General features: G+C 40.1%; 2 protein-coding genes and 1 pseudogene across 6 annotated transcripts in view; 1 reads left to right on the top strand and 2 right to left on the bottom strand.

Moving 5' to 3' along the window:
• Nucleotides 1-2,618: 2,618 nt before the first annotated feature.
• Nucleotides 2,619-3,377, bottom strand: LOC119263247 (annotated as a pseudogene).
• A 9,572-nt stretch (nucleotides 3,378-12,949) lies between these two features.
• On the bottom strand, nucleotides 12,950-48,268 carry sdha (succinate dehydrogenase complex, subunit A, flavoprotein (Fp)). The gene is made up of 15 exons (XM_017708461.2): nucleotides 48,130-48,268; nucleotides 41,071-41,154; nucleotides 39,376-39,537; nucleotides 37,216-37,359; nucleotides 32,695-32,859; nucleotides 28,776-28,924; nucleotides 27,047-27,171; nucleotides 25,208-25,376; nucleotides 24,614-24,809; nucleotides 22,844-23,015; nucleotides 22,603-22,721; nucleotides 16,166-16,277; nucleotides 13,597-13,727; nucleotides 13,293-13,406; nucleotides 12,950-13,159 (listed from the first exon to the last, which is right to left on the bottom strand). The coding sequence occupies exons 1-15, from the start codon at nucleotides 48,196-48,198 to the stop codon at nucleotides 13,073-13,075; spliced, it is 1,998 nt and encodes a 665-aa protein (XP_017563950.1). The 5' UTR covers nucleotides 48,199-48,268; the 3' UTR covers nucleotides 12,950-13,072.
• An 8,442-nt stretch (nucleotides 48,269-56,710) lies between these two features.
• Nucleotides 56,711-61,945, top strand: part of rxrba (retinoid x receptor, beta a) — a 39,957-nt gene continuing 34,722 nt past the window's right edge. The window contains exons 1-3 of one of the 5 annotated variants that reach the window (XM_037545347.1): nucleotides 56,711-56,900; nucleotides 57,497-57,636; nucleotides 58,126-58,355. In XM_037545347.1, coding sequence (XP_037401244.1) covers nucleotides 57,621-57,636; nucleotides 58,126-58,355 — 246 coding nt within the window. In that variant the 5' untranslated portion in view covers nucleotides 56,711-56,900; nucleotides 57,497-57,620. The other 4 variants (XM_037545382.1, XM_037545410.1, XM_017708462.2 and 1 more) reach the window with 4 other exon arrangements.

Here is a 61,945-nt window from a genome sequence, read left to right as displayed (position 1 = left end):
AGACTAAGAAATAGTGGAAAATAGTAATGCATTTCCTGATCGTCTGAAGGATGGTGCTTGTTTTTAATCTAAGATACTTTAATCATTTGGGTGCCTGTTAGCTCTGGTAACTCAAACTGTTTTGCATAATTTTTCAAGATTAATAAGAAGAAAGCATGCATTTAACCTTTCAAAAATGAGTAACAGAGTTCAAAGTTTTGATTAGGACTGTTATCTCTTAATTTTCACTTGAACACTTCATGTTGTGCTCATGCTATGATTTAAATTTAACTACATGGTTTTGTCAGTTTAACCAGAAGTGGTATTTTACCAGTTCAGCCTGTATTGCTGTGACAATATAAAGGGGTGTGCTTTTTTGCATTATCAGTGAAATTTCTGTCAATACCAATACATTCTGGCTTGTACATATCAACAGATATTACTGGCCAACCAATATATTTAGCAGGTTCTACCATGCTTTCAGACGTGAGACATTTCAGATATTCTTTTGGTAGGTTCAGTAATTGCACACGTTTCCTAAGCCACATATCCTCCTGAGTCATGCAGGGGCAGGAAGCACCCTAGATAGGTTGCCAGTCCATCACGGGGATCAATAAACTCAGGAGTTCTTGAAATGGCAGCAATAACTAAACTTTATTTTACATTATTGACGACTTCTAAATGTAAACCAATATTGAGGCATTCTTCTAATTTCAAATTCAGTATTTTGGTTTTATTTTTGGATAAATCCATACTGTCTTGGTTATAGATAGATACATAGATGTGACAGTTAAACTCATAGCTGCCTAGTTTAAGTGGATGTTTCAAAAATCTTTTTTGCATCACAGCACAACAGAATTGATTGTGGTGCTGACTTATTGACTGCTTGCTTCTCAGAAAATTAAACTTTGAGTTATTTATATAGCACTCAAACCAAAAATTAACATATTGGAAAATTGCAAAAACAGCAAGATAAAAGTACAAAAGCAAACAGAAGGTGATCTTAATGATACACTATCAAGAAGTACACAAGTCCATGGATGGGTTATGAGAATTAGCCTGTATTGAAACCGCTTGGGCATGGGTACCCAGAGCAGTGTGTAGAGAATGGCTGCTTGGTGGGCACTGTTTAGTGTGTGTGATTACTCAAGCATCTGAGTTTTAAATATGTTACAGTGTGGATGCGCTGTGGAAAGGACTGCCCACTGCTCCGAGCAAGTGTGCTCACTGCCCACTAGTGTGTATGTGGTTTTTCACTGCATGGATGGGTTTAATTTCAGAGGTGAGATTTCCCCGTTGTGGGACTAATAAGGGTCTCTTAATCTTAAAAAGCGACAGAATCAGTGGGGGGTTGCCAAGTAGTGTAATGGTACATTCAGAAAGTACTCACACTGCTTGGCTTTTGTGATTCTGTCAAGTTATTGCCTTACTCTAAAATTGATTAATTTTCTTATCAATCTGCAAAAAATGTTGATAAAACAAAAATAGTGGCACAGCAATGCTCCTGACGTTCTGTAAAGAGGAATGGAAGAAGCTTCACAAATCCATAAGTGCCAATCTTGTGGCCTCATACCCAAAAAGATGTAAGGTGTCTTAATCCTCATAAATATAACATTTTAGTTATGTTTATTAAACTTATAAAGCTTTGAATCTTTGTTTATGCTTTTTACTTTGGGGGTTTTTGCTGATGAAAAAATATAATTCATTTTGGAGTATGACATAAATGTGACATAAAATGAAGTAAGAGCAAAGGGGTCTGAATGTTTAATGTTTTGTCTTGTCTGTGAAGTGGTAAGTAAAGCAGGACAGGGCAGTATCAACCATGTCAATAGCAGAGAAGTGGGCGCTGATTTCAATGAAAGCAGAGCTGAGGTCTACTAAGGTACTACTAAGGATACAAAGTCAGGAAAGCAGTCAGAAGAACAGGAGGGAGGTCTCAGTGTCGTGGAGTGAACAGACAATGGATTGGGAGTGTTCAAATGGTCTCTTGACAATCCATGGTCCCATAAGTAGCATATAAAATTAAGGTACAGAACCATACCTTTTCCAGCAGGGTTCTGGAGCTTTAGAGGTGAAACTGTGAACAACAATCATGAACAAACTTCAATAAAACAGCCGCAGCTAACAATATTTTACAGCACCGCAAACAAACTTCAAAATGCCTACTGCAGTTCGTTTTATAACAATGTTTTTAAAAATTTTCTTTTTTTTTTCCTTTTTGTATTTTGGTACAGTTGTTTGCTGATTTCTTTGCTGAATTCTGCTCATCAAGTGGTGTGTTGTGTTTTCATGCGGTATCAAACCTGGAGTGAAAAAGCTCTTCGGTGTCCTCTCTTGATAACTCAGCATGAACAGAGATTATAATTCGGATGCCTAATGTCTTTTGTAGAAACCCTTAAGTAGTTCAACAACGTTGCTTTTTTCCCCTCAAACACAGCTTGAAACTACATAAGTGCATTGCAGATGCTCCACAACCCTGATGGAACGTGCAATATAGGCCTGATACTTTTTTCACATTTTGAGAAACAATGTATTTAAAATCTGTATCTAACTGAGCATATGATTTTTTATGTGACCCTCATACGTCATGAGTTTTCACATCCTTTTTATGCATTTCTCTGACTTTAGATATGAATGCCTTAAGTTCCTGCCACACTCAGTGATACACACACATAGTGATGCAATTTTTCTCCCCTGTGAATGCGCTGGTGAAAACTCTTCCCACATTCTGAGCACTGCTACAGCTTCTCTCCAGTGTGAATGCACTGGTGAGTTCTGAGTGTCCCACTCTCTCTGAAACTTTTCCCACACTCTTAGCAATAATATGGTTTCTCTCTGGTGCGAACGAGCTGGTGTCTTTGGAGGTGACACTGCAGAGTAAAACTCTTTCCACACTGCAAGCAGGAATTCAGCTTCACTCCAGTGTGAATGTGCTGGTGTTTTTTGAGGGAACCGCTCTCTCTAAAACACTTCCCACATTCTGAGCAGTAATACGGTTTCTCTCCTGTGTGTGGCAAGTGTGTTTGGAGATTACTATGTTGTGTAAAACACCTTCCACTCTCTGGGCACTGATATGGCTTCGCTCCTGTGTGAATGCGAAGGTGTAGCTGGAGAATACCCAGTATAGGAAAACACTTCCCACACTCTGGGCACCAGTGGGGTTTTTCATCTCTGTGAATGCGCTGGTGCCTTGATGACTCCTCAGAGTAAAAATCTTTCCACATTCGGAGCAGTGGTATGGATTCTCTGCTGTATGAATAAGCCAGTGTCTTTGCAGACTGCACCTGTCAAAAACAACTCTTTCCACACTCTAAGCAGAGTTTGTGCGATGTATGGAGGGCACCAGCTGATGTTTCCTTGAATATAAGAGCTGCTTCTGGACGCCATATTCCAAACATTCAATTGCTCCTTATTTCAGCAGTGTGACGAATTCTTCTTTTTTTTTTTTTTTTTTTTTTAAACCTGTCATGTCTGGCCATTTTTGCAATCGGAATGGTAATCCGAATGTACTGATGTACCAAACATATTTGTTTTCACAAGAAAAAGCTCTATAGGTTACTAAAGCCTATTCTTGTTAAAGTTTTTATTTTATTTGTTTGGCCAGGCCTGACAGGCAATAAAAAAGAGGACAGGAAAGAAAGAGAAGAAGGGAGGAGAGAGAAAAAAAAAAAAAAAAAAAAAAAAAAAAAAAAAAAAAAATAAATCATAATAATGATAATTAAGTAAGTAAATAAATAAATAGAAAAAAAATAATAATAATAAAAAAAGAGAAAAAACAAATAAAATAAGTAAATAAACAGACAACTAAATAAAAATAAATAGATAAATAAGTAAGTTAAAAATAAATAAATAAATAAATTAAAAAAAAAAAAAAAAAAGGGGAAAAAAACAATTATACAGATATACATACATATACATATTCACATATACATATACATATATACACCCAGACATAATTCTACTATTTGCTGCTACATACATACACATGTTTACATATCTATACATATGCCTCTATACATATACACCCACCCACCACACACAATTCTACTGTTTGCAGCAATGTGTATATGTGTGTATATGCGTTCACGTGTCATGTGTCATGGAATGTGCTCAGCAATGAGGGCAAGAAGCCGCAACCATGCCCCCGTGGTCCAGAGACAGATAGGGAAGGACCCGGGGGACCCGGACCATCCACAGCCCATTAGGAACTCTGGAGACCTGAGGCCACACGCTCCGACGGCCACCGCATGCACGCCCCAGAGGACGAAAAATGGAGGCCCTAGACAGAGCGCCCACAGACAAAGGGCAAGTGACCGGAGAGCCAGAGGCAATGAGCAGCCCACCCCCCCCGGCAGGCCAACATCCCCAGCATGAGCTGAGCATGCGGCCCCCGAGGGCCCAGGCGCCCGAGACCGGCCGACCCCCGGCAGGACCCCCCCCCCCATGCCAGAAAGGCCCAAACCACCCTCAGGACACAACCGCCAAGGGAGCAGGGCAGGGACCACGCCATGATGTCCAGTCATGCACCCAGGGACCCACAGGGCACCCATACCCCGGGGGGGGGGCGGAGTCGGCAAGCAGCGGGGAGCGGTGGGGAGGGGTAACTCCTGCCCACCACCATGTACCACAGATGTCTAGGCTCAGCAAGTCATAGACCCAGGCCCAGCTGTCCACACACACATGTTCACATGCACCCACACACACCCACACCCACACTCGCACACCAGTTACCCACTCATGCATACACACGGAACATACATGGACTCACAGTATCGGCGGGCGGACACCAGCACGGGTCAGCGGTAACCCAGGGAGGCAGCCACCCCGGCCCCGAATGACCGGCCGGTCTCCCCACCAGGCAGGGTGCACCAAACCGGTGTGAGAGGACCTGCCCACCCCCCCCCCCCCCCACACTCAATATGTGTGTGAAATGAAAAGAATGTGTGTGAGCTACAGTGCAATTAAAATTGGAGGGACACAGGCAATGTAGTACTGAATAACAGCACACTGCCACGCTGCCCCCCAAGGCCCTCAATGTCTAATGTGTAAATAAAATTGAGGGGCAGGTAGCAGTGAGCAGATAAGTGAGGTCACATCAGCAGCGCCACCCACCATCCACTGAGTGACACCTGCCCCCCAAAGCCCTGTGTGTACTGTACTGTGTCATGAAATGTGTCATTGTAAGGGGGGAAAAAAGGGGAGGAGTGGGACATCACGCATCACAGCGAGCAGAGCCAGGTAGGTGGCCCTACTCACTGTAGTATGGGCCCCCCTCCCCCAGAACCCCCATGTGTAGTGTGATGTTTGACTGAGTGGGAGGAGGGGAAGGGTCAGGATAAGAAAGACCGAGAGGCAGAGGACTACCCCTCGGAGGAAGAGAGCCAGCTGGCGCTAGCTCACTAGGCACCCCGGTTTCCTACACCCGGCCGCGGCGCAGGGAAGGCCGGCCCAGGGCCCGAAGCGGCCACGCCCCCAGGACACCACCGCGCTCCAGGCCGGCGCCCGCCCACACAGCACAAAACATACACACCCACACGCACACAAGAGACAACAATTATCACACATACACATACTCACGATTACAATACACATACTCACAATTACAATACAAACACACACACATACATACCAACACAAACACACTCACCCGCACAAACTTCACACACACCCATATATACGCAAACACAGTGGTCCTGGGTCCAGAACCAGCCCTATGTGGTTGTCCCCCTACTTGAGTGCCCCACCCCTCCTCCCGGGAGGCATCCAGAATCCTGGAATGCCAGACAGACACCCCGGCGCGCCCCAGACCCCCCACCACCCGGCGGTGCGCCCAGGGGGGCACAGACCCCTCCAGCGCAGGGAGGAGCCCAAACGGGGGACGGGCGACCCCAGGCGCCAAGGCCCCAGATCCCACACCCCGGCCCACACAGAGGAGGCCAGCCTCCCGGACGGGGCCAGCACCCACCCCCACGGGTCCCCAGGTCCCCACCCCAAGACCGTGAGCGCACACATCCAGGCCCCCCACCATCAACAACAGGGCCCGCACACAGAAACCGCAGAGCGTCAGCCCCCATCTCCAGTCCAAGAGCCATCAGACACCCAAATCCCCCAGCCCACCCCCAGCCACCTGCTGGGTACACCACAAGACAAGACTACAGCCGGTTACCCCCATCACGTGATGGAGCTGATCAGTGGGGACCAGAGGGATTCAAATGTAGTCAATTGATTTTTAGTGGTAGCAGACATTCTTTCCAGACTAATGTGGTCTAGAAGTAGGTTTCTGTAGTGAGTTATACATAAATCATTTTTTGATTTCCACTTCATGAGGATAGTTTTCTTGGCGATGCATAAGGCAGTAAGAACTATATGTGATATATTCGTTTCCATGTTTAATTCACTTATATCACCTAAAATGCACAGTTTTGGTGAGGCTTGGATATCACAATGGAACCATGTGGATAAGTCTTCACATATTGTCTGCCAAAATCTCTGAACAGGCATGCAAGACCATATAGCATGCATATAATTTTCAATATAATTACCTGTGCAGTTAGTGCATATATTTGTTTCTCTGAGGCCCATTTGGAACATTCTGTGCTCTGTATAATGTATTCTATGGAGAGTTTTGTATTGTATAAGTTGTAAATTTGGATTTTTAGTCATTTTAAAAGTATTTAGACATATCTGTGTCCAGAAATTTTCATCCGGGATGATGGAAAGATCTCTCTCCCATTTTGTAATTGGAAGGGATATTGAATCATTAATTTTTAATAATAATTTGTATATTTTTGATAACAGTTTAGGGGTATAGAGGTTTAGAAAGTCTGTTATCCACACAGGGATTTCTAAATTTAGATTACTTAGATTAAATCTTGCCTGTATGATGGACCTCAATTGGTGATATTCCAGAAATTTGCTACTGCTAATTTCATATTTTAAAATAAGATCTTCAAATGAAATAAAGGTCCCATCATGAATAACATGTTCTAAATTATTTATTCCTTTTTCTTGCCATTCTGAAAAATTCAGTACTGTCTTTTTCCGACATATATCGGGATTGTTCCAAATGGGTGTTAATTTACAAGGGATTAGTGAAGACTTAGCCATCTTTAAGAATTCCCACCAGGCTATCAGGGTGGTGCTTATTGTAAGGCTTTTAAAGCAATTGTAATGTTTAATGCTGGAGCTAATGAGAGGTAAGTCAGATATTTTCAATTTCCCACAGAGTGTTTGTTCCAGATCCAGCCATGGACTGTCTGAGCGGTTTGATTTCATCCACCTTGAAACATACTGTAGTCTATTGGCTAAAAAATAGTGATAAAAATTTGGTAGTTCTAGACCACCGCTGCATTTTAGCTTTTGTAAAGTCTTCAAGCTTATTCTAGATGTTTTACTTTTCCATAAAAATTTAGAAATATATGAGTCTAGCGACTTAAACCAAGCAATAGAAGGTTTATTAGGGATCATTAAGAACAGATAATTTACTTTAGGCAGAATCATCATTTTTATTGTGGCGACTCTCCCCATGAGAGATATAGGTAGAGAGTTCCAACGTATGAGATCGTCCTCTATTGTTTTTAGTAGAGGAATATGGTTCAGTCGTACCAGATCTAACAGCCTGGGAGAAAAATTTATACCTAGATATCTAATGTTGCCCGACTGTAGTGATGTAGGTATGATGTTCTGAAATTTACAATTCAGAGGCAAAACTGTTGATTTACTCCAATTAATGGAGTAATCTGATACAGATGAGAACTTATCTATAAGTGACGAATTCTTCTTGCTGCTATGTCCTGATCTGTTTGGGGAAGTAAACTGAAGTCACATAGAAAAATGGACTCTAGGAGCAGGAGAACTCTTTCTAACGGAGGTCATTTCTTTCTGAAAACCAAAAACACTGCAAAATTCAATATCAGATGCAACAAAAGTGACAAAAATGGTTTGATTGAATATTGGCTGTGGAGGTTACAAGGCAGTTTTACAGACAAATACGAAGCCTGATTATGGCAAATCAGATCAACCTGCTCATAAACCTTCACACTGCGAAAACGATCTATGACAGTATGCATCGTGGAGTATGGACATTCTATTAATTATGCCGGCTCGTCTGAACACCAAAGACTGCAAACAGTCACCATCAATAGAAGCAACAGAAGCCTTGGTAAGCTCTACGAGTTTGTCTAGTTACAGCTGTCTCTGAATTCTTAAAGACTGCCTTCACACTCCTTCTTCTTCTTCTTTCGGCTGGTCCCTTTAGGGGTCGCCACAGCGGATCATCTGCCTCCATCTTGCCCTATCCACCGCCTCCTCTACTTTCACACCAAAAGACTGCCTTCACACAAAAATGTTTAAATGCTTAGCTCCTCTTAGATGGAGTATTATGATTACATAAACTGATATTTGTACAGAAAGCAATCACAGCTGAGGAGATATTTGGACCATACTCAATAGTTACCTAAAACACATCAATCATGGCGGCATTTAAAACAGGTGCAGGTAGCAGTAGCTTAGTATGCTGGAGCTTCACACACTGTATAGTTAGCATCAAAAGCTAATGCTAACCTAGCAAGCAAGACAAAAAAGTAACACAGGTTCAGTTCCAGCTAACTGAAGCATCAATAATGCAACTTTTGAGGATAAAGTCTCAGATCTGTAGCACTGTTCAAACTTAATTCCATGCTTTCAGTGTTTTATTGCTGGTATGGCTTTACTGCTGTATATACTGTATATAAGGTTCATATATGATGTCTCAGAATATAGACTCCAGAATTGTTTTTAAAGCACTATGAAGCCCCACAAAATTCTCAGAAAATCTTTCTTTCCAGGATCACATTTTTAAGCAAATTTTTCATAGTAGCTTTTCATTGTTAAGGACTTATCTACAGACAGTTCATAGATTCTGTATTATTTGTTAAACTTCTGTACACTTCAAATCTCGCGATTTCAAAAACTGCACTCTTTCAAATTGTGATTTACTGATACTTATTACCAATATCACGTTGGTTTAAATGCTGAATTGTTTAGCGTTATGGAGGAAATGGGGACCTTTGATATTTTTGGTGGGCTGGAAACTAGAGAAGCAATCTGGCCTGAATACATCTGGCAGGAATGTTTTTTTTTGTTTACCTCAAAAAATAGACTTCATGAAGAATTTTATTGCTAAATGATATGAAGTTCTGCACTCTTTGCAGTGCAGGACAAAGTCTGCATGATGCCTCACCTCACCTCATTAAAAATACATTAGCAGGTATATTTTCTAGGTATATTTTATAATTTTCTAAGCCATTAAACATACATTATTATATCAATGAATAGATCCAAATGAAGGCCAACGTATCTTCCACAGTCCTGCCAAATGCAGGTCAATGTTGAGAGATTCACCTTATCCTCTAGATTTGTGCATTGTGCAAATGCTAAAGTTATTGAGTGCTAACATAGACTGCTGGATGTGGGACTACAGGGCTTTAATGCTAAAAGATGAGCGGCCATTGTTATAATTTCATTTAGCAAACTTTATGGTAACCTGCCATACACCATGAGTCGCTTATTTTGAAATAAAGCCTAAGGAATCTGCATTAAGCATGTGACAAAGAAAGAGGTGTGTTATCTTCTACAAATTAGTTTTTGATATCTGAAATTGAATTTATAACTTAGTCAGAAAACCAATTTGACTAGTCATAGTGATCCATCAGTGAGTGACGTTTTCATAATGGAGATCTGTAATGTTTACTGTTACTAGTAAAATGTTGTCTAAAATCTATAATAACGTTAAACAGATCTGTATTTCAATTTTAACAAGTAAATTATCATTTCACTAATTAAAATTAAATAAGACATCTATAATTCTTATTCCTACTAGAAAGGATTATATTTTGACTAGTCAGAATAATGTTTTAGCAGTATGATAGCGCTGTTATGATAGCGCTGTTATGATAGCGCTGGCGCCATTTTAGGTTAAAACGGATTGCCACAATTCCACTAGTTAGAAGCAACAATTATCATAATAAATATGGATACACTGACGTTTTTTTACTATATATCATCGTTAATAATCCACAAATCGCTCAGCGCGAAACCCAACAAGACAAAATATTCTCATCATCCAAAACACCAACGGAAGAGCAAGAGTCAAGTCTGGTCTGTACTCAACTTTTCCACTTTGTATGAGGTGAAAGTCTCTTCAGGCGAGGAAAACACAGTGAGGACAATGTGAATACGTGCTGAACAGCTCTTAACCTTCAACACCGCAACATGCTACTCCCTCTACCACCACAGCGGACTGCTGCAGTGTGAGGTCCGACTCTTCTTCTTTTCTTTTCTTTCTTCTTCTGCTTCAGTTTCTGCTTTTTATTCTACCTCTGCTGCTGCGTAGAGCTTTGTGCTGCATTTCAGTTGGCATGTGGTGCATTCAATCTTAGCTTCATAGATCATTCAAGCCCAAGGGTTCCCAGTCCCATAGAGCCACTAGCTGAGACTGATTTCAAGTTTTGGACACTTAAAGTATCCCACCACTCTTCTTCTTCTTCTTCTTTCGGCTGCTCCCTTTAGGGGTCGCCACAGCGGATCATCTGCCTCCATCTTGCCCTATCCACTGCCTCCTCTACTTTTACACCAACCATCTCCATGTCCACCTTCACTACATCCATAAGCCTTCTCTGAGGTCTACCTCTTCTCCTTCTACCTGCCAGCTCCAGCTCCAACATTCTTTGCCCAATATATCCACTATTCCTCCTCAACACATGTCCAAACCATCTCAACCTGGTCTCTCTGGCTTTATCTCCAAACTTCTCCACCTTCACTGTCCCTCTGATCTGCTCATTTCTAATCTTGTCCATCCTCGTCACTCCCAACGAAAATCTCAGCATCTTCATCTCCGCCACCTCCAGCTCAGCCTCCTGTCTTTTAGACAGAGCCACAGTCTCCAAACCATACATCATAGCAGGACGCACTACTGTCTTGTAAACCTTCCCTTTCACTCTTGCTGCTATCCTTCTGTCACACATCAGCCCTGACACCCGTCTCCACCCACTCCATCCTGCCTGCACCCTCTTCTTCACCGCTTTTCTACACTGTCCATTGCTCTGGATGGTTGACCCAAGATATTTGAAGTCATCCACCTTTACGACCTCTACTCCTTGCATCTTCACCTTTCCACCTGCCTCCCTCTCATTCACACACGTATTCCGTCTTGTGTCTACTGACCTTCATTCCTCTCCTCTCCAATGCAAACCTCCACCTCTCCAGATTCTCTTCCACCTGCTCTCTACTCTCACCACAGAATATGTCATCTGCAAACATCATGGTCCATGGAGCCTCCTGCCTGACCTCATCTGTCAACCATCACCATTGCAAACAAGAAGGGGCTCAAAGCTGATCCCTGATGTAACCCTACCTTCACCTTGAAACCATTTGTCACTCCAACTGCACACCTCACCACTGTCTCACTATCCTCATACATGTCCTGCACCACCCTAACATACTTTTCAGCTACACCTGACTTCCTCATACAGTACCACAGTTCCTCTCTTGGCACCCTATCATATGCCTTCTCTAGATCCACAAAGACACAATGTAGCTCCTTCTGACCTTCTCTGTACGCTTTCGGGAGCAGTCATGGGCTGGAGGTTAGGGAGCCAGCTCTGTGACCGGAAGGTTGCAGGTTCGATCCCCCTGAAGTGCCCTTGAGCAAGACACCTAATCCCCAGTTGCTCCCCGGGTGCCGTGGATAGGGCTGAACACCGCTCTGGTCAAGTGTGATCACTGCCCCCTAGTGTGCATGTCTGTGGGTGTTTCACTGCACAGATGGGTTAAATGCAGAGGTCTAATTTCACAATGTGCAAACACAGTGACAAATGGCTGTTAATTCTATTAAGAGAATTCTTGCATAGTGTTTCTAGCCTTTCTAAAGCCTCTGACTGCTTTTGGATCACTACAAACGATCGTTCGGTGCATTTTATTGTACACGTTCATCACCAACTTAAAACCTTGTGTTAATTCTCATGAGAATGTTATTGTAACACTTGTTACAATGTTTCATAGTTAATAGGTAACTAGTCAGGAACTAAGCAGGAATGAATGAGTAGTGCTAAGTGTTAATGCACACTTTTAATGCACTATTAACTACCAAGGACTACTACTTAACTACTCAGAAGGTAATAGTGAACTAAAGATTAGGGCCGTTCACTATTTACTAAACAATAACAATAATATCATAAATTAATGCTCAATTAAGCATTAACTGCTCAAAAGCTGAGTTACCATACAAGGTTCCTGGTGAATTGCTAACTGAACCAATACTTTCTAAAAGTAGTGAAATACACTGCACAGTGTGCAGTCTCTACAATATGATTTCTATTCACAGAAATGTTTTGATCAGAAATTTTAAGACTAATGCACATCTTCACGTTTGGCAGTGTGAACTAATTTGCATATCAACCTACAAATGGGACAACTGCTAAAATACTGCAGTATTCAGTAGACCAGTCTGCTTACCTCTCATTTTTAGAAAACATCATTCTTTTCAGCAGGAGCACATATACTTGTGTTGGCATATATCTGACTGTGTATGTGTCTTGTCTTCAAATTAATTACATTGTACAAGAAGACCAAACCTACTTAACTCAGATAGTGTATCAGCTAACTGTGTGTCTACATCAGTGCAGAGTCCATTGTGCTCAACAGAAAGGTCAATGCTATCATAATAAAAGTCCAGTGCAATTCTACTGTTAAATGTAAGTTTATTTAATTCAACAGAACACAAATGTTTATTTTAAATTTCGAAACCTGTATGTATTTGTGTAATACACACACACACACACACACACGTCAGCTGACATTAACATCAGTTGACCAGGACACAATCTATTTACATATTCTGCACCATAACTTGAAATTAAATTCTGTCCTTTTAATTTGCCAGAAAAAAAAAAAAAAAAAAATTATGTTCAACAATATACAATAAACCTCACAATTCAATTTCTGAAACCTTCAATTTTATTATCTTAAGAAGTACATTTTGAATCCCATAATGATCTCAAATGCATATTTATTGACAAACAGGTAAGACGCCCGAGATGTTCAGGTACAGAACTGTTTAATAGGAACGGATAGCAGGAGGAATGGCAGCACAGTCTTCAGCATTCAGAGAGTAATCAATCACAGGCCTATAATTCAGAGTGACCTGTAAGAGACAAAACAACTAGTTTACATTTTTTCATTCTTTAGGAAAAAGCAGGGTGTCTTCACATGGTCATATCTTGTTTAAAACATTTCACTGGATATTTAGTGCAAAAAGACAGTAAAACAAATAATACCTTTCCTGTCTTAGGATCTACATGAGAGAGAGTGTGCTTCCTCCAGTGCTGGTCATAAGGCCTTTTCACTTGCCCCTGCAGTGGCTTGGAGTAGTCATATTCATCCACACGCTCCTATATCAGACACAAGGTCATAAAAATTTAGCAATTTGATGAACAAAGTCATATATCACTTGGCTGGATATAAAGTGGTTTAGACTCTTATTTTTATGCTTCTGCATTTTAATCTTACATCACAAAATGTTGCAAGTTAAGAATAGTTACTAAAGAAATTTTTGTTTTAAAACTGTTGAATGAAATTTGCCTTGAAATCCTCACGGGCATGAGCCCCCCTGCTTTCTTTGCGAGCCTCAGCTGCCTGAATGGTCTGCACAGCGTTCAGCATCAGATTTTGTAGCTCTAATGTCTCCACCAGGTCAGTGTTCCAAACAATACCTGTGCAACCACAGCAACACAACTTAAGGTCAGCAATGATATTATTGCAAAGATGGTATAAACCAACATGTGAAGTAAAAGAAACTGTGATACCTTCAGTGTTTTCAAACATGAAAGATCTGAACATCGATATCTCAAACAATGCTTGAAAAAAGATTTTGATGTGTTCGTAATTACAGTGCATCCAGAAAGTATTCACAGCACTTCACTTTTTCCACATTTTATGTTACAGCCTTATTCCAAAATGGATTAATTTAATTTTTTCCCCTCAAAATTCTAAAAACCCATAATGACAAAGTGAAAAAAGGTTGATTGTTTTGCAAATTTATTTAAAAATAGATAAATAAATAAACAAAAATCACATGTACATAAGTATTCACAGCCTTTGCCATGACACTCAAAATTGAGCTCATGCTCATGAGCTCAGGTGCATCCTGTTTCCACTGATCATCCTCCCGTTGTTTTGACAGCTTGACTGGAGTCCACCAATCCAGTTGACTGGGCATGATTTGGAAAGGCACACACCTGTCTTTATATGGTGCCATAGTTGACAGTACATGTCAGAGAACAAACCCAGCCATGAAGTCCAAGGAATTGTCTGTAGACCTCAGAGACAGGACTGTATCGAGGCACAGATCTAGGGAAGGGTACAGAAAAATGGAGGTGGCCTCCGTCATCCATAAATGGAAGAAGTTTGGAACCACTAGGACTCTGCCTAGAGCTGGCAACCCGGCCAATCTGAGTGATCGGGGTAGAAGGGCCTTAGTCAGAGAGATGACTAAGAACCAAAGGGTCTCTCGGACAGAGCTTCAGCACTGCTCTGTGGAGAAAGGAGAACTTTCCAGAAGGACAACCATTACTGCAGCACTCCACCAATCAAGGCCTGTATGCTAGAGTGGCCTGACGGAAGCCACTCCTCAGTAAAAGGCACAAGACACCCCAAGACAGCACAAGACAGTTTGCCAAAAGGGACCTGAAGGACTCTCAGACCACGATAAACAAAATTCTCTGGTCTGATGAAACAAAGACCGAACTCTTTGGCCTGAATGCCAAGTATTATGTCTGGAGTAAACCAGGCACTGCTCATTACCTGGCCAATACTATCTCTACAGTGAAGCATGGTGGTGGCAGCATCATGCTGTGGGGTTGTTTTTCAGCAGCAGGAACTGGGAGACTAGTCAGGGTCGAGGGAAAGATGAATGCAGCAATGTACAGAGACATCCTTGAAGAAAACCTGCTCCAGAATGCTCTGGACCTCAGACTGGGGCAAAGATTCATCTTCCAACAGGACAACGAGCACACAGCCAAGATGACAAAGGAGAGAATGTCCTTGAGTGGCCCAGCCAGAGCCCAGACTTGAACCCGACTGAACATCTCTGGACAGATCTGAAAATGGCTGTGCACCGACGCTCCCCATCCAACCTGATGGAGCTTGAGAGGTTCTGCAAGGAAGAATGGGAGAAACTGCCCAAAAATAGGTGCCAAGTTTGTAGCATCATATTAAAAAAGATTTGAGGCTGTAATTGCTGGCAAAGGTGCTTCAACAAAGTATTGAGCAAAGGTTGTGAATACTTATGTACACGTGATTATTTTTTTTAATTTTTTTATTTTTCAAAACATCCAAACATTTTTTACTTTGTCGTCATGGGGCATTGTGTGTAGAAATTTGAGGAAAAAAAATTATTTAATCCATTTTGGAATAAGGCTGTAACATAAAATGTGGAAAAAGTGAAGTGCTGTGAATACTTTCCAGATGCACTATATTATGAGTAAAATCAGCTAACTCTAAGTGTAAAGTATGCTTTGGTTCATTGTCTTACTGCATGATAAACACCTGCCCAACAGCTGCATTCCAAAAGCTAGGCTACATGTCTAAGTGACCTGCATTTTTAGATCACTACACCACCAGAGTCTGTTTCAATCAGAAGACCCTTCCTGCCAAGAAATGCAGCCTACATTTGAATAAATTTTCCAGAATATGGGTTTCTTTGGGCATGCATCTAACATGAAGAAAGTTCAAGAGCATGCTGGCAAATGCAAACAACTACGACATGTTGTGAAACCAACTACTACACATTGTGTTAAATAGCCAGTAAGGTCTACATTAAAATACGCTGACTACCAACTTCATTAAATACACCTACCTTGTATCTATACTCTTTGTCCATTTTACTGTATAGATGCATTATGTAGTTCTACATTTACAGACTGTAGTCCATTTGTTTCTCTGCACAATTTGTTAACCCCCTTACAATTGTCTGGACCACCAGCGAGTAGGTAATATTTGGGTGGTGGTTCATTTTCATCACTGAAGTGGTGGTGGTGTGAAATTTTAACATGCAGGCCGTAAACACCTGTTGCGCTGTGTCTTTGAAATATTGAGCATAGCAGTGCCATTCTGTATGTTTGTAATTTTGAGCATTAAAATTCAGACAAACCTCTGTCAAATGTCTTGATGTCAGCCAGTGTCTCATAGAGGGCATCCATTTTAACACATCCTTCTTTTAGGACATCTCCAGTACGGAATACAGCTGCATGAGACTGCATAATCTGAGAAGGGGAGAAGAGCGGTTAAGAAGGGGAGGTAAAAATCTGGATTAAACTAGGTGATCTGAATCCTTATGTGCAGTTTCAAAGCACTCTAGTTCAGTAGTTAGGGTACTGCTCAGGAAATGAGCAATTTTCTACAGTGTCTCATTGTAAAACTTGTTTCAGTGCACTGGAACTTTAATTTCCTGAAAGTTTCCACAATGCACCATAAAATTCAGTGAGCACCGACTATTTACTATAACGGACTGGGTGGGGCTGCCACCACATTGCACCGTCAAGATATTTGTTACTCCTCCCCCTCTGGTTAAGCACAGCTGTTTTATTTAGGTAAGAACAGACACTCTTCAAAAGCCGTGCTCTCAAGTCTTTTATGAGAGAAAAATTAGGTTAAGGCCAGAAAGCATATCTGTTTAAGCATTTTGTCTGAGCTGAACCATAAAAAGGCCTTTACGTTTCAGTCCCTGCTTGGCTTTCTGGTTATAGGTTCATATTTAACCAAGATTACACATAGAGTGACTCCACTCTGGTTTTTATTTTTATTTAAAAAGGGCCTCAATAGTCTTGCTTTTATACAACCCCAATTCCAATGAAGTTGGGACATTGTGTAAAACATAAATAAAAACAGAATATGATGATTTGCAAATCGTTTTCAATTTTATTCAATTGAATACACTACAAAGACAAGATATTTAATGTTCAAATGGATAAACTTTGTTGTTTTTTGCAAATATTCACTCATTTTGAATTTGATGCCTGCAACACGTTCCAAAGAAGTTGGGACAGGGGCAGCAAAAGACTGGGAAAGTTGAGGAATGCTCAAAAGACACCTGTTTGGAACATTCCATAGGTGAACAGGTTAATTAGAAACAGGTGAGTGTCATGATTGGGTATAAAGGGAGCATCCCTGTAAGGCTCAGTCGTTCACAAGCAAGGATGGGGTGAGGTTCACTACTTTGTGAACAACTGCGTGAGTAAATAGTCCAACAGTTTAAGAATGTTTCTCAACATGCAATTGCAAGAAATTTAGGGATTTCATCATCTACAGTCCATAATATCAACAAAAGATTCAGAGAATCTGGAAACCAACATTGAATGCCCGTGACCTTCGATCCCTCATTAAAAACCCACATCATTCTGTAATGGATATTACCACATGGGCTCAGGAACACTTCAGAAAAGCATTGTCAGTGAACACAGTTCGTCGCTCCATCTACAAAGCGAAAGCCATATATCAACAACACCCAGAAACGCCGCCGGCTTCTCTGGGCCCGAGCTCATCTGAGATGGACTGACGCAAAGTGGAAAAGTGTCCTGTGGTCTGACGAGTCCACATTTCACACTGTTTTGGGAAATCATGGACGTCGTGTCCTCCGGGCCAAAGAGGAAAAGGACTGTCTGGATTGTTATCAGCGCAAAGTTCAAAAGCCAGCATCTCTGATGGTGTGGGGGTGTGTTAGTGCCCATGGCATGGGTAACTTGCACATCTGTGAAGGCCCCATTAATGCTGAAAGGTACATACAGGTTTTGGAGCAACTTATGCTGCCATCCAAGCGACGTCTTTTTCAGGGACGTCCTGCTTATTTCAGCAAGACAATGCCAAGCCACATTCTGCACGTGTTACAACAGCGTGGCTTTGTAGTAAAAGAGTGCGGGTACTAGACTGGCCTGCCTGCAGTCCAGACCTGTCTCCCATTGAAAATGTGTGGCGAATTATGAAGCACAAAATACGACAACGGAGACCTGAAGTTGTACATCAAGCAGGAATGGGAAAGAATTCCACATACAAAGCTTCAACAATTAGTGTCCTCAGTTCCCAAACGCTTATTGAGGGTTAAAAGGAAAGGTGATGTAACACAGTGGTAAACACGCCCCTGTCCCAACTTCTTTGGAATGTGTTGCAGGCATCAAACTCAAAATGAGAGAATATCTGCAAAAAACAATAAAGTTTATCTGTTTGAACATTAAATATCTTGTCTTTGTAGTGTATTCAATTGAATATAGGTTGAAAAGGATTTGCAAATCATCGTATTCTGTTTTTATTTATGTTTTACACAACGTCCCAACTTCATTGGAATTGGGGTTGTAGATGTCAGTTTGAGTACACGTTGTGAGTACAGTGTCAAGTGCTAGTGTTGCAAAGAAAGATACGCCAGTTATGTTGAAGGAGAATCACAGGCAGGGTTGTCTACACAGCAGTCAGTGGCTACATCTCCATGCCATTCAAAGAGGGCATGTAGTTTCACTGACGATGAGAACGATGATCAAAATGATTGGTCCACAGGTAAACAGGAGTGTTGGGAACTCAGGCACACCCATACAGCAATCGAGACTCCAGTGCATTATGCCAGCCCATCTAAAGTTAGCTCAATTTATCCTTGAAATATTACAACTTTTCTCTCAAAATAGGATTTCTTTTCATTAACAGTGGCCCTAAAACTATTCTATATGCAAGTTGTGTAATGGGTAGCTGCGTGGTTATAGCTGTAACGTGTGCTGCGTGGACATCCATTGCCACAGAATTTTGTCACAGTAACTGCACATTTTATCATAGATGAGTGGCAGTCTGTGTCTCACATGCCCCAAACAAGAGCAATGAACGAGAGCCTTCCTGTTCACTTGCCACATAACTTACATTTGTTTTATTTATAAACGATACTGGAAGTAAATTTATTATGGATCATTACAAATACTTTGCTTTAAAAGAAACAAGTCCTTACACAGTGGAAAAAAAAATCTGTATAGAGTAAAAAGATGCATCGATAATCATTTTATAATCACATTGCAGTCCTCTGAATCATAATTGAAGCGAATTGTGAGGTGCCTAAACAGACAGGTTTGTGTTTTTATGTTAGACAATGCCTTCTTAATTTCTACCATTCCCTTCTTTCTCTGCTGCCGTAATACTAAACATTCTGCTAGCTGAACATGTGGCAATAATGTCATTAAAGTCATCAAACCCTGTGCATTTAATACAATAAAACTGTGTGGTCAAAACTCCAATAATTTTATTTACGCAGCCCTGTAAAAGGCCAGTCCCCCAAAAACAGTGAGCAGAAAATTAAAAAAAAAAAAAAAAAAAAAAAAAAAAAAATTAACTCAACAGGGGTCACTAAATAATAAAATACTTCTGATTTGAGACCTAATTAAAGAACATTAGCTTGATTTTATGTTTCTGTCAAGAGACATGGCTTAGTAAATATGGCACTCTACCTGAAGCTGCTCCAGAAAAACTACATATTTATGCATATAGTAAGACAGGGCAGGCAAGGAGAAGTAGCATATAGGGTTTACAAGTGATTTTAACTGCAAAAATTACCAATATTGGTGAATTAGTTTTCTGAGTCTGTTGCAGTCAACTTTTTTGATAATACTTCTATGCTACTAGTTGTAATATATAGACTACAAATTAGTAATTTTTAGGCAGAAACTGCAGAATTAATCAGTTGCATCCACAATCTATGATCAAGTTTCTCTCTCTGAGGACTTTAACTTACCTATTGACAATCTATCAGACTGTAATGCATTAGAACTCTTCAGACCTCTAGAGACATTTGACTGAAGCAGCACATGGGCAGCTATACTCACAAGGTAGGTCATATCCTCGATCTAGTAATCACTAAGGTTTAAACACAAATGTGTCTTTAATTTCTACTGTTTTCTCATCAGATAATTTTTGTAAATCAATTTATAAGTAAGGAAGACTATTTTATTACCAATCAATTTAAAAGGAAAAAAATGCCTGAAAGTACCTCAAAAGCATTTGAAACTTACTAACAGCTGAGAAGCTTGAAAACATTTATAAATTCATTGAATACAGCTTTGACTCCTTCCTGTAATGATCTGGTCTCTGATCTTAAAGCTAAATTAAGGAAAACTCTGACATTCTTGCTGCAGTCAAATGGAAGAAATATAAGCATATTCATAAAAATCAATGGATGATTGCAGAAATATGCAAGCTTATGGAGAAAAGCTAAATTACATGTACATTGTGACATTCTCAAAGAGCAGATTTCCACCTGCAATAATGCTATGAAAATATCCAGTCAGACCTCTCTAATATAATGAATAAACAAAAACAGAAGTCCTTTTTCCACCATAGACTGACTAATGAATCTCAATTTTTCTGCTAGTGTCTCATACTGATTTATCTAACTTTTGCACAGATTTTGCAATTCATTCTCAAAATAAAATGGACTTGACAGAGCACAGCTCAGCAAAATGGAACAAGCTCCTATAACTTTCCTGATAAGCCATTTACTTTTGTAATATGATCTTTCTCTGCAATCAATTATCAGGATCTAACAAGTTTTATAAACAAATTAGGTTCAAAGTGATGTTTTGACTACTGTAAATTATTCTTTGTCCACAGGTGCTTTTCCAGATAAAAAAAAAAAAAAAAAAAAAAAAGAATATTTCGGTACTAGATAATCAATTTTAAACCTTCCTTTTTTTTCTTTTTCAAAGTGAAGTCTTTCAAACAATTAAATGCGTAACTAATATCAAACAAATTGTATGAGAAGTTTCAGTCAGGTTTTCGTTCTAACCATACTACTGAGACAGCACTGGTTTGTGCAGAGCTGATGCACAAAAACCTTCTGGTCTTACTGGATTAATGCAGTATTGGTTATTGTAATGCTCTTTTCAATAGGCTTCCTAAGAAAACAATACATCCTCTAATCCTCTACAACTCGTTCACAAAGCAGCAGCGCACATGCAAATGAAATAAAAGAGATCATATCACTCCCATTTTGAAAGAATTGCACTGACTACCTTGCGCCTTTCAGGATAGATTTTATAGTTCCGCTACTAGTTTTTAAGGTTGTGAATGTCCTAGCACCCACTTACATCACAGATCACATATCATAGGCGTCTGTCTATGTTCCAGCACATAAATGCACATAGGGCTGGGTGACTTATGGAAAAGTAATTGAAACAGACATTCAAAACATCTGACCGATATAATCTTGCCCATGTCAGTCCTTTTGATTTTTTTTTTATTCTGTTAATCCTTTCCCCACTCTGTATTCATGTACTGCCTCCTTAAAAACGTACTACTGCACGTGTAGTCACATGACTTCACCACTTCCACTCTGTGACATGTAAGCTAAGGTAACATTTACACAACAGGTAAAAGTTGCCCAGATCTGATTTTCTCACCAAATCAGATTTTTTGTTTGGCTGTTCACAATATATTTTAAATGTGATCTGTATGCAACATCAGTTTGAACAGATAGCTCCTAAACTGACCCGCATGCGTAAAAGAACAACAAAGAATGGGTCATGTTGGTTCATGAGGTTCATCCAGAGGTAAACAATCATGACTATGAACCAGTCTGCTCCCGGAGCTTTCAGTTTCATCTTCCCCAGCATGACAGGAGTGATCATGAAGCTTCACTGACTGACAGATGGGCTCATCACCCAGAATGTGTTCGAGTTTGCCATAAAAAGGGTGAGGTCACTTCTTTGGTTCACATTCTCAGATTCTCTGAACTTTGCTCTCAGACTTTTAACTTTTCTTTCTCATTCTCATATGGCTGCGTTCAACCATTTCTTTCGAAATTTCTTCAAACATGGAGGTGTTTTGTATATGTCTCTTAATTTTTGTACAAAAATATCACCCTAAAAGTTCATGAGGTCTCAGCAGCATGAATTTATGACAAATGTTGAGTTGGATCGACATAAAAGCCACATGAATTCCAATCTGGCTGTTGAGACGATTTACATTAAGATATGCAGAGCCTATATTTACAGTACAAACCTCGTCAGTGAACTATGAGGGCAAATAAATCAATTTTAAAAAATAAATCGTCATCATAATCGAGGTAAACCATTTAATTAATCGTGATATTGATTTTAGGTCATATTGCCCAGCACTAACTGCAGATAATGGCCTTCCTCAAATACCTTCCATAATAAACAGAAAACTTGGAGACCTCTTTCAGTTACTATGCTTCTAAACTGTGGATCTAAATTTCACCTTTTATTTTCTCAGTGCATATTTTTAAGATGCATCTCTTTAGCTTAAAGTTTAATTAAAACTCTATGTCTCTTGGTATTAGTTTTTTTATTTGATCTCTATCATTCTAAGATTTGAAATTAATACTCACAATTTCTTGTTTTATTGTTAAGCTTCATCACTTGTCTGTAAAGTGCTTTGAGCTGCCACTGGTATGAATAATAATAATAATAATAATAATAATAATAATAATAATAATAATAATAATAATAATAATACTTATTATTATTATTATTATTAGCAGTAGTAGTAGTAGTAGTTTGAGAGCAAACTCTTTGTTTGAGAGTAAAATTACTGAAAATTCTGTACCTTCTGCATATTAAGCCTAATCTCAGAGGTCCTGGTGCTGCCATTAGCAAAGCGGATTTTGTCCAGGTTAGCAACTGACTCCTCTCCTGCATTCGCCATCAGGGGTGCAAGCTTCTCTCCTTTACAGCAAAAGAATATGCATCAGACACAGTTCACAGTTTCCTATACTATAAAGCTAAAAATAACATGAAATATTGTAATGAACTAAAATCATGACCATCTGCTAAATGATTGTGGTTACCAGGAGTATTGTTCTCCGCAATGGTGAGGGCACAAGCACGACCGAACACCACCAGATCCAATAGCGAGTTGGCCCCCAGGCGGTTGGCACCATGCACAGAGGCACAGCCAGCCTCACCACATGCATACAATCCTTGCACTACCTTATCCACACCATCCTTGTAGGTGATGACCTATGGGGGAAATAATACAACAACATGTAAAGTATGAATTAATTAAGGACTGTAACTAATGAAATTTTATTACATTGACTGTCATTATAATGAGGTGTACGGTTAAATCAAGCCAAAGTCCTTTGAACACTGCAAATTTACTTATCCATGGTCCCACAAACATGTTATTTTGTAGCTTTTGTTGTGAAGTTGAGCAATACATAAGCTGGGCATACACTACACAACTCTTAAAATCCTAACAGACTTTGAAAACACAACATCACAGGATCAAACACTTAACATCAGTCTTACAGAATATCTTGTATTTTTGTCATGAAGGCATGCACACTAGCTAATGAAGCAAAAAGAGGCTATCACACACAGAGTGAGTTTCACCCAAATCTTCTTGTTGTGACATAAAAAAAGCTAGTGCTGCTGCTAGTTGTGTAGCCCTTAGCTTGCTAACTCCTTGAGGACATGCTGAAAAATTCCACTGCTAGCTCAGACGCCAACTTTGCTAATGTTTTGCAATGCTATTAATATTGTGATGTTCTAATAAAGTGCACCATCCATAAAGTAACATCCATATCAGGAGTATGGATGTCACTTCGGTTTATATGTTGAGGAAATGTGATTGAGCTATTGCACAAAATTTCAATGAGGGAACACAAGACCCTGGGAATGTAGGGCTCTTTCCAAAAGAGCACAAGGCCTGAGGAACATAGGGCTGTTCGTAGCATGTATTTCACAAGATGCTGGATTCAGTCCTTCAAGATTTTGGTCCATGTGGACAAGACCACTTCATGCAATTCCTGCAGATTTTTCAGGTTTTGTGAATTTCCCATTCTACCACATCCCAAAGGATTCAGATCTGGTGACTGGGAAGGCAACTGAAAAATGTTCATGAAATCAGACGGAGTTCACTTTTGCTTTGCGACACTGGAACAATCACTGATAAGTATTAATGGGCCCCAAGAGTTCCAAGAAAACATTTCTTAGACCATTACACCACCTCCAATCAGCATTGACTATTGAGACAAGAAAAGATGGGTCCATGGATTCATGCTTTTGGTGCCAAATTCTGACCCTACCATCTGTGAGCCTCAGCATAAATCAAGATTTAGACCAGGCTAAGTGTTTCCAGGCTTCAGCTGCTCAGTTTTGATGAGCATGTGCTCACAGCAGCCTCAGCTTTCAGAGAGAACCCATCGTGGTCCTCTACTGTTGCAGGCTAGTCGCCTAAATGACACATGCTTTTCTGCTCACCACAACTGTATAGAGTGGTTATTTGAGTTAACCTTTCTGTCAGCACAAACCATTGTAGTGTGACAGTTACAGAAATGCCATGGTCAAAAAAAAAATAGATTTTCTCCACTCTAAAGGTGGAAGTCAACATTACTGAGGCTACTGGTCTGCATCTACATGATTTTATGCACGGCCCTGCTGCCACACGATGAATTGATCATTGGATGAATAAGTAAGTGTTCCCAATAAAGTGCTCAGTGAGTGTATAAAGCTTGTCCAACCTTGCAAAAGTAGCTATGAAACCACATTTGTTGACGAAGCATAGATATTACTATATTTCTAGACCACATCTCTCAGAAAGAGGGCTTGAATACCTGTCCCTTGTAGTTGGTGGGGATGCCACCCATGTTGTAGTGGACTGTGGGCAAGACAGGGATTGGGTCCTTGGTGACATCCACTCCAGCAAATATCATTGCGGTTTCTGAGATTCCTGGTAGACGGGCAGCAAGCTGCTGAGGTGGGAGGTGGTGGAGTTGTAGGTAGACATGGTCCTTCTCTGGCCCTACACCTCTAAGAAAGGACAATGCATTGAGGGTTTAAAAGACATATCTTGCACATAACTCCTTAGTCTCAGTCTACCAAAATGCAGGACAATGATAGTGCAGGTTTGTTTTTATTTTAGGGTTGACACAGTACAACCTTTTATCAAATAAAGAGTTTTCAGCAACATTGGTAAACACTACATGTACACCAGTACTTGTTAATACCACTAGTGGTCTGTTGAAAGCACATTCTCAAAAATTATTTTTAAATTTGTCTTAATAGCCTTGTTCTCCATTAGCCTGAATAATTCTCATTATTTAATCTGGACCTTAAACTGCTGAGCACTAATTTAAACAGCACATAAAAAAAAATATTTAGAGCAAAAACAAAAAGTATTTATTATGAAAAACCTGGAAATACCATACCTTCCCTCACGAATTTCAATTGTCATGGCGCGTGACACCACATCCCTTGAGGCTAGGTCTTTAGCATTGGGAGCATAGCGTTCCATAAACCTCTCACCTTCACTGTTTATTAAGATTCCACCTTCCCCACGACAGCCTTCTGTGATGAGGCAACCAGCCCCATAGATACCTAGAAGGAGTACTTCAATGTTTATACAAAACCAGAGGCTGACTGAGGACAGTGCTACTGGGAAACATATATAATATATATTTATTTATATATTTAATATATATTTATATCCAAGCTGACCATGTACAAACACTTTCAAAAAAGTTGAGACAGTAGGTAAAACGCAAATAAAAACAGACAGCAGCGATTTATAAATCTACTTTGTCCTGTATTCAAACAAAAACAGTACAAAGTCATTGTTCTAGTAAATAATTATTCTGGACTTGATGCCTGCAAACTGGGGTCAGGAGCACTTTCAGAAGAAGTGCTTGGGTATACAAGGAGCACCCAGGAAAAGTATCCTTATGAGCAAGCATGGGTCGAGGCTCACCTCACCTGAATAGTGTTCCTCAAATATCAATTGCAAAGACTTTAAGTAATTTTACCCTCTACCAGTGCAGAACATCGAAAGATTCAGGGAATTGAGATGTGTGTGTGCTTAAAGGGAAAGATTGAAAATCACAAATGAATACCTGTGACCTTCAACCGTTTAGATTGCACTGAATCAAAAACTAGCAAGCTTTTTTTATTTATAGCAAGTCAACCTTTCTTTCTGCCTTCTAACATGTCTTTTTCAGGGAGGTTTAGCTTATTCCAACATGACAACGCCAAACCACATTTTGCATGTGTTACAACAGCATGGCCGTGTAAACCGAGAGCATGGGTGCTGGAATGGCCGGCCTGCAGTCCAGAAATGTCTATATATAACACTATGTTTAAAGAAGAGTGGCACAAAAAGAGCTTTAAACAGTGGATCAGTTTGTATAGTGAGTCCCCATTGCATAGAGTTATTAAAAGCAAAGGTGATTTAACACAAATGGTGAACATGCTCCTGTACCAACTTTTTGGAATGTGTTGCAGGAATCAAGTTTAGAATGAGCACACACACAAAAATACTCATAAGATATGACAAAATATTTTATTTTTGTACCACTTTCACTTTAATACAGAACTTACTCATCACTGCTCTCTGTTTTATCACTATTTCACATAGTATCAACTTCTTTTACATTTTATTTGTACACTGAAAATGGTGTATACTCACAGTAGTACTGTGTATAACATATCAGTTGCAAAACTAGATTTTTCCAGCATTTCAGTGTAATTAATTCACAGTTATGTAAACATCATCATTCAGACTAGTTTGCATTTGAAATTTCTGTACAATAGTGGTGAACAGGAGCGTAACGTCTACAACACAAATTTTGTATATTTTACTTTTATCAAAAATGAGAGGTGCATGTTTTACTCATCTTTAAATGTGATCGTGGTAAAAAAGTATTAAAATGTCCGCGGTGCTGAGAACACTCAAAACAAGACCTGCACAATAGTAGTCTGCATGGGTTTCCTGACAACTGATGAATGCAGTACAGGAAAGCTAATAAATTATGCAGAACAACAGATGAACTAAAATCATTAATAGTAAAACTACAAATATGATGTGGACCTGATAAAATAGACAATGAGCATAGAGGTACAGTACAATGTGCAGACAAATGAAGACTACAGCTTGAAAATTATTTTAAACAGATTTTTTGAAATGTTTATTTTAATTCATTGTCCCCACTTGCACTTAACTATACTGCTTAATGTAAGCCTACTGCATATTTTCAACAACATGTGTGACTGACCTGTGGGGTGGAACTGCACAAACTCCAGGTCCTGACATGGCAGGCCAGCACGGGTTACCATGGCATTACCATCTCCTGTGCTTGTGTGGGCTGAGGTGCAGCTGAAATACGTCCGGCCATAACCACTGCAGAGAAATTTTTGTATGGTTTACATTGTATTTCATTCAAAATGCTAAATGTTTAAATTCTAAGGGTATTACATCAGGTTTTTAAATCTTTTTTCTTTATCAAAAAGCATTAACTAGGTTTCAACCAATTAATAACGAATTGATGGCTGAGTTCTGTAAATAGAATATAGTTTCCTTTGTTATATTTCTTAGGTGCCATATGTTTTCAGTGGGTGAAGGATCTGATCTGCAGGCAGGCCAGTTTAGCACCCTAACTTTTTTTTTTACTGAGCCATGCTGCCGTAATACATGCAGAATGTGGTTCGGCATTGTGTTGCTGAAATAAGCTACACATTCCCTGAAAAAAAAAATGTCCCCTGAATGTTAACGCAAGTTTCCCCAAACCTTTATATGTTGTTCAGCATTAATGGTGCCTTTACAGATGTGTCAGTCAGCCATACCATGTGCAATAATGCATTCCTATGCCATCACAGTGCTGGCTTTTGAACTGTGTGCTGATAACAAGCCTGATGGTCTTTAGCCCGGAGAATGCAGTGTCCATAATTTCCAAAAAGAATTTCAACTTTTCCACTTCCGCTCAGTTCATTTTAAATGAGCTCGGCCCAGAGAAGGTGGCAGCATTTCTGGATTCTGGTTATATATTGTTTTCTGTTTGCGTTTTGAAGGTATAACTTGCATATGTGGATGCAGAGTTTTTCAGAAGTGTTCCTGAGCCCATGCAGTGATTTCCACTACAGAATCATGTCTGTTTTGAATGCAATGCTGCCTGAGGGCCCAAAGATTTTGGCTAGCAAATACTGGTTTTCAGCCTTGTCTCTTGCATACAGAGATTTCTTGAGATTCTCAAACATTTAATAGCATGATGTTCTGTAGATGATGAAATATCAGTTCTTTGCTATTTTACGTTGAGAAATGTTATTCTTGAATTGTTGCACTATTTGCTTTCACAGAGTGGTCAACCCCTTCTCATCTTCTGAAAGACTAAGTCTCTCTGGGATGTTCTTTTTCTACCAAGTAATGTTACATGTCCTCTTGCCAATTAAACTTCAGCTGTTTTTTTTTTTAAAGAGCATTATGCAACTTTCCTGGTCTTTTGTTGCCCCCGTCCCAACTTTGCAACATGTTGCTGCCATCAAATTCAAAATGGGCATATATTTTTCGAAAACCAATAACATCTCAGTTTCAACATTTGATAAGTTATCTTTGTACTACTTTCAAATAAACAGAGGGTTTAAATAATTTGCACATCATTTCATTTTGTTTTTATTAACATTTTGCATAGCGCCCAATGTTTTTGGAAATGGGGTTGTACAAATGTTTGATGTATGCACTGTGAACATTTCAACCTTGCATTTCCAAACAGTTCACTTGTTTTAAATCAATTGCAATCACCATCTCTCTTAATGACCGCTATTATTTTCTTAATCATGCACCATTAGTGTTATATTAACATCAAGAATTAGCTCTTTTTAGGGGCTCTATGCCACAATGCATTATTAATGAATAACTCAAGCACAAATAGATGATGCAACAAAAATAAAAATCCAAGCTACAGATTTCACAGATACTACAGGACATGTAGACATGCATTTTCCTCTTACCCTGTGGCAATGACTGTGTTCTTGGCCCTTAAACGGTGGATAGAGCCATCCTCCATACACAGGGCAATGACTCCTCTGCACTCTCCTTCCTCCATCAGCAGATCCAGAGCAAAATATTCCACAAAGTAGCTTGTGTCATACCTGAGGGACTATTGAACAATACGTAAATTCAGTGTCAGAATCCTCTTAATTGTAAGATTAATAAAGTCTGATTAATATTTTTTACCCAGACTAATTTCTTGATGCTTTAATGCACTTATGTAATAAAAAAGGTATATTCACAAGTACAAATTATAGGCCTCATATGTATGTACAGGGTGAGACAAAAGTCACAGGACACCGGTTTATTTCAGAAAAGAAAGGGAAAACGACATATCGGAATACCCCAGCATGTAATGGGTGAAGGGGATTATCTTTTGGGCTAGGGCAAGTTTTTCCCAATGGGAAGGTGGTCATGTAGCATATCAAAGAAGACCAGAGTTGTCTCAAAAATCCATTGGCACAATCAGATTTGCAATATCTCTCGTGGTTCAAACGTAATGAACACAAAGTTGCAACAACAACTGAGAACGTTGCCTGTGATGCACAGCTATCTGACATGTTCAGGGTGCTGTCCCTTGTGCTGAACACAGAGTTGAAGGCGCAGGATCCAATCGTTATGAACCTGAATGAGAATCTCTGGAGAAATGCTGTCATAAGCCTCCATGATGCGGTGCTGAAGGTAGTGTTTGTTGCGGATTTTCTCAGCATAAACAATTTGATTGAGATGACCCCAGAGATGAAAGTAAAATATAAAATAAAAAATAAAACAGTGTCCTCTCCATGGATCACCACCTTATCATGGTCGAGGGGTTTGTGTGCTTGAATGATCCTAGGTTGTCTGGAGCAAAAGCTCCTGGTAGGGTCTCCCATGGAAAACTAGTCCTAGGTGACAGGTCAGACAAAGTAATAAGAAATAAGAAGAAAACCGGACTTGAGCAGAGGTTCAGCACTTTGTGGATCGGGCAGTGTCCGAAGGCGTGGGCCTTGGCGTTCTGATCCTCGGTTGCTGAAACTGGCTTTTGGAACTTGGAATGTTACCTCACTGGCGGAGCCTGAGTTGGTGCGTGAGGTTGAGAGATACCGGCTAGATATAGTCAGGCTCACCTCAACACACAGCTTGGGCTCTGGGTACAATCTGTTTGAGAGGGGCTGGACTTTATTTTTTTCGGGAGTTGCCCATGGTGAGGGGCAGCGGGCAGGTGTGGGCTCTCTCATAGCCCCTCTACTCGGCACCTATATGTTGGGGTTTTCTCCGGTGGACGAGAGGGTAGCTTTCCTACGCCTTCGGGTTGGGGAACAGGTCCTGACTGTTTGTGCTTATGCACCGAACAGCAGTTCAGAGTACCCAGCCTTCTTAGAGTCCTTGGGAAGGGTGCTTGAAAGTGCTTCTCCTGGAGACTCTATTGTCCTACTGGGGGACTTCAACGCTCACGTGGGCAATGAATGTGAGACCTGGAGGGGTGTGATTGGGAGGAATGGCCTCTCTGATCTGAACCCGAGTGGTGTTCAGTTTTTGGACTTCTGTGCAAACCAGTTTGTCCATTACGCACACCATGTTTGAACACAAGGATGTCCATAAGTACACATGGCACCAGGACACCCTAGGCCGCAGTTTGATGACTGACTTTGTAGTCATGTGTTTTACATATTCGGGTAAAGAGAGGAGCTGAGCTGTCAACTGATCACCACCTGGTGGTGAATTGGATCAGGTGGTAGGGAAAGATGGGGAAGGTGGGGAAGATGCCGGTCAGACCAGGCAAGGCCAAACGTATAGTGAGGGTTTGCTGGGAACGTCTGGCAGAAGAACCTGTCAGACTGATCTTCAACTCACAGATACCAGGGGAGGTGAGGGACATTGACACAGAACGGGCCATGTTCCGCTCCTCCGTTGTTGAAGCGGTAGTTGGTGCCTGTTGGGGCGGTAATCCTCAAACCCGGTGGTGGATACCCCAGGTGAGAGACACGGTCAAGCTGAAGAAGGAGTCCCACCGGGCATGGTTGGCCTGTGGGACACCAAAGGCAGCTGGCAGGTATCGACAGGCCAAGTGATCTGTGGCTTCAGTCGCCGCCAAGGCAAAAACGTGGGTGTGGGAGGAGTTTGGTGAGGCCTTGGAAATCATTAACACATGACAGTAAGGAGCTCACAGCTATAATTCTTAAGTTTGGAGCTGTAACACAATTAATATAAAGAAGTTCACACCTGATGACATGACATTACAATGAATTTTTCCCTCATCATTATTGGGCAGCATGCCTTTCATTCCTCTTTAATTTTGCTGTTAAAATGGCAAGAGTCCTATAGTCTGTTCCCCATATCGCTTCTGTTTTTTGCTGATTGAATAGCTGCATCAAATATACAAACACATATAAAACGTAATGACTAGCCCCATCCTCTCAACAATCATTCCCAATCTTTTCTGTCTTTGTCATTTATGAGAGAGCGTAAGAGGGTTGGATGGCGAGCGTGAGAGGGTTGGACGGCGAGCGTGAGAGGGTTGGACGGCGAGCGTGAGAGGGTTGGACGGCGAGCGTGAGAGGGTTCGATGGTAAGACAGAGGATTTTATAGTGCGTCTGAGAGGTTGGATAGTGAGTTTGAGAGGTTAGTTAGCAGTTTGGCCTAAATGGATTCTTATAAAATGCTAAGTGTAAAGACCTATAAGTCTCGCTGTCCACTTATGATCGGATCACTTGAGAATAATAATAATAATAATAATAATAATAATAATAATAATAATAATAATAATAGCAAAAGGAGAACACGGTCTAAAAATGTCTAATAATATGAAAGGAAACACAGAAGGTCATGAAAAAGTATTTGCACTCATTCTGATTTCCTCATAAAACTGCAATATTAGGCAAGGAGAACATGAAACACAAACGGTTTTGAAGTGATTACATTTATTGAAGGAAAAACATTCTGCAACATCTACATCACCCTTGTGAAAGAGAAAATACATTGGAGGGTTTAAGGCCTGTTTAAGGTCCTACCACTGCATCTGAAGGTGGACTTTTGCTTATGCTTTAGATCATTGTTTTGCTGTATAATGTGAAATTGTGCTCAAGCTTCAGATCACAGACCGGTCGTTCTCCTTGTTAGAGAGCAGAATGGCTCCTTCAATTATGTCAAGGTCACCCAGGCCCTGAAGCAGAAAAGAATCCTCACACTTGAGGCATTCCTCTGGGGTAGCAGTGGTTTCCTCCTGGCAACACTCCTGATTCTCTAATGGTGGAATCATGACTTGTTGATCTGAGGCAAGTAAGGTGTCTGGGAAGTTTTTCTGGATTCTTTTGTGACTTCCTGAGTGAGCTGTCGCTGTGTTCTTGGAGGAATTTTAGTCATTTGGAGATAACAGCTCTCCCTGTGGTTTGAGTCCCAGAGCCTTATAAATGGCTTTGATAACCTTTCCCCTTATATTTTTTTTTCTCATTTCTTCAGGAATTTCTTCTGATTGTGGCATAGTGTGCTACTTGCACAGTTTGATTATGATTATCAACTAAGTTTGGTTAATTAGTTGACCAAGTTGACTAAGGAAACATTTAATTTTGCACACAGGACCAACTGGTGTTCGATATTTTACATTCTGTTTGAAGATTTCAAACAGTGAAGTGTGAAATGCAAAATAGAAGAAATTAAGTGGGGGCAAATACTTTTTATAATTTGTGCTTTTTACTTCTAATATTTAAAGGGATTTCTTTTGTTTCTCTGAAAAGTCAGATTATCACCTTTAAAGTATAAGATCAAGCAGAAAAAAAAAATCTTATCTTTTTGATGGTTAGGGTTAGTGATTCTGATTTTGGACAGTGATGGGAAAGACTGGTGTAGTACAATCAGTTTACAAGGCATAAAGAGTGCCAGTAATTCCAGAGGGGACTTACCCTTCCATAGAGGGTGTGCAGAAGGGAGTGACCCGTCCTGTCAGCCACACAGCAGCACCTGTGAGCCTGGCCTCCTTTCCCATACTTCAAACTCTGGCCTCCAAAGGCACGCTGGTAGATCTTTCCATCCTCTGTACGGCTGAAGGGCATACCAAAGTTCTCCAGCTAATAGTATATTTTGATGAAGAAAAAAAAAGCAAAACAGACAGCCCAGAAATTAGCCCAGACCACAGTACTAGGTATCATGAAACATTAAATCATATCCGCCCGCTGGAGCTTATTAGACATGGTGTGGGGCAACAAATTGACATAGCTAATAAGTTGACCTCTGAAAACAATTTTCAACTCAGCAATTAAGGTGGCCTTGATGATTACGTTAACTTTATTAGTCCCAGCTCAAGGGACCGGCGAGCTTACAGCCATAAGGCTGGTTCCCCAACTTCCAGCCCACGACATTGCCTCTACACAGGATGGCGAGGGTAGCGTTAGTAGTCTTGCACAAGGACTCTTATAGGTATAGTTTAGGGTGCTTTTCCAGGTAGGGGATTGAACCCCAGTCTACAGCACAGAAGGCAGAGGTGTTACCCACTACACCACACCAAGAAGAAACGAAAGATACTAACACTGGCAAAGGATTACAAATCCCAGCTACAAAAGGAATTAAAATCCAATTTAAGTAGGATATTACAAATTAACAGTTAATGCTACTGTTAATGCTGAATCGCTTAATTTTGCAATGTGCATAATGTGGCATTCAGAACTTTTTATCTGGATATAGTGTTTAATACCTTGAAGCAATCTTTTGCTTAGGACTACTCATGGTTGCACATTGCTCTAGGTTTTGAATGTGCTGTTAACGTCCTTTTTAAACCCTTAAACGCCAAGGGCGCATATGCGGGTAACACAATTGTTTTTCACTCTCAAAATGACCACTTGCATATTAGTTTTATAGTTGTAACTGTAAAGGTCACTGAACAAGATGTCTTAAGTTAATAAATTAATAACCCGATGTGTTAGCAACACTGTGCAGTGGTCATGAGTTTGCTGCTGGAAAGCAGCTGCTTGCTGGTGGAAAACAGAAAAAAATAGGCTTGAACTGTAATAACACTTCATGGTTCATATTTAATAATAATAATAATAATAATAATAATAATAATAATAAATGTATTTTTATATCTATAAAGCACTTTCATACATAAAAATCTCTAGAAAATCTCATGGCACCTCACAATTCAATTCAATTAGGATTCAGAAGGCTGCGATGCGATTATAAGACTAATATCAATGCATCTTTTTTTCTATACAGGCTCCCAAGGTGGTTTGATTTTTGTTGAAAGGACAAAATTACTTAATACTTGGTTTACCAACCCCTGCATTAGCTTTGAATGTAGTGCCACAGACTGTTCAATTTCTAAGCATCACGTAGTGAGAGATATGGCTAGACTTTGTCAGTGTTTCTAACATAAAAGAATGCTGTTTTAGTTACATTATCAATGTGAGGATTAAAAATGAGGTCAGAGTCTAGGAGAACATCCAGTTCTCACACTGCAGATTTAATGATAAACTTCCTAGTCTGATCACAATCTCGGCTCTGTGCGCAGTAGATGCAGTTAAAAGAATTTCGGTTTTATCTTTGTTCATTTTTAAGAAATTGTTGTTTGTCCAATTTATTACACTTGATAAACCAGTAGCTGATCAACATTGCCATCAGATGCAACAGAGATGTAAAGCTGTGCACTGTCAGTATAGCTATGGAAGTTGACTCCATGTTCACTAATGTCAGCATATATAATGAGATATAAAGAGAGCCCAAGAACCGATCTCTGTGAAATGTCATGCTTTCCTGATACAAGTTAACCAAGATTAACAAAGTACTGTCCATCAATCATTCCCAGAAAGTCCAACCCAATTTTCAAGTCTGGCTAACAGTATGAAGTGATCAACAGTATCAAATGCACCAGTAAGGTCCAACAGGATAAGGACTAATATTTTATTCGTCAGTATTCCATCTGAGGTCACTGATTACTTTTCTGCACTGTGGCCTGACCCAATGTTTAACAAATTTCTCATACGTATCGTTATGTAGGAGGAAGTTATTTAGCTAGCAAGCAAGCAAAGTTTATTTATATAGTGCTTTTTACAACAAGTGTCGTCACAAAGCAGCTTCACAGGACAATCAGTATTACAGAAAGAAAAGAAAAGAAAAATCCGGGTCCAAGCACCCAGGAACAAGCCAGTGGCGACAGTGGCAAGAAAAAAAACTCCTTAAGAGCAAGAGGAAGAACCCTTGAGAGGAACCAAAACTCAGAAGGGGAACCCATCCTCCTCTGGTCGACACCGGATAGCAAACGTTATTAGTATATAGTATAGCACAAAGTGGGGGAAAAAGCAGTGGTTAATTTGATTTGTTTAGTTGGTTGTGCACCTCTTCCTCTATGATTTCAGCCAGAAAGGGCAGATTGGAAATGGTCTGTAGTTGCTCAGGATGGCAGGGTGGGTCCAGACGGTGTATCTTGATAAACAGTCTTACAGCGGCAGTTTTAAGTGAGCCTGGAAACCCTGATTCTACTGAATTGTTTGTGCCATTTGAAATAGTGCCGCAAAAGGAAACAAAAGCATGGTTAAAGAAGAAGGTTGCAACTGGATTCAAGGTTAACGTAATGGACGTTAACTGAAAACCAACAGAACAAAGTTCAGCTTCACTAATTTGACAAAAATTTTGTGCTATGCCGTCAGCAGGCTATTAGATCCAATACACCACTCCTTGTGAAGTGAGTAGCAGATCAAATCTCAATTATCTTAAAAACTCTTGCCACAGATTTTGAGAGTTCATGAAATCATCAGAGCAAACATGAATGACCATGCTGAGAACACCAGAATACTTAGCCAGAAGTCTAGGAAGTCGCTGCATAATGTCACTAATCTGAATGCCTGAGGAGTGACTGACAGCTGAGACTACTTTAACATTATGAACAACAGAATCTCCTCTCATCAAAGAAGATGGCGGAGATCTATGAGCCAGCTGTCTAATAGAGTCAAGTGGTGAAGAGTGAAGTGTGTACACCCAGCGTGTTGGCAATCAGCAGTGGAGATCGACTTGAAGACCATGCCTAGGCAACAAGCAGCGTGGAGAGCAAGGCAAAGTGGAGAGGTGCAATTCATAGTGAGCTGACATGAACACAGCGACTGTGTGATAGCCAGAGGAAAGAGAGAAGCAGCAGAAGAGGGCCATCTTTGGTCTTGCACACAGTCATGGACAGAAGTCCTCAAGTTATGATGAGGCAAGCTTCATTGGCAGTTGTTAACATGGGTCCAGCAGTTCTTCGTCCTACTTAAATTTGGTGGAGTAGGGGGGTTCTGCCCTCGAGCTGGGCACCGGTGCTACAACTGGATGAAGACATAGACTGAGGCATGTTAAGTATGGCCTAAATACTCCAAAGTTAAAACAAACGGCCAAGCTAGGCCAGAGAGCTGATAAGCATTTTTGTTGACAAACTGGTCTGAACATATTAAACTATATGACCAAAAGTATGTGGCTGCACCATCTAATTAGTGGGTTTGGATACATCAGCCACACCCACTGGTGCTTAAATCGAGTGTACAGTCACATAGTCTCCATAAATGAAGACTGGCAGTAGTAACTTTCAGCATGCCACCGTCATTGGATGCCACCTGCACAAGTCAACTGGTAAGCGCCATTATTTTGAACGGGAAAAGTCAAGAACCAACAGCACCTCAGCCCCAGATGGGTGGCACAAAAATAAAATATTTGGTCCTCTGTTTCAACACCCACTAAAAGCTCCTAAATACCCCTGGAAGCGATGTAAGCTATATGTCTCTTACTTTACGAATTGCTGTGATCTGTGAAAACGTGACCACAGCAGTTCCTGAGGCAAGATATTCACGGTACTTCAGTAAACAAAGCGTAACATTAAATATTCTTTGCACCTTATTTTAAAACCCTACCTCGGTGTCCTGTCTGTTTACTGTGTCTAATGTCCGTTTTATTTTTTGTATTTATTGTATTGTTTCTATTTGTTGTTTTTTTGCACACTTATGTCTGCACGTTGCACTTTGTACTACTTATTCTGTTTTCTTGTTGCACCGTGTTCCTTGGAGGAACGTAATTTCACTCCACTGTGTACTTGTACATAGATGGAATGACAGTCTCATGAGTTGACTTGAAAGTAGCACAAAAGGTAACTCTCATATACAATTGAGAATCTCTGGCTTAATTGGCAGCATGTGACAACAGGATCTACTCTTAATGTTCTCTCCAACAGAAAATACGATTTATTAGGTGTATACAATAAGCTCAATTAAAGATACTTTACAAAGACAATCTATTATTTAAGATGTAAATAAAGCTGAAATTAAAAATGTGCAATGATATAGTTAAGGCTGTTAGAAAAAATGAAAAATCTAACCAAGAAACAAGAAATAGTTCTCTAGATGAGATCCAACTGTGCTTTATAACTTTTCAGAGTTGTTTCAGAATTGACATTTGTATGCGTGTCTCACCTCAACTACTGCAGCAGGGGCCTGCTCAGTCATGTAATGGATGGCATCTTGGTCTCCCAACCAATCAGATCCTTTAACTGTGTCATAAAAATGCCACCGCCAATTATCTTCCTCCATGTTACCAAGGGCAGCATTGATTCCTCCCTAATACAAAAAACACACAACACAGTCTTGAGGCCAAGTAATGTAGACGTGTAGGACAGTGACGTCATTACACTGTAAAAAGTAGGAGTGGGGTTAATTAACATTTACTAAACTATAATAGTAAAATAGTAACCTCTACATAATAAAGACTTTGTTCAGTTAGAAATCAAACTGAGCTGAATCCAGTAAATTTGAATGTTTTATTAATTGCATTTTACACAGTTTTGGTTGAATAAAATTAGCTGTGATACATTGAATTTACTTATGTTTTATTAGGAACAACAAGGATGCAGAAAATTGATAGATTTTACTCATTGGGAGGTCATTAGCTTTAAATCACCTCATAGTTCTGCCCAAAGCATTTTGTGCCTCATGGACACCAGTGACTACACATTTCAGGGGTTGCAGTCCTCCAACTCCAAAATGGTCCATAATTATTCATTCAATCTTCAATATGGACTGAAATATTTACAAAGACAAAAATGTGCAAAAGCCAAATTTGGCTCCTACAGACACATTATATCATGAAAAGTTTCAGAGAATTTCAGGCTCTGTCATGGCATGGGGGCATACTTGAACCCAAGGCATAGGTACCATATCTGTGAAAGCACCATGATTAAACTAAATTAAATAATTAGAGTTTATAATAATTGGAGCAACATATGCTGCCTTCATAACGCCTTTCATATTTAAATGATTTACAGGTGGAGATCAACAATCCTAGGGCAACAGCTTTCAGCTGTGTAAACTTGAAGCTGCCACAGCACAGGCATTGAATACATATACAAACAGCATTATTCAGGTTGTCTTTCTTACCACAGAATAAACAAATATTACTTTAAATAATCATTTTAAATAATTTTTAGCAATAGGGTTTAGTTCAATATTGAGATACCATGTTATATTCTCTTTTTTTACCCCCCCCCCCCCCCCCTTTATACATTTATCGTCATGTTATCAGCACAATATCATCTAATTAACTAAAATTCATGGAAAGTAATGGTAATGTCTTGTAATTACTTGTACTTATAGCAATTATTCAGTCAGCAAGTTCTACACTTACTGAACTGCCCCTTTGCCTAGCTTAAGCTAGCAGCCAACTTCTTTGTAGAAACCAACAAAGTTCAGCAATGCAGAGAGTTAAAACAAATGTTGAACTGTTTTGCTTGCTTATAACAGTGAAGGGGCCATTGTTAATTTTTTTGGCCAAAATGCAAGCCAACTATTGGGTTAAATGCCAGCTTACACTTCGCTAGTGAGAAAGCGTGCATGTGCCCAAGCACACTGCACAGTTTGAGTGTAACAGAATTAGAATTTATGCACTTTGACTTCACTGTAGTTTGAGGACTGTTTATACCAACGTTTGGAAAGAATAGCAAAGCCTGCAAGGTGTAATCAGAAAGTTATACTGTTTATATTGTACAACTATGAGACCATGAGATAGTGAAGTCATTCAGGGAACAGATCCCTGAAGTATGTGAACCACACTGACAAACAAAACAAGATGACAATATACAACATTCAAAAACATAAAAATTAAAAATACAAGAAGCCCACTTGTAGGCCTACTGTCTCTACAGCCATCTAAAATCACTGCAGACTATGGGAAGTGCACAATGCAGACCCTGGGAAGAAAAAAAAAAAAAAAAAAAAAAGCTTTTGCCCAGCCCACTCTACTTACAAACTCACTTTTGCTGGCTGAAAGATGAAGCTGACACAAGGTGCAGAACAGCAGCAAAATCAGCAACATCTAGGCTCAAGGTGTTTCAACACTGTGCAAGTTCAACAGAGCTGTAACAGTTTTAGCTGTATAACTATTGCTAGCAACTAAGTCAATTCCCCCTATACTGATGGTGGCAGAGACCTAATCGTTTATTTAATAGTATTATTATTATTAATAGTTTATTTAATAGATCATCTAGTTGTCAATACATGTATGAAAGAAAAAGACAGAACTATGTAAAAAAAAAAAAAAAAAAAAAAACACACACAAACAACAACAAGCTTTGTTTGTACCTGTGCAGCCACTGTGTGAGAGCGAGTGGGAAACAGTTTGGTGACACACGCGGTGTTGAAGCCAGCTTCTGACAGCCCAAATGCAGCACGTAGTCCAGCACCTCCAGCTCCGACCACCACAGCGTCAAACTCATGATCTACCACTGGATAATGTGAGGATATCTGTAAAAAACCATTCACACAGAAACCGAAGAAACTGATCTTAACTATACTATTTTGATTTGCTTCCCTGTAGATGAAAATTCCTAACAGCATCAGATTTGAGATAAAGGAGTGCTGCTGTCAACTAGATGCTTCCAAGACTTTCTTTAATTTAAATGCCCTACCTCAAGAAAACAAGTTTAAAAAAGTAGGTTAAAAATGCATGTTAAACAATTTAATTTGAAATATTTCAGTGCGTATAATAGGGGTAAAACGATACTCACCTTAGTCGACTAAAATCAACGATCAAATTAGTCATTATGTATCTTTCTTGCACTCACTAAGAATGTTTTGACATTACCATTAAAAGGAAACTTGTCGGCTCAGTGAATGAAGATTCAGCTTGTTAAGACATACCCTGTCCCAAACCACATACTAGCACACTAAATAGTGTGTAAAAATAGTGCATATACCATTAGAAGTGCACTCATTAGTGTCCTATGTGAAGTGTGTGAGGTGTGGTTTGGAATGTGGCAAAAGTTGTGCTAGCGAGCTATTTAGCTAATGTTAATGCTAAATACTGTCCTACTTCATGTTGTGAGCTGTAACATTTTCTATTTCAAAACGCATATTCTGTTGAATAATTAATGGGGTTGGAACAGAAAAGCAATTATTATTCACAAAGACCCTGTTTACTTTCCAGATAATGTTTACACTTTTAAATGCTGCATTGTTGCCTTAACACCGAGGCCACTGGTGCGGTCAAATTCGGCAAACACAAGAGCGTTTCCAAACTGTAGCTGGATAAAAGGTATACTGTTGAAATGAAGCGTTTACACAAAATCATTCAAACTTTTCATGGAGAACAGGTTTGCCACAAACACTCGCCACTTTCCCATCCGCTACATCAGAGCACATTTCCTCTGCAGCGGGGAATATCTGCTCTCAGACCGAGCCTCTCACAAAAGAACGGAGAGAGACTGACTTTACTCAGTTTCACTAAAGACCTGGGATTGTAGAATTTAGTTGCAGCAAAGTGTAGACAGTGTTATATTTTACTGTTGCAATTTTGTACGTCCTTGGTTATAAATTTTGAGGAAAAAAAAAAGGGAGTTATTTTTTCTCTTTTGTTTTATCAGGAAAGTTAAAACACTGAATTCTTGAATGGTATTCATCTTTATTGTCAGCAAATGCATGAAACTTCCTCAACCTAAATTCAAAAGCTAATAGTTGCATGATAGTTATTTGGTAATGTAGTGATTCATAATCCGAGTAACTGATTATCGATAACTATTCGATAGATTATTCAATTATCACATTAGTCATTTGCTACAGCCTTAGTGTATAACTGGTCCAAATTTCCAAACACTGTTTAATACTTCAAAACAAACATTCACCCAATAAATCCCAAATTTCTCTGATGTATCACACGGTTAGACAAAAAACAGAACTTGTGTTTGAAATCACAACTTCAGTCAACACAGTGCTAGGTACTGCAAAATATTCTTTAAAAAAAAGGGAGGAAAAAAAAAAAAAAAAAAGAAAATGACTTACAGCATTTGAGACTTTAGCTTCTCCTCTTTTTCCAGAAATGGAGAAATGAAGCTTGCGGATATGAGCTGGGAAAACTGCCAGCAGCTAAATAGACAGAAAGAAACTTATTATTAACGGTTTGATTAAAATGACAACAAATAGTTAAGTGGATGATATATTTTCACATGCAAGACATTTAAAGCATTTTAGAAGGTCTTTATTAACAAAATCAACATCCACATTATGCAGTGTATCTTACATACATACATACATACATACATACATACACACACACACAATGGCAAAAAAAGTATGTGAACCTTTTGGAATTTTATGGTTTTCTGCTTTAATTTGATAAATACAGATTAAAGAAAATGGAGGACTGTGTAAAAGATGTGAAATGCTGGATGTTACAGAACTTCCTCCTACTAAACAGTAACAAAACTGAGGTTCTCCTTCTGGGTCCAAAATTAGCAGGAAATAAACTACCAAATTTAATCTTAAATCTCACTGACTTTCCAGTTACATCTAGCTCAGCAGCAAAAAATCCTGGCGTCAGAATTGATTCAGATTTATCATTCGATCAACACATAGGCAGCATCACTAGAACAGCTTTTTTATATCTTCGCCTCATTGCCAAGATAAGAAATGCCCTATCCCTGCGTGATGCAGAAACACTAGTACATGCCTTTATTACTTCCAGGCTAGACTATTGTAACACACTACTGTCAGGATGTACGAACAGGAATCTAAGCAAACTTCAGCTAGTTCAAAATGCCACAGCCAGGGTCCTCACTAAAACTAGAAAATTTGATCATATCAGTCCAGCGCTATCATCACTTCATTGGCTTCCTGTTAAATTCCGTATTGATTATAAAATTCTTTTATTGACATATAAAGCCCTACATGGGCTCGCTCCTGAGTACCTGCAAGACCTTATTTCCTATTACAAGCCATAATGACTACTCAGATCCCAGAGTGCTGGCTTATTAATAGTTCCTAGAATTCATAAGGCTGCAGCTGGGGGAAGAGCTTTTTCTTATAAAGCCCCCAAACTCTGGAATGATCTTCCAGAAAATGTTCGGGACTCGGACACAGTCTCAATCTTTAAGACTAGGCTGAAAACTCACTTGTTCAGTTTAGCTTTTGGTAGGTAATGTACCCCCTTAGATAAAGGGCAGCAGATCCAGGGGTCCATGGACACCATAGAGCGCTCTCGTGTCTGTGTCTCCTTCTGGTTCTCTCCTTTTAGTTAAGCTATCATAGTCAGATCTGCCGGAGTCGTTAGCCACACTCTGTAAATGTTTACATTCCGTGTTTTACGTACAAACAGACAGAATAAAACTAATTCCCTCTCCCTGCCTTTTTTCCCCGAGTATACAACCACCCACATGTCCGGCCGGACACTGAAGGACGACTGACTGTTGAGCCCTCCTGCTACCCACTTACCAGCTACTGCCACCTACCTTGGATTAGCTGCCCACCCTACACCGATGTTCTCATAGACTCCTAGCTATTACAACTACCACCAATACTACTGCTATTAATATATACTGCTAATAATAGTAGTATAATCACTTGTAATCACAGACTGTTCTCATACTTGCTTCCCCAATGGTGGAACAAGCTACCTTCCACTGTCAGAGCAGGGGCGTCCCTCGCTATTTTTAAGAAACTCCTGAAGACAGAGCTCTTCAGGGAGCACTTGCTCTAATCGCCTCTTGCAAATCTAGCCACTACCAACCTCATCTCCTTCTTGCCCTCCTTCCCTTCTCTACCCCGCTTTTACCCCTTGGCCTCCTTTAAGGCCTGACTATGTTTGTTCTATGTACCACATTATTTGTAAGTCGCTTTGGATAAAAGCGTCTGCTAAATTGTAATGTAATGTAATGTAATGTAGGTAGTTTGACCAGAGGAGGATGGGTCCCCCCTGGTGAGCCTGGTTCCTCCCAAGGTTTCTTCCTCAGTTCTGAGGGACTTTTTCCTTGCCACTGTTGCCCCTGGCTTGCCCACCAGGGTTTTTTTTACATATTAAATTTTTTACATTCTTGTTAAAACTTTGTCTTTTCTGGAATTCTGTGAAGCTGCTTTGTGACAACATCCGTTGTAAAAAGCGCTATACAAATAAATTTGATTTGATTTAATTTGTCATAAGATGTGATCTGATCCTCATCCAAGTCAAGTGTACTGACAAATATAATGTGCCTAAAATAATAACAACACAAACTTCTGATCATTCATGTCTTCATTGAGAACAACCATAAAAACCTCATAGTGCTAGTGGATAAAGTATGGGAACCCTTGAGTTAATGACCTTAAAAATAGGAGTCAGGTGTTAGTGTACCTGGACTAGAGCTAACGTGACTGATAACCACCACTAAAACTTTGAGTTTGTTCTGTACAAGACGGATACGTGTACGTCAGCCATGCCTCGCCAAAAAAAATGTTGGTTTGCAAAAAGCTGGAAAGGGTTACAAAACGATTTCAAAGACTTTAGAAATTCAACAGTCTACAGTAAGGCAAACAATCTACAAATGTGGGACTGTGGCTACTCTGCCAAGAAGTGGGTGCCCAGTCAAAATGACCCCAAGAGCACAACGGAGACTCAATGAGGTAAAGAAACAACCCCCAGTGACAGCCAAAGATTTGAAGGCATCATTGGTACAAGCTAACATCTGTGTTCATCAGTCTACAGTCCTTAAAACAAGCAGGGTGTCTATGGCAGGACACCACAAAGGAAGCCGCTGCTCACTAAAAAGAAGATTGCTGCACATCTGAAGTTTGCAAATGTTTTTGTTTGCATGCAGCACTACATCTGGCGTAAAGAAGGCACTGCACATCACCATGAAAATATCATTCCAACCGTAAAGCATGGTGGAGGGGAAATCATGATTTGGGCCTGCTTTGCTGCATCAGGGCCTGGCCAGCTTACAGTCATTGAGGGGAAGAGGAATTCCCAAGTGTATCAAAAAATTCTACAGGATAATGTGAGTGTCTATACAACAGCTGAAACTCTGTAGAAGTTGGGCGAAGCAACAGGATAAATGCCCCAAAACACTCAAGCAAGTCCACAACAGGATGGCTTATGAAAAACAAAAACTGCCTTTTGGAGTGGCCAAGGCAGAGCCCAGATCTCAACCCTATAGAAATGCTATGGATTGACTTGAAGAGATCTGTAAACATGACGCGTCCAAGGAACATGACAGAACTAAAATAATTCTGCCAGGAAGAATGGGCTAAAATTCCTCCTGAACGATGTGCAGGTCTGATCCACAGCTAGGGAAGGATCAAGAAGTGCCTGGTAGAGGTTACTGCTGCCAAAGGCAGTGGGGGCATTTTACAATAAGCTGCTCTGTTACTTCTTAGGAAAAGTTTCCTGATAGAAAGAGGCAGAAACCGACTACAGCTGAGCTAAAGCTTAAAAGAGAGCAAAGTAAATCTGCGCTCTTGTTTATATTTCTAGCCTACACTAGGACATCAGCACACAATGAAACATACTGGAAGGTAAATGTTGTGGCTCCCAAGGTTGTTTGACTTTGTCAAAAGGACAGAATGTCTCTTCTAAACATCTGGGTTGTGACTCCTGGCTGAACCTAGCTTTAATGCAGAGGCTCACTAATCTAGCTGTTTTTTTACGTGCCGCCACAGACTGTCCAGGCACTCACCCACTTACAAGTTCCGCTTTTTACGTTCTGTGAACATTACGGTATGAATTAAATATTTAGAAAATCATTTTGTCATGTATGAATCAGTTCAGAATCATTCACGTCTGCATCACGATGCATCCAAGAATCAAGCTTTTCCCACACCCCTAAGAAACACACACACACACACACACACACACACACACACACACACACACCTTGTTCTTGGGTGAATTATGCTCTAACATTCATTATCAGTCCTTCCTTTACCCTTTATCATTATTGGGGTATCATGCAGATGGATGCAGTTGCCCATTTTATAAGCAACAAAAATGTACTATATATACAGTGCCTTGCAAAAGTATTCGGCCCCCTTGAACTTTTCAACCTTTTGCCACATTTCAGACTTCAAACATAAAGATATGAAATTGCAATTTTTTGTGAAGAATCAACAACAAGTGGGACACAATCGTGAAGTGGAACGAAATTTATTGGATATTTTAAACTTTTTTTAGAAATACAAAACTGAAAAGTGGGGCGTGCAATATTATTCGGCCCCCTTGTGTTAATACATTGTAGGGCCACCTTTTACTACGATTACAGCTGCTTGTCGCTTGGGGTATGTCTCTATCAGTTTTGCACATCAAGAGACTGAAATTTTTGCCCATTCTTCCTTGCAAAACAGCTCGAGCTCAGTGAAGTTGGATGGAGAGCGTTTGTGAACAGCAGTTTTCAGCTCTTTCCACAGATTCTCGATTGGATTCAGGTCTGGACTTTGACTTGGCCATTCTGTTTCCTTCATACACCCAAGACACATACATACACACTTATACATGTGCGCACACACACACACACACACACACACACACACACACACGGCTAAAACATAAGTAAATTATATTTTTCAGGGTTATCCGAGTACATTTATAATAACAATAATAAATAATGAAATACAATTCTATACCTAGAACCTAGAGTAAAATGCATTTCAGGACACAATCTACAGCCCAGGACATGTCATTCAGACCTTGCAGTGCTGAGATCAGAGGGGGGTAGAATTTTGGCAGGTGTCAAAATTGACACCCCCCAGTAAAATCCCCCCTGTTGAATTCAGAGACATATGATTTATATGCTGTAATCTATGAAGCAGAACTCAGCAGAACAAGTTAATCATTCCATTAATGTATCCCCAGAGATAAGAGGGCCATCCTTTTGACAGGTTCACAATACACCTTGACTTTTCAACCGAAATTAATCTTAAATTAGTACCACAAAAGGTCAGCTAAAACTGCAATGTCAGGTGATCAGACATGAGTTTTATTGCTCCAGAGAGGTTTAAAGCTGTGTTTAATATGTCGTAATGCTTATCGTTTTGACTGAAAGGCATTCAGTCCCACCAGTTCTCGAGTACTGCAACAACAACAACCGGCTTTATTTCGTAATGTTTAACTAAACAATCATAGTGAGAGTCTTTGTTTGGCGTTAGACCCTGGTGTGTTGTTGAAAGTTAAAGATAAAGCGTTATTTACACATAGAAATAAACCAAGAAATCCTGAGTGCGGGCCATGTTGAGCGCGTGCATGCGAGGGGGAGTTGGAATTCGGCACGACAGCGGCGCGCAATGAGGGATATGCTGGCTGGAGAAGGATGCACCCGATGGTTCCTTCGTTCCCACGGAAAAGAAGAACGTTTCTTGGCGTTGACGGAGCCTTCGAAATGAGACGGCCTAGTGGCACCGCGGTGACCCAGCGCCTGGAACGAGACACACTCGCTGTGTTTACAGGCAAAGATTTTTGCCAGTCCGATTGAAAACAACCGGATTACAGACTCAGACTGAGGTGTTTATTCTCCCTCTGCTCAACAGTCTGATGAAAATCGTGAAATGACGTGCAAGCGTGGAGCAGCACTTAGAGTGAACGTTACCATGACAGCGAGCATCATGTGAGGTCCAGTCGGCGTGAGATGAGTTTCCAGTTGACGAGTTTGTGTTTTTCTTCTTCTTCTTTCGGCTGCTCCCTTTAGGGGTCGCCACAGCGGATCATCTGCCTCCATCTTGCCCTATCCACTGCCTCCTCTACTTTCACACCAACCATCTCCATGTCCACCTTCACTACATCCATAAACCTTCTCTGAGGTCTACCTCTTCTCCTTCTACCCGGCAGCTCCATCTCCAACATTCTTTGCCCAACATATCCACTATTCCTCCTCAACACATGTCCAAACCATCTCAACCTGGCCTCTCTGGCTTTATCTCCAAACTGCTCCACCTTCACTGTCCCTCTGATCTGCTCATTTCTAATCTTGTCCAGCCTTGTCACTCCCAACGAAAATCTCAGCATCTTCATCTCCGCCACCTCCAGCTCAGCCTCCTGTCATTTAGACAGAGCCACAGTCTCCAAACCAGACATCATAGCAGGACGCACTACTGTCTTGTAAACCTTCCCTTTCACTCTTGCTGCTATCCTTCTGTCACACATCAGCTCTGACACCTGTCTCCACCCACTCCATCCTGCCTGCACCCTCTTCTTCACCTCTTTTCTACACTGTCCATTGCTCTGGATGGTTGACCCAATGGCTTTAAACTGACGTCAGACTCAGAAAAACGTCCTTCACATGCACTTCTAAAGGAAGACGCCGTGCTCTGAGACACTGAAGCTGGTCGTCCGTCCCACCGCCGTCTTTTAAAGCTCAGAGTATGAACCTCGTCTCCTCTGCAGACCAGTTTCAGCTCCGCCGCGCTGAGCGGTGTGAACAGAGCCGGTTTATTTCTCTGCTTTCGCTGTGAAACGACGCGCATGCGCAGAATGTACACGTTCCGATCGGAGTGTAATCGGATTCCGGCGTTTACACGGATATTATTCTAATATTTATCGGGTTATTTAGAGAATTACCGACCTCGTTCAGTCGGATAGAAATTGTATTCCGATTGGCCTCAACAGGACTAGACTATTCGATTGAGGTGTTTACATGGACGTATTCTATTCCGATTGAGCTATTAGTCGGATTATTAACGGATTATCAGGCTGCGTGTAAACGTGGCTACTGACAGCCCTGCAGCAGCGAGCCTGCAAGATCCCCAGTGTTTGCAGAGCCATCGCTTGAGAAGGTGTCAGACTTAGAAACTCACAGATGTGGCCCGCCACCAAACGGACACGTTAGGGTGACGCAAGTTACAAAACGCGTTTAATTATCAAAGACGCCACAAGGTCATCAGAAAGTACGCCGATAACTCCACTTACAAAATACAGTGTAATATTATACAGCAAAGATGTCTGAATTTAGATATTCGTTTTGTTGACCTTCAGTGTCAGAGTGACAGATAAATAAAGCTCGGCCAGGTAGTCAGACATGGCAAAACACCGCATCGACTTCAAGTCATTTTTAAAAACAAGATAAAACCGGAAACCTTTATATATACACACACACATTTACTTACAGCTTTCGGTGACAGGATCTTTGTACCGAGGACACGAGAAGCACTGAGCACTGCAGCCATGTTGCTCATGTCGCAGCGCTAAATGCTCTTCTTTTTCTTCTTCGTTATTCTGCTCTTCTTCTCCGCAGTAGGGCGATTGGTAGACCAGCATAAAGTGTACAACCACCACCTACTGGACTGGAGTATAGAGGGGAACCGTGTGACACCTCCTGCGGCATCCATCAACTCCCATGAAGAATAAAAACTAAGGCTTGGTTCCACGTTCTAGCTAAAGTAGTATGTTTTATGTGACCAACATGCATTTCTCCAGCACACCCAAGATACCCGGGTGAGGTCTGCCTCAGCCATATGACTGTAACTTTATTCCAATCATTTTTAAGTCAATAATTTTTAAGACTTTTATTAAACCGTGATTCAAGGACATATTTCATCAAAACTCTGACATGTCCCTCCTCTCATGGTCTCTTGACCATGAACTTCCACAACCGATCTGCTCATTTTCCAACGATTATATAGGTTATGAATGTTATGGTTACAAGCGACATATACTTGAGATTATTAAAATTACTTGTGAATATAAGTCAAACTATCATCAAACTCACTTATTATGTAAGATTAAGTATATCAAACTGATTAGTAGATATGGTTAGTGTAACTACTCAAGGTTAATAGTTTAAATCATCAAAAGTTAAATCAGGTCAAAAATTTACAAAGCTTAAAAAGTTTTTACCAAACTAATTGCTTAATTCAAAGGTTTTAAAATTTGAAATGGAAAAGTTTACACCAATTCCCTGTACGGGCCACCATTTAAGGTTCGGACCGGAAGCAGATGGAGAACCGCTCTAAGTCCAGACAAATGGATGGCCACACCATGTGCCATATGAATAACAAAGCTATTATGCTGCTAAAGCATCATTGTCTGAGGCAGAGGTACTGCTCCTGTATGGGGATAGAATTGTGGTCCCCACTGCTCAGCTCAAAGAGATCCTTGAATGCCTGCCTAATGGCCACCAGGGACAAACCAAGTGCAGAGAGTGAGCAAGAATGTTGGTATGGTGACTTGGCATGGGGCCAACATTAATACTAAGATGTCTCACTGGAACCACTCATTGCCACTGGCACATAGGGACTGACTTGTGCGAGCTCTCAGGTAAAATGATCGGATTTTTGTTGACTATTATTCCAGAGACACTGAAATCACATACTTGCAGTTTATAAGTCTCCATGTTATTGATCAGCTCACAAGTATATGTGTGAGGTGGGGCAGTCCAAGAGAACTTATCACAGACAGTGAAACCCAGTTCAGCTCCTCTGACTTCTCTGGCGCAGTTCTGTGCACTCCACCTGCTGCGAATGTTGAGACTGCCGCATCAACACCCCTTTCAGGCTTCATAACTACCTCTACAGGCAGAGTGATAAAACTCCCTGTTCATTAACGTGATTCATTTAAAAGTATACCAATTTCACTGACTGTAAGGTAACACCTTTATTATTAAGGACCTTAAAAAATACTTGGTCCTCAAGGAAAAAGTATCCCTTTCACAAGGACATTTTGGGGTTCAAGGAAGAGTTCATGTGTGGCATTCTTACATAATACTGTTTCATGCTTATAGTGATTCATATTCATTTTGAGTTCTGGTTCTGCTGAAAGATTTCCTTTGTAAGAAAATGTAGATCGCTGGATTTCGAGTTCAGAAATAATATGTTTACAATTCTGTTGTCTGAAGACTGTTGGATGTTGGTAATGGTAATTGCCAATACAGTGAAGGGATATTTGGCATCCGTGTGTTTTGGGGTTCAGTGGCAAGCTTTGCAAAAAATAAAGAGAGTAACCCCTACAACACAGCAGCTGTTGGTACTGTACGTGCCGCTTTTGAGAAGCACGCTCCATTCTGTGCGGCAGGCACTGGCACCGGTCACCAGTTACTGATGACAGGTGTCATTCTGGATGGCAGAACTGCCACTTCTTGATACCATATGCCATTAAGACAAGTGATTCTCGGCATTCGTTGGCTGAACAGACCATAGCCATTTGTCCAATGAATGCACACAGCTGTCTGCTAAACATTTAACCTTTTTTGAGGTTTCAAAAGTTTTATTTGACCAAATATAAGACAATATTATACTTGTGAGCTGATATTACAATTTTAAAGATATTACAATTTAAAGCATTATGAAGTACTGAATAGATAATTACTTGATTTTTTAAACCCCATAATTTTTTATCAAAATGTCCTTTATTATTCATTGTTCTGGTCTGATACAATAGGCAATAGAGTTGTCATATCTTTATTACCCTGTATTGAAAGTAATTTTATAGGACAATTCTGAAAAATTATTTTTTGTCAGGTTTTATAATGTGTTTATTACTTATAAATTACAGCAAACGCGTTAAAAAACAATGTTCTGTACTTTTAAAGAAATGCACACGGAGCAGGAAAAAATGTAAAACAACTTTATTGGTCTGTATTTTTACACTGATAACTGTGATTTTGCAATGATAACTACTGAATTAACAACCAAAACTCTTTGTGGAATTTAACTGGCAAACAATGATAAAACTGGGCTAATATGGTCAAACTTTCTTGTTTGTGTAATGACAGCATTTTGGACTAAGTGAAGCTTGTTTAGGTTTTTGCAGGAACAACCAGACAGTAGGACATTGCAGCAATCCAATCATAAGGTAATAAACACATGAACTAGCTTTTCCACATCCTGTAGATAAAAGTGTATTTTTTACACTGGCAATAGTTTGAAGATGACAGTGCTGTCAATGTTTTTCCACAGATGTTCCTGATGCACCTGAGAAGCTATTAACATTTAGCATTAAATTAGACAGTGTGTATCTAGCAGCTTTTTTGGCCAAGAACAACAACATCTGTTTTGTACAAGTTCAGTAGCACAAAGTCACTTCACATCCAGTCTTTTATGTCTTCTCCTCTTCTCCTATGTCTCGAGGACATTAAAGCCTGGATGTCTGTAAGCTTTTTAAATTTTAATGAAGATAAAACAGAAGTGATGGTGTTTGGTCCCAGTGGTTTCGGTGGAGCCCACACTCTTGTGGAATTGGGCCCCCTTAAGCAGTATGAGAGGAAAGTAATTTCTAACTTGGGTTTTAAAATGGACAGTGATTTTAAACTGGATCACCAGATTGGCGCAGTAGTGAAGTCCTGCTTTTATTACCTAAGGCAAGTGGCGAAGGTGAAGTCCATTTTAGCACATGAGCACTTTGAAACTTCATTACATCTCGGCTGGATTACTGTAATGCACTTTATTTTAGAGTCAGCCAGTCCTCCCTCAAATGTCTCCAGGTGGTGCAGAACGCAGCTGCCCGGCTACTAACGGGGTCACGCAAGAGGGAGCACATAACTCCCATTCTGGCCTCCCTCCATTGGCTGCCTGTGCATTTTAGAATTCGTTTTAAGATTCTCTTATTTGTTTTTAAATCCTTAAATGGACTTGCCCCGCCTTACCTCTATGAGCTCCTGCATCTGCATGTGCCCACACGGTGCCTCCGGTCAGCTGATCAGCTACTCCTGGAGGTACCGAGGTCTAGGCTTAAGCTCAGAGGGGACCGAGCCTTTTCAATAGCAGCTCCGAAATTATGGAACGAACTGCCAGTTTTTATTAGACAGGCCTCTTCTTTGTCCACTTTTAAAACCAGCCTCAAAACCCACTTTTATTCCTTGGCCTTTCATTTAACATAATTTTATTCCTGCATCTTATTTGTGTATGGTTTTATTTATATTTACTTTTATTTTTATTTATTATCTTACTGTTTATAGCTTATATTATTTTATTGGTATGGTTTTATTGGTTTACAGGTCTATATGTCTGTTTTATACCTGCAGTGTTCAGCACTTTGTTGCAGCCTCTGTTGTTTTTAAAGTGCTTTACAAATAAATTTGAGTTGAGTTGAGTTGAGTCTTTTACAGAGTCCTTGATCTTATTAAGTTGAAATGTATCATCTAGTTTGGCCAACTGTGTCATCAGCATAGCGTGGAAATTGATGTCACTGTAGCATGAAGCATAAAAAACAGGGCCTTGTGGAATACAATACATCACTTTTGAGCAGATGATTAACCGTTTGCATTCATTGATAGTAATCAGTCAAGTAAGATATGAACTAGGAAAGAGTTATTCCTGTTACATTTACGGTATTTGGCAGACACTCTTATCCAGAGCGACTTACAATTTGATTATTGTTACACACTTAAGTGAAGGTGGTGTTAGGAGTCTTGCCCAAGGACCCTTATTGGTATAGTGTAGGGTGTTTGCCCAGGTGGGGATTGAACCCCAGTCTACAGCATAGAAGGCAGAGATGTTACCCACTACACTAACCAACCACCACTACTTTTACAAAGTTTTCTAGCCAGTCTAGTAGGATAGTGTGCACTGTTTTAATAAATGCTGCAGATCAAGAAGAAACAACAAAAATACATTTCCTGGTCAGACAATAATAATAAAAGGTCATTTACAATTTCTGCTTTAGTCGTGTCTCTACATTGTAATGAAGCTTAAATCCAGACTGAAAGTAAGTAGAAACAAAATGATCTCCAAGGCTTTGATATAAAGAGAAGATTTGAAGAATCATAGGGATCAATATTAGGATTCTTAATCGGACGTTTAATTACTGATCATTTGAGAAGTTTTGGTACATAGAGAAGATTAAGAAGAGTTTATTATTGATAAAAGAGGCACGGTTATTTCTGGCAACATTACTTTGAGTAAACTCATAGAAATTGGATCTAGTATACAAGTGGGTTTTGAGGAGGAAATAATTGTAAGCAGCTCTGTTTGGTGAGTAAGGTAAATGATTCCAGCCTCTCTGCAGTAGTTACACTGTCCTCAAGATATGAATGGGCTTTGTAGGGCAGCAGGTTTGTAGCAGTTAACTGTGCATTTAAACTGAATGGTTTAAAATGTATTATTCAATGATCGTGAGATCAGTAGCTGTTTGGTTATTATTAGTTAATATAGAAATTGTGCTAAGTAATGATCTAGGTTCATTCTTATTATTTTCAGTTAGAGATGAGAGAAAGGTTGAGCATGCCACAGTAAGTGTCCTTCTGTAGGCAATAATCTTATCCTTTCAGGTGGATTGAAACTATTTACCATTAGGTGCCATTTACACTCTCGTTGTCTAACAGTGTGTTTTTTAAGCTCTAGTATGATCCATGAGTGTACCATGAGTGGAGCCACATTATCTAAGGCAGAGCAAAAAATATCCTCTAAGCATTCAGTCATAATATTATAGCATCCACCAAAGGCCACACTGCTGCAGGGGAACTTAGAGGGTGTTATCACGCTTAATGATTCTCAGGATACACCACACTCCTGCTGTAAAAAAGACATGCAGGGTAAAACAGCATGAATAAACTCAGTCAAAAGAATAAAATAAAAGAAGTAGTGAGCAGATTTCCATTCCATTTCAGCATTACAGACGCACCAAAGAATGACTTAACAAGAAGAGATGTTTAAAAAAAAAATCCAAAAATGAAATCAGATGTAAAAACAGACCATTACAGTCCAAAAAACGCTCGTCTACTATCCCTCTCTGTGTACTAATGATTTTGGCAAATTATATGTAAATCACACTTAGTCAAAAAATGGAATGTATGATTTGCCACATTAAAATCAATGCTATCATTATCCATATGCTTGGTCCCTAAAATGTATCAAAACGTAATCCTAATGACCAACTAACACAACTCTGGAAAACAGAAATCACATGGGTCATAAAGGCAGTGTCAAAAGAGCATCTTGTTTTTCAGCTTCATGACTCTGAATGGTTCCAGTCCATCTGCAAAGTAACTGGTAGCTGGGCATAAACAAATGATTATCTTATGTCATCACGTCCCTCTTAAACACAACAACCAGCTTTCACTCATCACAAGAACACCAGCATGAATCCCTGAGTCTTTTAAGACTCTAAAGGAGGTAATGGAAAATAAGATAGGAATAGACTAGAAAACATGATGAGATGTGCCTGCATTGATTCTAAAGAGATTGTAATTATTAAAATGATTAAAATAACCTAAAAACAAATGACATATAAGTGGAAGGGTGGGGGCATTTCAGTTACTCCCTTCAGACAACTATTGTTGTTGATGATGGGATAGACACGGCGTGCATCCACTTACTGCACAACAAATGCAACATGTTTGACAGAGCTGCATGTGGTTTCCTGGCATCCTAGCTGGACAACAACTGTCACCATTACTCAGCTTTGTTTGGCACTGGAAGGTAAAGCAGACAAGCTTTGACAGGCATTCCCAGTGTTTGAGAAGGATTTGCAGGAAGAGTTGGCACAGCAGCATTTCCCTTAATGCACTGCTGTCAGAGGAGCTGAGATGGCTCGTGCAGCACCAGCAAGCAGCACAGCGTTGCATGGCGGAGGAGCTCGAGGAAGAGATGCTGTGCCAAGCTGCTCCCGACTGAGTGGTGGCGGAGTGACTGGCGTACTGGCAGTGTAGGATTAGGAGGCACTGTGTTTAGTCAATGCCAGGAACCTGCGTCGATGGAGAGAATGAACCTCATTGTCAACACCATGGCCAGAGAGATCAGCCACTGCTGACTTTCAGTCAATTGCAAATGGGAAACAGCTCACTGCTCTCATCTTATCTGTCTCAGCTCAGAAAGCTGGGTTTGGAGACAGAACAATTGAAACTGCCCAGATTGTGCAAGGCATGGTGCATGCAATGCTTGGCTTGGGGCACTTTAGTGTGGGCAAGACAGTGAAGCTATTGTGGCAGTTTCTACTGGCTGGACTGCTGCATATTTGTGTTGGTCAGGATGGTGGTGTCCACCATGTGCCATGCTGATGTAGGAAATTTATGGAGTGTGGCCATGCAAAGTGCTCTTGGGTGGCGCCACACTTGGTGTAAAAAGGATAATTATTGTTGTTGATGTTATCGCTGTGTTTGGGTTTGGTGGTGTAGTGACCGAGGAGGGGAGTAGACATTTCTAAGACACTGTAAACACAGTGTCTTAGAAATGTCTACCCTGCTTGTGTGTCATGTCCTCCATTGCTACCTTTTGTACCCTGTGTTTCGTGCTGAGGCAGCCCTGGGCTGGACATTTCACTGCCATTGTTGAATTGCCTGTTTATAATAAAAGAGCATTTGCCTGTATACACGCAGTGTTGTCCTGTGTTTCATGTTGGGGCGGCACTGGGTGCCACAATTTTGTTAGTGGAACCAGAAAGGTTTCAATCTTTGGTAGAACTGTTTGGCTAAAAAAAAAATAACTGCAGCTTTCAAAAGTTTGGTAAAGGAAGTCATAGTGTCACTTGTAATTAATTACACAGTAATTATCATAGTGATAAAACAAATTTTAATGTCACTTTTAACTGGAAAAATATGAAAATGTTTGCCATCTTGAAGCATTTGGCTATGTGGATACACACATACACACATTTTTTAAGCTGCTTCACCCTCAGGGCTGTGGGGGGTGCGGGAGCCTGTCCCAGGTGTCATCAGGTGGAAGGCTATGTGGATTCAGTCAAAATTAATCATTTTTTTCCTATCAGGCACAAATCAGTTTCAGTTAAACACTGACATTTGACTGGATGTTTTTGGTTGGTGGACTATTCTCAGTCCAGCAGTGACACTGAGGTGTTCAAAAACTCCAGCAGCACTGCTGTGTCTGATCCACCCAGACCAGTGCAACACACTAACACGTCACTGTTACTGCAGTGTTGAGAATGATCCATCGCTCAAATAGTATCTGCTCTGTGAGGGTCCATGGGGGTCCTGACCACTGAAGAACAGGGTAAAAGGGGACTAACAAAGTATGTTACTGTAACTGTAGAATATATATATATATATATATATATATATATATATATATACACCGATCAGGCCTAACATTATGAACACCTTCTTGTTTCTATGTTTATATATGTATCCTCTTTTTATAACAATCATTTTGGTAACATGGGTGAATGGCCAAGCTTTACCCCTGCAGCCAAATCACTTTTTTGAGTAAATTGAGAAAACAGAATAACAATACTTGCCTGTCACATCGGCATTCTGCAGAAAACAATATGATGCAAATCCTTGTTTATATCACAATAAACAGAACACTCCATTTCTTATGAAAGGGGACAGGCTGCGCATAAAAAGTGGGACGCAGGTTAAAATGACTTTTTGTTCAGTGAAATAATATGAATTTTTTAAATCATTCAAAAACAGCTTGGAACATAAACAAATAACATAGTAAGTAATGGAACATTTCAGTTAATATATTTCATAGAGAGGTTCACAGTCAGTGAGATTTTGCCAGTGATATTTGAAGTGATTTTGTAGTCACTGAAATACTCCTTTTAAGTTAAAGTTTCACTTTAAGTTAAAGTAAAGATCTCTTCACATTTGATAGAAATGAAGAAAAAAGTCTCTTTATTGCTGTGAAAAGGCAGGTCGTACATTCACTGAACTTCATGGAACCTGCCTGCTTCAGTAGGGACGTTTATTCATCGTTAAACTGTCGCTACTAGAAACTTTCAACAGCCCTGCAACATGGTTGTCCAAGACTTCAGTGTTATCATTTTGTTGAATGTTTGTATATGAAATCCTGCGCTCCTCAACATAATGTCGGTCTCAAGAGCTACACATATAGGCTCACTGATTCCCTGAGTGTCAACTATAATAACCTCAACTCTGCATAACATTAATTAAGCCAGAATGGCGTAACGTAAACAGATTTAGTTTCCTCTTCAGAAAGGAAGGATTTGTCGACGTTACAAAGTAGCATACCGAGGGACCGAAGCGGTAAGAGACGGGAGCGTGGGCCTATTGAAATTTACTGTTACTTTTTTCCACCCACAGTTGCTAAATGTACTAAATAAAACAGCCGAACTTCGTGTTACTGTCGGTTTGTCGCTGCATACGCATTGAGATGAAAGCGGGAGCGCCGGACGTCCAGGTTGAGCTTTTGTTTGCTACATGATGTTTGTCCTTCGGAGTTGTTAGCGTGCTAAGCTAGCTTGGAGCCGATCAGCAAACGCGACCGTCAGAATCAGCCATGGCGCTAAGTTCACGTCTTTAAGACAGGCAGGTGTAGTTTTAAAACTAGCGCAGGGATTTAATTTACAATGAATTCTGGTGACGCGCTGTTTTGCAGAATACGGAAAGCAGCAGGTTAGCTTCCCCTGCACTAGTTGGCTAACGACGTAGGCAGGGAACCCTTTCGCAGCAGGTCGACTAGCTGGATAGACTAGTTGGCCCATGCTAGCTTGTTGGCTGCTGTTCTGGTGTGAACAGTAAGTTAAACAGCGAAACACGGAGCATTCTGATAAATGCTGAAATAACGTCACGTTGCAGGGCACAGTAACCGGCTTCGTCCGCTTTTGTTCCGTGTCCTGCAGATAGGGATAAGTTGGGTTGTTGAGCAGGGGCTCGGGCCTCAGTCCGCGGGCTTGAGTTGAGCAACCTTCCGGGATCCGACGCGACTCATTGTGCCTGTACACAGACGCAAGCTGGACGTTCGTCATGGGCGACAGCAGAGGTGAGATACTCTTCTAATTTGTATTTTTAAGAGAATCCTGTTATTATATGTTTATACATTGCGCTTTAAACTTCCCCTCAAAGGGTTCTATTTTTGCAGTTCAACCAAAAAAACTATGAACAATATTGTGACTTAACCGTGGATGTTTAGTAACGTGGTATGAACTGTTTTTGTTGCACCCAGGTGTATAGTTTTAGTAATTGCTGGGTGGCTTGCTTTCTTGTAGCCTGTGGCATTAAAAAAAAGTAGTATTGTGCCAAGGCTGTATGAATGCAACATCAGTTTGGATTTATACAAGGTAACACTTTGGCATGAATAATCTTTTAGCATTTAAAATGTATTTCAGATGAAAGTGAAAAAGTTGTATTTCTCAAAACTGTTTTCAAATGCATCACACTTGTATGTTGTATTTAGCTTTCTGTGAAAACAGAATGGTCTTTTGTCATGTTTGAAAATAATAATAATCCATTAAATTACATTTTTCCCAAGATTCTCGCAGCCCAGACAGCTCCTCTGTATCATCACCACCTTCAGGCCAGCGCTCACCCTCACTGGCTTCTTCAGCAGCTGCCATGACCTCATTGCCTCCTATTACCTCAGCAGTCAACAGTCCCATTAGTAGTATAGGATCACCATTCTCTGTCATCAGTTCTTCACTGGGCTCCCCATGCCTACCTGGGACACCCTCCGTGGGCTATGGCCCCATCAGCAGTCCCCAAGTAAGTCCGCAGGTGCATAGGTTTATAATAATTTATGTGTTGCCTGGTACTTCACAATTTAATGTGATTTATTTTTTATGGTGAGACTTTGATGCTAATATGATTTGATATGTTTATACGTTACTTTTTTCTGTGTTTATTAAAGCATAGATGTAGACTTGACAGGTTTGGCACCATTAAAAGACGCACTGGTGAGTTCTCTGTTAGTGCGGTCCTTTAGAGTAAGTGAGAATGTTGCCGTCCTAACTCTGGTTTGCACTAAATATGCAGACTGAGATTCCCTGAGTAGGTTGATTTTTGGTTCACTTCAAAATAAGCTCTGGTGCGGTTTGTTTGGTGTGAGTGCAATTTGGATGAAAGGTGTTTAAATGGACTAAAGACAAAATGAACCATCAATTCCTCCCTCCATAACCACTTCGGCATGTAGAAAAATCCAAGTCTGTCATATTACTTTGGCTTGTGCATGTGTCTAATCATCTGTTCATAAGTTCTGAATCAGTAATTATAGAACAGATGATTTTGGTTTTAAAACGAGGCTCGGGCATCGTTATAAAATATAAAATGCTACACGTTTGATTCCACACATACATTGTATTATGTAAAAAGGCATTAAAGTTTCTCTTTGCACCGTGCAAAACCATAATAATGCAGTGAGTCTTGAGGACATAAATAAAACGAACAAGTCCAGATAGAACAAAACCAGCATGATTCAGAAAGTTCAGTGGACATTTTCACAGTTACTGTATATCATGAAATCTGCCCAATCAGTTGTGGCCATATATTGTTAGGGCTTTTGTTTAGATCTTTTGGATCAGTTTGAAATATATTTGTTTACATCTTTTGGGTCAGTGTGAAATATATAGTGCAGAGGTGCTCAAACCCGGTCCTGGAGATGTAGCTCACTGGAGAATTCTGATCCAACACACCTAGCTCTAAAGTTGAAATGCCGTTGAGCTACACTTAGTGGGGTGCTAGATCTACAGGAGCAGGTTTAGCACCGTATTAGTGTAAACACTAAGCAAACCAGAACTGAAATGCAACAGTTTTCTGTTTTGGTCCAGACCGAGTGAACCAAATAAAACATATCCTTACTGCTGCTGTTATGCTGTTACACATAGGTGGAGGAAGGGCTTACATGAATTGAATCTGTTAAGTAAGGTGTTCATGTGAACATGATTGCAGTTGAATATAATGGGTATATCTGTATGTGAATAAGGTAACCTTGCGTTGTACATAATGCCAAACATTAATGATATAGCATGATGTAAGATGGCATGCAGTACAACAAAATTTGTTGCATGCTGACACAACAAGGGGTCAGTGTCTTATTGGCATCTGGCAGCAGGAAGGGGCTACTCTGCATCTGGAAATGACACGTATGAGCAGGTGCCACATCGATAACTGTAAATAAGTGACACTGGCAGTCCATGCCACTCGTTTAGTGATGGCTGATGGTGGCATGTTCCATGCAGCAATGAGGTGTGCCACTCAAAACGATAACGAGAAAATCTGTGAGTAGACCAGTGACTCTGGGCTATGGTCATTTGGCTAGCAGCACTTCATAACTCCCACATTGGTCATCAGAGTATGAAAAAAGAAAGAAGTGTGGATTTGAAGACTTCATAGGGATTTTGTTGGTTCGTTGGCTTTACTGTTTGGTAAATGATTCTAAGCAAGTCAAACCACTTAGCAAAACACTATACCTCAATAGCAGTAAGTAAACGTTAAAACCCATTTCCAAAAAAGGTGGGACAGTATCTTAAATGTAAATAAAAACAGACAGCATGATCTGCAAATCATTTTTGAGTTGTATTCAGAAGCAGCACAAAAATTCAAATTATAATGCTTCAACTAATTAATTTGTGTTTTTGTATATATGAACTTGCATACGTTTTATGTCTACAACATCTCTTAAAAAATTGGGATGGGCATGTTTTAGTATAGATTTCTCTGGATTCTCTGTTTAGCACTGTGTTTGTAATTTTTTGGCACCAATTTTCAAGGCACCAGTAGTTATGAAAGTCGAAAATTTTTCCTTTCATGATATAACACTTCAGCTACTCAACAGTCTGGGTCTCTTATATATTGTGCTTCATATTGTGCAACATTTTAAAAATAAGAGACAGGTCTGGACTTCAGGCAGGTCAGTCTAGCACCTGCACTCTCTTCCTATGAAGGCATGCTGTTGTAAAACATGCACAGTGTGGCGTGGCATAATCTTGCTGCAACAAGCAGGGACGTTCCTAAAAAAGGGACATTGTCTAGATAGTAGGATATGTTATACCAAAATGCATCTGTACCCCTCGGTATTAATGGTGCCTTTATGGTTGTGCAAGTTACCCACTCCATGATGGACATAGGCTTACCATTGATAACAACCAGGAAGGTCTTTTTACTTATTTGGCTGTTTCCAAAAACAATTTGAAAGGTGGCCTTGACAGACCACAGCACATGTATCCACTTTGCATCAGTCCATCTTAAATGAGCTTTAGCCCAGGGAAGTTGATGGCATTTTTGGATATTGTTTAAATATGGTAGAGATGGGACCGATCTGATCCTATATCAGTATCGGAACCGTTATCGACTTAATTCACTCATTGGATATTGGAAGAACAGGGCTGCGATTAACTTACTAATGTGTGCAGAGCCAGTGGGAACAACCCAAAGGCTTTACAGGGATTACAGAGGAGATGCTACATTTCATTATATTTGATGACCATCCACTATCTGTAGTGGAAAATGTTGGATTTTGCAGTCTGTTGGAGCACTTGGAGTCCAGGTATAATCTGACATCCCCACAATAAATTTCAGAGACAGCTATACCTGAACTGTACAACTGAATGTCATCACAATTAGCAGCGCAGTTAGATGTTAAAGCTATGAGCTTCACAACTGATATTTGGACCTCAGATGTAAGCCTAATGTCTCTCATAAATCTCACTGTACACTGGGTGAACTCAAACAGATGAACTCAAAACATGCCCTACAGAATGTGGGGTGTTTATATTCTTTTTAGAGGCATGTCTGTTTTTTTTAATGATGTGCAGTCTGAGGAATTGAACGTCAATCAATATTTGGCAGGGCACACAGAGATTTCTCTGGATTTTCTGAATCCTTTAATGATATTCTGTATTGCAGATGGTGAAATGCCACAATTCTTTGCAAATGCTTTGGCTGTAAAGAACACATGAGCATGTATTTACAAAAAATGATGAAGTTTGGAAAGGTAAACACCAAGTATCTTGTCTTTTGTTTGAGTAAAAATCAAAGGAAATTTACAAATCACTGCTGCTGGTTTCATTTGCATTTTATTTACTGTCCTAACTTTTTTGTAATTATATTTGTAGACTACTTGCAGGCTTCTGTTGTTACACAGAGTTTATGAAAATGCAGCTCGTGTTACAGCCATTCTTAACAATTGTTGAATGAATAGGGACATTATTCATGCTAAATCTAAACATTGCAAGTTTATCAGCGCATTTATTAAATAACGCATCAGAAATTGAGGCTTGTTTTCTTGTTTTTATTGATATTTTTTCTTTTTTTTTTTTTTTTTAATAATTAGTGATCTATCATTGGTATATGCCTCT

The sequence above is a fragment of the Pygocentrus nattereri genome, chromosome 1 (assembly GCF_015220715.1).
Source record: "Pygocentrus nattereri isolate fPygNat1 chromosome 1, fPygNat1.pri, whole genome shotgun sequence".
In the NCBI taxonomy this organism is placed as follows: domain Eukaryota; kingdom Metazoa; phylum Chordata; class Actinopteri; order Characiformes; family Serrasalmidae; genus Pygocentrus; species Pygocentrus nattereri.
This window is presented reverse-complemented; position numbering and strand designations above follow the sequence as displayed.

Bases quoted from the DNA above. Each gene is read 5' to 3' on its own strand.
- sdha (XM_017708461.2), bottom strand. From the start codon at position 48,198: ATGAGCAACATGGCTGCAGTGCTCAGTGCTTCTCGTGTCCTCGGTACA. The intron at 32,860-37,215 runs GTGAGACACGCA...ATATACTATTAG, and splicing joins CCCCTGCTGCAGTAGTTGAG to CTGGAGAACTTTGGTATGCC. The intron at 13,728-16,165 runs GTTTGTCTGAAT...GTGGTTGCACAG, and splicing joins CATCAAGACATTTGACAGAG to GTATTGTTTGGAACACTGAC.